The sequence below is a fragment of the Vicugna pacos genome, chromosome 4, assembly GCF_048564905.1.
Source record: "Vicugna pacos chromosome 4, VicPac4, whole genome shotgun sequence".
Taxonomy (NCBI): Eukaryota; Metazoa; Chordata; class Mammalia; order Artiodactyla; family Camelidae; genus Vicugna; species Vicugna pacos.
This window is the reverse complement of record NC_132990.1, coordinates 501,078-570,309: the sequence shown is the minus strand read 5'-3', so window position 1 is coordinate 570,309 and position 69,232 is coordinate 501,078. Positions and strand designations below refer to the sequence as shown.

Sequence of the window (69,232 nt, the reverse complement as noted above, 5' to 3'; positions counted from 1 at the left end):
GGGCTGTTTGTGGGGATGGGAGGCACCTGCCTTCTATACCCACCCATGGCCACTCACCCGTTATTACAGTCTCCTGTGATGGTGCGGTAAGGGCTGTTCTCATCACATTTCACCACGGAAACTGGGACGTCACAGCCCACCTCCCAAGAGAGTGCAGTCAAGTCCAGGCTGGGGTCTGAAAGAGAAGGGATGCCAAGTGGGCTGGATTCTTCCTCCGCTTTCCGTGTTTCTGTGGACACCAGTTGGGCTGGACTCTCTCCAGTTTCTGTGGTGGTCCTGTTCCTGGCAGGATTTAAGTGAGGGGCGCTGTGGTCTTGGGAGGATAACACATTGGGAAGCTTTAGGCATCAGAGGCTTCCACGTGGGCACAGAATGGAGAGACCTCCTAATGCAGGCTGTGCTCCATCCCAGTGCCCGCAGTGAAAGGGAGGCAAGGGAATCTGGCTCTGGGGGCTTCTTTGGGGGGCTCATTTGTGAAAGTTGGCAGAGGCCCCAGCACATTTTGAATCTTGGAGTCCAAACTGCTCCCTGCTTCTCCCTACCTTGTCCCAGTTTCCTTCTTTTGCAACTTTGGAATTTGCCCAAACACCCAGGCCAGGGATCTTCATCCACTTGATGTTTGCCCAGGGAGAACTTGTAGCCTCTTCCTCGAGTCATGACCAATCCCCTCCCTCCGTGACCCTCCGTGAGCTGTGCCATTCAGTAGGGGGTGGGGCGGAGGGGTTGGGGAGGTCATGACCAGTCCATCAGCTCATTGTTTCAGCCCCACAGCACCCAGAACAAGAGGGAAATCTCATCACCTGTGACATAATCCCAGTAAATCCCCTCAACACAGGTGGCTTAAACTGGCCCTTTCACAGGCAGAAGTGGTGACACTGTGGTTTGGGACAAGGAACTGGTGTTTATTGACATTAGTCCTTCCTCTAAACAGAGACCTAACAGATGGCGTTATAACAAAGAGCATGAATGTCCCCTCATTGCGAGCTGGCAGTGGGACCTTGCTGGGCCTGAGTTCCTCTCTCTGCAGGAAAGAGCATGGGCGTCGCTGAACTCAGCCTCTCCTTGCTCTGCAGGTCTAGGAGAGAGAGAGGCGATGGCTCCCAAGAGGAAATGCAGCTTTTGCTGGCTTCTGCTCTCCCCTGTGGTGAGATGACCCCTTCTTGCCATCAGAGGACTGGTGAGCTTTCTGTACCTGTGACGTTGGTCTGGGTCACTTTCTGCCACAGTCTCTTTAAGGACTCCTCCCACACCTGCCCATTGTGGATGGCTGTGCGCGTCCGGCCCTTGGCATGCTTGAGGTACTCTGAGAGCTGTCGAGTGGTGGGCACCTCAGAGCTCATGGCAGCCTTCAGCCTACAATTGAGAGCAGTGGGGGAGTCACGACCTGGCCCCCGGGCTTCGACCCTGTAGAAGGGGTGTGAGGCGCCGTGTGTGTAGGGAGGAGCTGGGTGGGGGGTGGGCAGCACGCCAGAGACCTCCCCCCACTTCTGTGTTCTCTTCTGATGCCTCTGGAAAATCTCTTCTGGGAGGAGGAAGCTACAGCATGTCTTTAAGCTTTGTGACGTCTGCTTCTGAGGGAAGGCAGGCAGAGGAAGGTGAACCCTTCCTGAATTAGAATTGGCAGGTGGCAGCTGTGCTGGCTGCTTCCAGATCTGTTGGGGAACCTCAAACTCACCTTAGTCCCAGGATGTACGGATTTAGGCTAAGAAACCCCTGACCGTGGAGCTGGCCTCTCATCGAGCCTCATGGACTGAGACTTCTAGAAACACCATGCCTCTGGGCCTCCAGTTCTGCCCACGAAAGCATCCTTAATTCCACCTGGCCCTAGAGTGAGACTGGGGTTTGTTTAGACGTGGCTGGAGCATCCAGCCTCTTGCTGCCCATTTATTTGGCCGGATGTTCAGCCTTTTTATTCTTAATTTCCCATGTATAAAATGAGAAGCCAAAAACCCTTCTACTACTAAGAAATTGGAGATTAAGGGCAAGATGTCAGAAAGTCCCTCTATGAGAACCTCCAGCCCCTGTGGTGCTCCGCTTCCTCATGTGTGAGATGAGGGGACTCCAGGAGACGATCTGTAAGACTCTTCACAAACCCCCTCTAGACTCAAGGCTCTAAGACTCAAATATTGGAAGTGGCTCAAATTCTCACAAAGACATCCCTGCTTTGGGAGTGAACTGCACAGGCTGTAACACCTGGCCTGTCCCTGTAGACCAGGTTATTAACTCTATTTCAGGTGTGAGGGGGCCTGGTGTCTCAGCCTGAGGGGCTACGTGGCTAATTACCAGACCTACGTGCTTCTAACCTCCCCTCCACCTTGGTGAAAAAGAACCCAAGAAGATAAACCTGCTGCCTTTTGTTGCAGGAGACCTTGTGGCCCAGGGACCCAGACTCCTGCAGGTCCAGTTTGGTAACCACTAGCCACATTTGGCTATTTAAATGGAAATTCATTAAAATGAAATACAATTAAAAATTCAGTTCCTTGGTGCTCTGGTCACATTTCAAGTGCTCAGTAGCCGCATGTAGTCAGTGGTTCCTGTATCGGACAGCACTGACCTAGAGTTTGGGCCTAGAGGTCACGTTTGAACCCTGGTTCCACCAGGATGGGCGTATGGATGTGACCTCCCAGTGAGCTGTGCCTCCTCTGTGAACTGGGAATCAGTGTCGCTGACACCAGCGCCCGTGGCCTTTGCAACATGCTGTCTGGGTTTGACTCCTGCTGCTACTTACTGGTGGCCTTTGGGCAAGTTACTCAACCTCTCTGTACCCAGTTTCCTTATCCACAAAATGTGGATAATGGTGGTAACCATGCAATTTGATCATTTGGCCTCAAAAACAGCTAAATCCTATAGTTGGGTTAAGCACTGCATAGGATTTGAGGGAGGAAGGAATGAGAAAGGCCAAGAGCGGACTCTGGCACAGAATAAAGCCACGTGCCTTAGCACCAGGCCACCATCTTCATCAGCCAGGTCCCAAAGGGTCCCCCACCCACGAACAAGAAAGTGGGGTTGCTGGGCCTCCCAGGGTTTCACCGAAAGTTCCCATGCAAGGTCCTATGTGCGCCTTCCTTCCTCCTGGGCCAGGGCTCCGTGCAGCCTCCTGCCTGAACCTGACTCACCCGGGAGGTACCTCCTGCTTTGCCTCAGGGTGGGGCTCCCTGGGGGGAGGCAGGGCCTTGGAGGAACTCTTTCCATCTCTAGGCCTCCACCCTCGACCTAGCCAGCATCCTCCCCCACCTGGATGGCCGCAGCAGACTCCTAACTGGGTTCCTGGCTCCTCTCCTGTCCTTCTCCCGTCCAGCTCCACCCCACTGCCGGAGGGAGCTTTTTGGAATGAAAAGCAGGCCAGGCTGCTCTCTGACTGAAGCACTTCCTTGGCTCCCCGACGATGTGTGTGAATCCACATGCTTACTGCATCCATGCTCGTGACCTTGTGCAGTCAATGCCTCTATCTAGTTCCCAAACATTTTCATCACCTGCCAAGGAGACCCTACGCCCATGAACAGTCACGTCCCATCCCTCCCTCCTCCTCCCTGGTACCCACGAATCTGCCTCTGACTCTTGGGTCCTCAGGCTCTGCCTGCGTGCTCCTCCTTTCCTACCACTGCCACCAGCACCAGCCTCTTTTCTGTTTCCTGAGCACCCTAAGCTCTTGCCTGCCTCAGGACCTTTGCTTCTGCTGTTCCCAGACCCTGGAATGCCATCCCCCCAGCTCTCTACATGGCTGGCTCTTTCTCGCCCTCCATCTGGCTTCCCGGATCCCTGCACCTGGAGCCGCAGCCACTGCTCTGTTTATTTCCTTTCTTGTCCTTCTCACAGATCGTGAGTTGCTGGATTGTTTGTTTGGGTGCTTGTGAACAAGATGTTTAAACGTAGATTCTTGACATCTCCACGAGGCCCCAAGTCCAAGAACTAACCAGTGGGGGCAAGTTTGAAAGCAAGGCTGGTGGTCCTGTGCTGCGCAACTCCCAAGGGAGGTGCTGAACACTGATTTTGTGGCTTTTATTCTGCCCCACCTTCGGGCTCTGACAGGATTGACATTAGGGAGGGAGAATTTTCATTCGGAGATGGTTTCCCTGCTGCCACCATGGGGCTTCCTCTTTGGACTAATTCTAGTGACAAGGGACTTAACAGGCAGCTCCACTGTGTGTTTGTGGCTGGTGATTGGCACCTGCCCAAAAGGCCTAAAGAAAACAAGAAAAGAAGAGGCGGCTGGTGCTCTGAACCTAAGAGCAGAGTAAGCCAGACAGGGCGGCCCTGGGCCCCAAATCCGCACATCCTCCAGCAGCAGGGGAAAGTCTCCTGGAGCCTCTTTAAAAAGGACCTGACTCAAGAAGGTGTGGCGAGGGGAGAGGGAGTGAGCCCCAGGCTCCTGGGCTGAGGGTTGGAGCTGTGAGCTGCTGGCCGGAAACTTCTCTGGGTCAGAGAGTTGGCAGCAAATCTCTGAGAGCCAAAAAGTGCCCAAGGAGGGAAGGCGCTTCTGACCCACCCCCCTTCCACCCTCACCCTCAGGCATTAAGTTGTCCCGGTGACTTAGACTTTGCCATCCTGCCCCCCTCCTACCTCCCCCAGCTCTACCCCTAAGAGTCAGAAACCTGGGCTGGGGGAGGGGGACAAACGACCAGGCGCCCTTCTCTCACTGTGAGAGCAGGAAGCAGCACTGAGCTGAGGAAAGTGAGACGCTCTCGGCTTCATCTTCTCATGCTGACATTTGAATTCCTGAAAGGACACTGTTCTTGGGACTAGAAGTGACCAGAGCACATCTTGTCCTCTAAAAGTCAGCCCAAAGGTTATGGGACCGCTTGAGAGTTTACTCAAGGGCCAAGGAGGAAGGAAGCCCCAGGAGGCAAGAGAAAGGTGGCCCCTCAGGCTTTCTGAGACTCTGGTATGCGTGACCCAAGGAATCACTCAGCCACGTGGAAGAAAGTGCTTGTAGGGTCAGATTAGACATCCCCTTCACAGTAACTTAGAGGCTGAGGATTTAGGAATTGTGGGCTGTTACTCCTACTTGCCACACACGCCCGCAGGTGAGGGTGGAAGGGCAGGTTGTATAACCGCGTTGGCTCCCTGGCTTGTCAGGGCTGGCCCAGGTGTGCTCATCATGAATGGGAAGCCCAGGAAGGGGGACACATGCGGTGTGTGCGTCTCACCTACCTGGTCCGGGAATCCAGGAAAGCCTTGTTGACGTGAGCCTTGACCTGACGCACGGCGTCAGACATGGCGGCAGCGGTGGTCTGCGCTTGGATGGGGAGGAGCAAGGAGCAGGGTATCAGACTCCACTCTTTGGAAAAGCCTTTGCTTCTGTTTCCCTCGTTCTCAGCCATTAACCCACCCCTCAGATCTGAGCAGGCAGATCAAGATTGAAAACATTCACCAGGAGAAAAAACCTTGAATGGTAAGAATACTCTCTGATTCTCAGTAAGCTGTCAGTGTTGTTCTCAGGAGTCCACTACAATATAGTCATCCCTCAGTATCCACAGGGATTTGGTTCCAGGACCTCCCAGGATGCTCAAATCCCTCGTATAAAATGGTATAGTATTTGCATACAACCTATGCACATCTTCCCATATTCTTTCAATCATCTCTAGATTACTTATAATACCCAACGCAATGTAAATGCCATGTAAATAGTTGTAAATCCAATGTAAATGCTATGTAAATAATTGCAAGAGTGGGTATTTTTGTGGGGGGGAGCTTTCTGGAATTTTTTTTTCTGATTACTTTTCATCCACTGTTGGTTGAATCTGCTGATGCAGAACCTGCAGATACTGAGAGCTAATTGGACCCAGTGATGGGATTCAGAAAGTCTGTGACCACTCAGGTTGGCTCTGGCTGCTGGTGCGGAATTTTTTGGTTCTTGGTGAGGCGGACCCGTAAGCTAGTCCATCAAAGGGCTTGGCTGATCACCAGGACCCTGAAGTAGGGAAGGGGATGGAATAGAGTAAAAGTGAGATTCCTTGTTTTCACTCGTACTGGGGTCTGGAGATTGGGGGGGCAGGATATAGTCTCTAAACAAGGAGGGTATAGTGGCTTAAATAATGCCCCTCCAAAATATATGCCAACTGGAACTTTATTTGGAAATAGGGTCTTGGCAGATTTACCTAATTAAGATGAAATCATATAGGTACAGGATTAGAATGGGTTCTAAATCCAGTGACTGGTAGTCTTATAAAAAGAGAAGAGGACACACACAGAGAAGAAGATCATGTGCAGATGGAGGCAGAGCTTGGAGTGACGCAGTTATAAGCCAAGGATTGCTGGGAGCCATCAGAAACTGGAAGAGGCAAGGAAGGATTCTTCCCTAGAGTCTTCAGAGGAACATGACCCTGCCAACACTTTGATTTTGGACTTCCAGCCTCCTGAACTGTGGGAGAATAAATTTCTGTTGTCTTAAGCCACCCAGTTTGTGGTCCTTAGTTACAGCAACCCCGGGAAATCAACACAGAGTGGCCCTTACCAGTGGTGTCAGATGCTGCAGCCTGGAACAAGGTCAGGGAAGCCAAAAGGACTGGGAGATGGAGAAGGACCCGCATCACTGAAACGAGACCCAGGATCATGGCGTGAGCCTTGGAGAGTCCCCATGGTGGGGAGCTGGATCACAGAAAGGGGATGATAAAGCAAAAACAGCCCAGAGAATGCCAGACACCCTGACATTGGGGCAGAGGAGGGGAAACCACAGTAACTAAGCATCTCCCGTGTGTGCAGGTCCACGGTAGGTACTGAGAGATGGAAAGGAAGGAGCTCAGGCTTCGGGGTCAGGAGGTCCTACATTGTAGTTCTCCACGTGCTCTAACTAGCTCTGTGACATCGGGCAGGTTACGTAACATCTCTGGGTCCTTGGCCTGCCATGTGAGGGGGTTGGACCAAGTGACCCAGGATGTCTGATTCTGCTCTGACAGCCTGTGACTCAAGATTCTGTACCTGTCTTGTCACCGGTGACAAATGCTGTTACCAAATCTGGTACACATCTTAGGAGTTCCCCTTCCCCTGTCCCCTCAGGATGAAAGCCGTCCTCCTCTGGCCCAGCACAAGAGAATGTGCCAGAGACACAGATGCTCAGTTTCTACCTTCAGAAGCCGGCAGGGGCTTTACCCCCTCTCAGAGAGCCATCTTGATGGGAACACATGAATGAAAGTTGTGACAAAGCTCAAGGTGCCCCGGAGCTCACAGCTGTGTGCCAGGTTGCCTGGAGAGATTCCAGCTCTTCAATTAACCCCTGCATCGTGAGCTTTAAACTCTGACCCTAGATTGTCAGATTAAAAGCATGCAGCTTTGTTTGCTTTGGGGCTTAGGGTGTTCATTAGATTTGGTGGAATAGACCCAAAATATCTTTCAAGGAGATACTAGCTCCAGCCTTGGAGGTGGCCATGGAATACAGATGGAATGATGGTGTATCTAGACTGTGTTCACAAGAGGTCCCCATAGTGTGCCTTCACTGACTGAACTCCAGAAACGCACCCTGGAGAAGGTCCTCAGATTGGCTGCCCTCTCCAGATCTACTTGACGCTCCCTAAGAGGAATCGTGGGTCTGGAGTTTTGCCTGAGAAACCATCCAGGTGGTCTTCCAGACATTCTCCGGATAATCTCCAGAAAAGGAGACCTGTGTATCTGGACCAGATAATTTCAGGCCCCCCTGACACCCCCACACCTCCTCAGTCTTTCCCTCTGACCTTTGATGATCTCCCTAAATAATTTTTATCTTGTTGAATGTACTTTTTGTAAGCTTACTCGAGAAAAAAAAAAGACAAAGTATGAATAAATGCCTATCTGGTCAAGATTCTCTCCAGCACTTTTTTTTTTCCCAAGAGGAAATCTCAGACAGTTGAGATTGATGCCTCAGTGGGCTCCTGTCCTTACACCTCTACGAGTGGAAACATTGTCCTCCTTTTTGTGATTTGAGGAGATCACTGAGCCAGCAGAAATCTAGCCTTTCAAGAAAACAAAGATGATGGTTTTGGAAAATAAAAAGCATCATTGATATTATTTTATTATTAAAAAATTTGGGGGGGTAATTAGGTTTATTTATTTATTTGTTTATTTCTTCTTCATTCATGCATTCAATGGAGGTACTGGGGATTGAACCTAGGACCTCATACATGCTAGGCATGCACTCTACCACTGAGCTATACCCTCCCCAATATTATTTTATATTGTGGTAAAAACACATAACATAAAATTTGCTGTCTTCACCATTTTTAGCCATACAGTACAACAGTGACAAGTATATTCATACTGATGTACAAGAGATCTCTAGAACTATTTCATCTTGCAAAACAGAAACTCCACCCGCTAAATGCCAACTCTAATTTCCCCCCTCCTCTCCTCCCAGCCCCTTATCATTGATTTTTTTTTAAGAGAACTGATGAGTACACAAGTATTCATTATATTATTCTTTCAATGGCTAATGTATTTTATAATAAATCAAAAACAAAAATTAAAAGGTTAGTCTATGAAAAGATGTATCATCTGAGAGAGACCAAGGAAGAAAAATATCGTAGCCAAAGAAATAAAAGTTGAGAAATCTGAACAGGAAAAGGTCCTTAGATACTCATTTATCCTCTCCTTTTCTTGGAACCCCCTTCATACTTCCCTCACTGAAAAGTGGTAGGTGGGAACCTCAAGGCCAAAGCTAAATTATTTTCCATGTCTTGACTGTCTTTCCTGGTGGGCGTGAACAAAGCATATGGGACAGAAAGCCGAGCCAAGCAAAGTTCATGCCACTGGCGGCAGGGGGTGTGCAGAAAGATCCTGGAGGCACACTCCAGAGCCAAGAGGCTTCTGGGATGTTTGAATATTTACCCACATTCTTATCATCATGCTCAGTGCAGAGACCATTTCCCAAGCCCTTTGGTTTGCATCAAAGCTTGGAGTCTTCCCTGGGACATGAAGCACTATCTGGAGACAGAGCTCTTTCCTATGCAATGCCTTCTCTGCCCAATAAACTCCTATTCATTCTTCAAAACCCAGGCCAAGTGCCACCTTTTCTATGAAGTGTACCAGATTTCTCCAGGCCAAGTTAGGCCATTTCTTTTTCTGTCCTCCCACAGTGCTTTACTCATATCTCATGTTACTGTTTCCCCTATGGAGATCATGAGCTCCTCAAGAGCTGTATCTTACTGGCTTTTGTTTCTTCCAGTGCCCAAGCCTAGTGTTGGTACAAAATAGGTGCTGAGTACTTGCTGAATGAATGAAACCCCTAGGGCAGAGAAATCCAACATCTGGAGGGTGCAGAGGCAGAGGGTGGTGATGGTCCCTTAGCAGGGTCCTCCCACCTTAATGTGCCTACTCATCACCTAGGGAACTTGTTAAACGCAGATTCTAACTCAGAAGGTCCTAGAAGGGGCCTGAGAGCCTGTACTTCCAACAAGCTCCCAGGTGATGCCGATGCTGCTGCTCTGCCGACCACACTGAATGTCACGACCTCCAAGAGTCTGGCTCTCAGACTTGCTCAGAAGTCACCATGGGGGCTACAGGAAGGACTGAGAAGGGAAGGCATCAGGAGGATGCTTTTCCGTGAATGGTGAGAGGTCTGTTGAGGGTGGTGGGAAGGGCCAGTAGGAAAATCAACAAACACCCCATCACCCCCCGAATGCTCTGTTTGATCTTTTGAGCAGTTCCAGTATCAAGAGAAGAATGGAGAAGAGAGAGTTCTTATCACACTCTCTACTGCAGAACAAAATCCACCTGAGCCATAGGGTTTGGGACACCTAATTACATTTAAAAATAAAAAAACTGATTCAACCACTCCATTCTCCCAAGACAAAGCCCATCTAAATATCGCTGCTTTCATAAATCTGATTGAGAACCAAGTGTCCATACGGCACTCAAGACACCTGAGACTAGACATTCAGGGCTAACTAGATGTTCAGGGCTGCTGTCGGAAACATGAGCTGCTGGAAACAAGATGAAGATCCGAGAGCCCTGGGTCAGGGAACCCTTTAAAACACTGCAGACTTTTCCCTATAGTTTGGTGGTCGCATCATATCACACCAGTCTCAAGAACACCATGTGTCATTCTGTGACTAATTTCCCCCAACTTTCTGTGTGACCTGGACCCGTGATCTCTCTGAAGCCTCAGTTCCCAACAGGATGGATGAGAGATCTATGGTACCTTCTAGCCCTAAGAGTTTATGATTCTATGACTCAGTTTTCAGACTCAGAAATGCCTCCTTATCCAACAAAGGGATTCAATCACATTCTCCCTTACACAAAATGGGGATGACCTGCCAGGGTGGCAGCCAGAGCTGGCAACAGAAAATGCCTGATGAAGACAAGTCCAAATCCAGTACCAAGCTTTCTGAGAAGTCTTTAGGAAATTTCATCATCAACTGCACAGAAACCAGGAAAGATTAAAATTAATGACTCTTACCTGCCAAGCGCCTTGGCCTCCTGTGGCAGCCAGGTGTGTTTCTCTGCTTGAAGGAGTTGGTTTTTATACCATCTATCATAATTTATTTCTGGGAGAGGCCCAGAAGGAAAGATTTTGAGGGGCTGATGTGGCTTGGAGGAGACGCTTAGGTTCAGCGGGAAACACCCTTTGACTCTAAGGCAGACGCATGAGGAAACTGCAGAATGGCAGGGACTGGTTGATACAGTATCACTGACTCTGGGTGAAGCAAAATCCTCTTCTTCCCATGTTCCAGGTCAAATACGGAGTCCTGCTGCAGTCATGGAAGGCAAACCTCCAATCTCTGAGCAGGCTTGTCCCTTTTATGCCCTTAATGGGATCTGAATAGCTCTCAAAATTAGGAACAATTAAATAAATGGCTCTCTTCTCCATTCATTTATTCACTATCCTTTGATTCCTCCCTTACCTTTCACCCAATCCATTGTGGAAGCCAACAGAGATTCAAAATGATTTCTATTTTTTAATTTTTATTTTTTGAGCGAGGTAATTAAGTTTATATGTTTATTTATTTAAATGGAGGTACTGAGTGTTGGACCCAGGACCTCGTGCATGCCAAGCACACACTCTATCGCTGTGCTATTACCCTGCCCCCTAAAATGATTTTTAAATGTTGACTTTTTCTGGCCCAAGTTTTAAAATACTGCCCTTTCTTGGCCACCAGAGAAGTGAGAAGAGCCCTGGACTTGTCCCCACCTCTGTCCCTGTGTGGCTGTGGACAAGTCATTCACCTTCTGGTGCCTGATACACTTTAGTTGCAAAATTGATGGCTGGTTTAGATGATTACTAACGTGCTATGACTTCATACCTTCTGTGGGGCAATCATTAAAAAACACCAATATCTGGGAATTTAATAATTTAAAGCCCAAGTATAATGTTATATACCATCAAGTTCATTAAATCCATACAGGAAGGAAACAGGAAGGTTCAATGAAAATGAAATTTCATAAAAGTGTATTTTACAGACTGACAACACATTAGCCTTTTTATGAAATTATACTTTGGGGTGAAGATACTCTGGAGGACTATCAGAAACTCATCATCCAAAAACCAACCCCCTGAATTTAGCTTCCAAAAAGTGATATTCCTTTGCTCTGGCTGATGGAATGGAGTTAGAAGCTGCTTCTCTTGTGGTGAATCCAGGCAAATGAGCTGGGCATCTCGAAAGAAGGCAGCTGTCCAGGAAAGGTAGTGAGAGACTTCAGGCTCTTCTTGTTTTCTTTGAAAGACATTTCTGCTTCTCAGCCAAGTTTTTCTTTGTCTGATCCTTCCCTGAACTTTGAAGCACGTGTCTCAAGGCTCTCACCTCTGGGTTTCGAGACTTATGATTTAATGAAGGTGTGACTTTAGATGGATTTTGACCTAGTTGGTTCTGAATGATTTCAAAATGAAACTTCCTTCTGGAAGAGCATATAGGATAACGCTGTCTTCCTGTGTGCAATATATAGTGAGCTACTGGAGTCAAGGTAAGAGCAAAATGCAGATCTGACCGTCCCTGGGTCTTGATCGTGTTATGAGATGATATGATGTCTTAGGTTCGATCTTTTTGGAATGGGCAGGGGTGGGGCAGTGTCAGCTCCAGACGAGGGTGGTCCTTCCTTTGTTCTGGGCATGAGGCATACCTGGAGGCAGTCACAGTGGATGTGTAACTGTCCTGTGGCTAATCTGTATTTTCAGAGCTTTGCTGACATGTAATGATGTGTTCCTGGACTTACTCAATCTAGTTAACTCTGTTTAGCATAGTTTGATGTCTCCCCATTAGAAAATGGCAAATTGGCCCATAAGAAATGGAGATTGGAAGACAGGAAGTCCAGTAGAAGGCTAAGAAGGCCAACAGCTTCTCATGTATGGGGGCAGAGATTCCAAGAGATTTTAGTAACAGCAGCAGAAGTGGCAGGAAATACCCAGTGAAGATCACGGGCACATGGTAGTGTGCGCACACACACACACATTTTCCAGGAATTCGGTTTATAGATGAGGCTGACCTTGGACATGGTTGGTTCTCCTCTTCTACTTTAAGAGGTAGAATTCTGCGTGCTGTACATACACTGCATGCTGATTAAAGGGACATCCATGGTCAGTGACAAAGTGATCTCTCTGTATGAGGTGACTTAAGTTCTTACACTGGCCTTCTCGCCATCTCCACCATTTTGGATGATACCTTCCTTGGAAACCCAGCTGGTCCCTTCCTCAGCTGTCTGTTTTCACCCATCTTCTGCTGGCTTGGCTGTCAATCACAGCTGGACAGCTTATTTTTTTCTTTCCTGGCTAAAATGCATTTCCTCTTGTTGGTTCTCAGAACACCAAACTAATGGACTTCTTGTCCCCCAATGGTTACCCTCTCTGAGACTCACCCACTTTTCACCCCAGGAGAGGGAGGAACCCAGGTGCTCTGGTGTAAGCCATCCTGGCCTTAGGAGAGGCGTGGAGATGGCAAAGGTTCTCTGAATGGTGACCCTGGCAGCCAGAGGCCCTTGGAAAGGATGGGAACACTGCCAGGAAGCCCCTTTCAGAGTGAAGAGGGATTTATGGAAGAGAAAAATGTCTGGGATGGTTTGTGTATCTCCCTCAGCAGACAGAAAGAGGCCCCACTGTCTTCTCTAACTATTTTTTAGTGGGAGGATTCATTAGATGCTTGGTGGCTTCTGAAATTGCCGTAACACAAGGGTTCTGAGTGGCAAACTCAGTATCAATGAGTTTCTCCAATTAGCCACAGAATGTTGGACCCAACTCTAGTAGAGTTGGCAGAGGGGGTTCCCAAGAACTTCTCTGCTGGAGTGGGCAGAATGCTGTTCCTTCCTTTTCTCCATTAATCAAAAATCCTCTTTTTGGTCAAGGCCATTCTCCTATTTCCCATTGGTATTCTGTCTCCCTGTCCTTTCATTTCTCCCTCATAGGTATTCATTGAGCACCTGATATTATGTGCTTCTGGTCTTTTTCCTCTCCTTATTCCCAATCTTCCTCCTTCTCAATTAACATACAGATGATGAGGTTGGAAACCAGCGAGTTATCTCAAGTGCTTCTACTCTTCTTTTTTCTCTTCCTCTTCCATCCTCCCATCTCCCATCTCAGTCACCAATTCCTGTCCATTTGTCCTTCATAAATCTTTTGCATCTGTCATCTTCTAGCCTTCCCTACATTCTGGTTCTGCTCTGACTCACCACAGTTTTGCTTCAAGACCACATCCTTCTCAGTGGCCTCCCTGCCACCAATCCTCTCCACCCCTTCCTTTGCTCCAGGGCTCTCTGCTACCCACAGGACAAAATCTCAAGCTTTAGCCATGGTTCTATCTTGCCTACCCCTCTATCTCTCCCAGTCCATCACACATCACTCCTCTGCCCAAGCTCTTCGTTCCACCCAAACTAACCCATTAACATTTTTCCCCAACATGCCCCGCACATTCCTGCTCTGCCTCTTTTTCTCTGCCATCCTCCATTCCTGGCTTGCTCTCTCCCTTCTTGTCCGAGCCCAATATCTAGCTCAAGCCCTATCTTCTTCATGAAGCCTCCCCTATCTGCCGAGCCCCAGGGAGCATCGTATATTGCTTCTCTTTCTCTCTCCTTTGCTTTTCCTATTTATTATCTCTTTATGCCTCTTTTCCTGTTGCCCAGATTAGCTCCTGAACTCCTCAAGAGCTCTAAATTATACTGGGCAATCAGTAATATTTATTTTGATGATAAAGATGATGACATTGGTGCAAACGTGACCTTGGCTTAACTTCATCATTCAAGCCTAAGTTCTTGACCGTCAGCTCTAAAACTTGTTTCTGGAAACCATTTCTGACTTGACTGAAATACTGTGGCTGTTCAAAGTGTAGCTAGAGGGTATAGTTTCTGAATTTTTCTCTTCTCTCTTTCATCTTCCCCAAGGTACAGCCCCACTGTCCATCCTGAGCTGTACAAAAACAGACAGGCCAGGACATGGTGAGGAGCATCTGGATCTTGGTCCTTTCACAGTTGGGTGAAAACAGCAGCTCAAGTCTGTTTTCCAGCCTGAAGGGGGAACTTCAACGCCTGTTTCCCAGATGGCGGAAGAAGCTTTCGGAAGCAACAGAACCCACGCACCCTAGTCTTGTGAGGTTCCATCCTTAGGTCTGTTTGCCAGAAGCAGGCTGGAGTTCTGCATGGACGTCGCTGAGAAGACACCCCGCTCCACTGCTGGCTAGCCCAGCACGAGTAGGTGGTGCCCACTGGGTGCCAGGGAGCACCCTCTGGTACTTACCCTAAATGGCAGATCTCACTGCTTCTTCCCGGGGCTCCACCCAGATGATCTGGGGCGGGGGTGCAGCTCTGGGAGACCGTGATGGAGGCTGGACGGGGTGAGGTGCTGTAACAGAAGCCCTTCTGCTCTCCTGGGAGCCCGGGGAGGGCAAAGCAGTTATTTGCCTCTCACTCTTCTCACAGCGCTAAGAAGGGGGCAGAGGCCAGGGGAGGGGAGAGAAAGAGGCTTTACTGTCCTGCTTTCTTTTTCTTCCCTTCGGAAATACAGGGCTTTCAAGACTCTATAGAATGTCCCTCTACTCTGCAAACAATAGGGCATGGGTAACGCTTTTTAACTATGGCTTCTGATAGGCCTTTAACAAAAGAGGAGTATGACCAGGTACTCCAGGAGGAAACAGACTCTGCAGCTTCTTCGATAGCTCATACCTTTTAAAATAAAATTTTTATTTAAGAACAGTTTTAGATTTACAGTATTATTGCAAAAGGAGTACAGAGAGTTCCCATATACCCAGTCTCAGTTTCCACTGTTGTTAACCTTCTACATCACCGTGGTACATTCGTCACAATTAATGAACTGATATTGTTACGTTATTATCAGCTCAGATTCGACATCTCACATTTTAACTTAGGAAAGTCACACTTCTGTGTGCTCCTCCAGAACTCATCTGTGTCTGTTTTACGATGTAAAAATTTAAATTTACTTAACATCAAGCTAAAATGGACACCCCCAGGGACCATGAGCCGTGCTTAGCCTGTGCTCTGGGTTCTCTGAGCTACTCCAGCTATCCCGGGGAGGCGTCCAGCCAGCTTAGGTAGCATGTGCTGTGGAGAGTGAGCCTGGAGTGAGGTCAGAAGATCTATCTCCCTGGGTCCCGACAACTCTGCTCAGTAGATGTGTGACCCCAGGCAGTCACTCCGTCTCTGAACCTCGCCTTCCTCCTCTGGCCACTGGGAACAATAGTGCCAGCCTGTATCACGAGGCGCTGTGACAGCCAACTGCCACCATGGATGCAGACATGGAAAGCATGATTCATGGGTAAGCGATGAATATGGAGATGAGTTCTTAGTCATGAATTTCCCCCCTGAATCCCAGCCCAGTGCCTGGGGCACTGCTACTCCTGATAATTTAATTCAGTCCAGGACAATTTAAATAATAATAATAATGAGCAGCTACTTCAGCATAAACTTGTTCTTGAGGCATGCTGTCTGTTCGCTGCCTCATCTGAATCCCCAGTTACTGAGGAGGCCAGAAGCTAAACCTAAGACCCACGTCCTCTCTGCTGGGTTGCATTTCACAGGCTCGGGGGGAGGGGGGAGGAATGGAAAGTTTCCTTTCTTTTCTTTTCTTTTTTGGCTTCTGCTGCTGGACTTCCGGTTGGTCCTGGTGACGATGCGGGTCCCTCCCACCATGGGCTGCTTCTGATGAGGAGAAAGAAAGAGTTCATAGGGACTGTAGGCTCTACCCTATCTCCCCAGCAAAGCTAGGCAGCTCTCGTTTTTCCATCTGGGGGTGGTGTGGATGTGCAAAACACTGTCTCCAGCCTAAGGACAGCAGCTGCCCACACAGGATTTCTTCTCTTGAACTCGGCCACTCAGGCTAGATGCTGCCACTTCTCAGAAGTCCCCGTGGGCCTGGCTACTGCCCAGGGGTGATGCCTGTCTCCCGGAACATAGCCTAGCAGGGTTTCCTAGCCTCACATCCTAAAACCAGCCTGCAGTGCTGACAGTTACTCACGTTTTCTCTTTTCCCTTCTGGTTGCAAACTCTAGGAGGCTCACCTTAATCCAAGTACCTGGGCCCCCTGAGTCAATGACCTCACTCTTAGCTTCCCCTGGCCAAAGCCTAGAATTTCCCCCCTGAATCCCAGCCCAGTGCCTGGGGCACTGCTACTCCTGATAATTTAATTCAGTCCAGGACAATTCAAATAATTCTGCATTGAGCAATCGTTTGGGTGCCCCGAAGACACAAAGATAAATCGAGCCTGGTTCTTCCTCTTAATAAGCTCACTGATCAGTGGGGCAGAAAAATATAGTAAAAGGTAATTGTTCACTTATTGAGCAAGTGTCTATCATGTACGTGCCAGGCACTGATGTTCTGAGATGTCTTGGGACTCAAGATAGATCTGACTTCTGCCTCTGTGGAGCTTAGAGTTGACAATAATTTTTTTAAATAACATTTTTAATTGTATGACTGCAAAGTGTGAGAGTGTAACCTGTCTTTGATTCAGCCTTCCTGGAACTTATAAAATCTACAAAAATAAAATAGAAGCCTACAGTCTCAGATTAGGGATCTGCGAATTTTTGGCTCATCGCTGCATCTGGAGCAAGAGATCATGGCTCCAACAAGTGTAGCTCTGATCATTCCCCTTTGTGGGATAGTTTCAGTGTTCACATAACCCTGGATTTCCTTTGCTATTTTTGTCTTTTAAAATTCTCCAAGAAATCTAATGTAGAAGTTCCTCTTCTTAATACAATTAAGCTGTATCACCATGGGCTGATGGGCTAAAAGAAGTTGCCGACAATCCTACACCCTGAAATTTCCCCATCCTCCTAATGCAACAGCAAGCGTTGTACATGAACCCTCTTTCAGGACACATCAGTTTAACTCCTTGCTATACAGAGTGTGGTCCATGGATCAGCAGTGTTCGCATCACCTGGGAGCCTGTCAGAAGTACAGACTCAGTTCCCTCCCTAGACCTACTGATCGGAATCCTCATTTGAACAAGATCCCCAGGCGATTTTTTGCATATTAAACTTCAAGAGGCAGACAAGCCAATTATTTCACAACCACCTAAAGAGGATTGCTAACTTTCTAAGCCAGGATCAAGCCCTATCTCTCCAGGTTGGCCCATTCCATCAAGTTTCAGATCTGTTCATTACAGCATTCCTACTTACTGGCACCAAATTCTGCAACACTTAGCATGCATTTGCTGGGTCCAAGTTACCAAAAACTCAACTCAAATTGGCTTAGCTAATAGGGAAATGTTCAAGGTGGATGCAGGATACAATAATGGGTGGTCATTATCCTATGTTTCCATATTTTTGTTGCCATTTTTGTTATTTTTCTTTTTTAAAAATTGTGGTAAAATACACAAAACATAAAATTTACCATCTTAACAATTTTAAGTTCAGTATTAAGTATATTCACATTGTTGTGCAGTCAATCTCTGTTCCACATTTTTGATCATCTGAAATATAAAAATGGTAGTATCTACAAATCCCAAATTCCCAATTTATCCCTCCCCACCTCCTTTCCCCCTCTGATAACCATAAGTTTGTCTTTGAATATAGACTTTTAAAAGATCATCGCTACTTTGGGAAAAGTCAATGGATTTTAATGAGATTAAACTTGAAATAACCTTAGAGTTGGCAGAAAGTTCTGCCATTTATTAGAATGTATTGAAGAGATTAATTTCTTTATATTTCCAGGAGAACACCAAGAGGAGAAACATGGAAGGTAAATTTTTAAGTCCCTGTGTTTCCAAAAATTGAAACCTCTTCTTAAAGGGGGAGAGGCCATAGGAACCAACGTTCTCAGAGTTCTGCCATTTAGAACACTCCTGTTGCTCCAAGTCTTGACATGCCACTGAAGACCTGCGCTAACTTGTTGGGACGCACTGTACAGAAAATGGGGCTGCCCACGATAAAGCAATTAATTGTCAAAAGCTGAGCATGTTTCTTAAGAAAAGGCATTTGAGATCTGGCTAGGACTTACAAATGAACTGTTTCAGAGGCTGAGTTTCTGGGTCCTGCTGACCTATTTTATTCTCCTCTGATTCGGGTAATGTCCATGTGGTAATAATACCTGCGCAGTCCCACCTGTTCTGCCTGTTGACACACTGCCTGGAAGGGGCTGGGGAAAGGTGAGGATGCGCACTCTCTTGGTGCCCTGAATAAGCTGGCCCGTAAGTAACACTCCCACACCAGAGTTTTCTGGGATTAACCTCTCCAAAGCATACTTGTAGCAGATATTGTTAGTGCCCTGCCCAGGTTCCCTTGACCAGATGCTGAGCATAACAGCTCATCCCGGACTGCCCTTGGCTGATGGAAGCTATCAAGCCCAACAGTATGAGTTCCCATGAGGTTCCATTCCATTTCTTCCAGGAAATCAATCATTTCTCCAAGGAGCCCTGATTCCTTCTGATGGAGAATGATATTTAGAAACCAAGTCTGGGTACTGGGAATGCTCATTTCTGCTGGAGAGTAACTGCTTCTGGACTCTGTCAGTGGGCAGAGCTAGGTACCGTGTGGATGGGTAGTACTCATACATACTTAAAATTCGTATTTCATGTCTGACTCTGTCTTTATACATATCTTTTAAAATACCCAGGGGTTTTATTGCTAACTCTGATTAGGCACCACAGGGTTCATTCTTACCTTTACCTCCTTTCCTTGCTTGTAATTTCTTTCTCAGACAGTCAGAAACATGGCTCTTGTTATGTCCAGTAGTTTATTATTTGTTCAACCCTAGTATACATAGAAAATGGTTTCAGAATTGAAACTCATACCCCTTTGAGAAAGAAATTTGCCAACTTGAGTAGGGCGTTTGTGGACAGTTTTTTGTCTTTAGCCTTCAGTTTCCATTAAAACACTGCTTTCCAGAGTTATTTCGGTTGGCTCCTTTCTTTCTCACTCCCTTCGGTGTGGTTATGTAAGTATTTTGTAACACAGTTACAGTTGGATTCCGTTTCATAGCCTGCATTCCAATTTGAGTCCTTCTCATAACTTGGTTAATAGTTTAAATGTTACATACAGTGACATCCACTCATTGTGACCCACAATTCTGTAGATTTTTAATAAATGCCTAGTTCCATACAGGATAGCTCCCTTACCTCCTAAATTCTCTTATTCTGCCTCTTTATAGTCAAACCCTATTCCCAGATCCAACCCCAGGTGACCACTGATCTGTGTTCCATCTTTATAGTTTTCCTTTTTTCTAGAACGTCATATAAAAGAAACCACATGGTATGTAGCCTTCTGTGTCCAGCTGCTTTCTTCCGTTTAGCATAATGATTTTTGAGATTCATCCTAGTGGTTTTCTGTAGCAGTATTTACCTCGTTTTTATTGTGGAGTAGTATCCCATTGTATAGATATTATACAATTGTCGATATCATACAATTTGTTTAAATACTTACATGTTGGTGGACGTTTGCACTCCTTCCCATCTTTACTAGTATGAATAAATTGCTATGCATATTTACGTCTGGGTCTTTGTATGGACATGTGTTGTTACTGCTCTTGAGTAAACAATTAAGAGTGGGAGTGCTAGATCTTAAGGTAGGTAAATGTTTCACTTTATAAGAAATGTCCATTTTTCCAAAGCAGCTGTACTATTTTGTACTCTGACCAGCAATTTCACGAGTCTGAGTTGCTTCACATCTTCACCAGCATCTGGTATTGTCTACCTATTAAATTTTAGCATTCTAATAGGTAGAATAGGTGTGTAGTGGTATCTTATTATGGTTTTAATATGCATTTCATTGATAACTAATGATGTTGAACATCTTTTCACAGACTTATTGCCAATCATGTACCTTTGGTGAAGTGCCTGTTCAAATCTTTTGACCATTTAAAAGTAAGATTGTTTTTTTGATGATTACCAAGTTGTAAAGGTACTTTTTTTTTTCCTGGATATAAGTCCTTTATCAGATATACGTTTTGTAAAGTTTTTTTCCAGTCTGTTTCTTGTCTTTTTCTTAACAAGTGTTCTCTAAGAATAAAAGTTTTTCATTTTGATGAAGAGTAATTTATTAATTTTTTCTTTGATATTTTGTATATTTTGAGTCCTATCTAAAAAAATATTTACCTAACTCAGAGCAAATATTTTCTCTTGTATTTTTGTCTGGTAGTTTTGTAGCTGTATTTCTTACTTTTAGCTCTATGATCCATTTTGCTTTAACTTACTAAATTGTGTAAGGTAAAGAATTAAATTTTTTTGTTTTTGTATTTTACAAATGGATATAAAGTTCTACCATATTTGTTGAGAATATTATCCTTTCTCCATTGAATTATTTTTAGAATTCTGTCAAAGATCGATTGTATATATTTTGGACTCTCTGTCTCATTGATCTATATGTCTATTTTTATGCCAATAGAACAATTTAGTGATTATTATATTTTTGTATTGTCTAGAAATTAAATATAAGTCCTCAACTTTGTTTTTCTTTGTCACTTTTTTTTTTTGGCTATCTAAGTCTTTTCCATTTCCATGTAAACTTTAGAATCAGCTTGTCAATTCCACAAAAAAACCTGGTGGATCCCTCATACCATACACAAAAATAAACTCAAAATGGCTTAAAGACTTAAACATAAGACAAGACACTATAAACTTCCTAGAAGAAAACACAGGCAAAATATTTTCTGACATAAATCTCAGCAATGTTCTTCTAGGGCAGTCTACCCAGGCAATAGAAATAAAAGCAAAAATAAACAAATGGACTTAATTAAACATAAGCTTTTGCACAGCAAAGGAAATCATAAGCAAAACAAAAAGACAACCTACAGAATGGGAGAAAATATGTGCAAATGATATGACTGACAAGGGCCTAATTTCCAGAATATACAAACAACTCATATAACTCAATAACAGAAAAACAAACAACCCAGTTCAAAAATGGGCAGAAGACCTAAACAAGCAATTCTCGAGTGAAGACATACAAACGGACAACAGACACATGAAAAAATGCTCAATATCACTAATTATCAAAGAAATGCAAATCAAAACTACAATGAGATATCACCTCACACCAGTCAGAATGGCCATCATTCAAAAGTCCACAAACAATAAATGCTGGAGAGGCTGTGGAGAAAAGGGAACCCTTTACACTGTTGGTAGGAATGTAGTTTGGTGCAACTATTATGGAAAACAGTATGGAGATTCCTCCAAAAACTAAAAATAGATTTACCATATGGCCCAGCAATCCCACTCCTGGGCATATATCCAGAAAGAAGTCTAATTTGAAAAGATACGTGCACCCCAGTGTTCATAGTAGCACTGAATACAATAGCCAAGATATGGAAATAAACTAAATGTCCATTAACAGATGACTGGATAAAGAAGTCATGGTATATTTATACGATGGAATTCTACTCAGCCATAAAAAAGAATAAAATAATGTCACTTGCCGCAACATGGATGGACCTGGAGATTGTCATTCTAAGTGAAGTAAGCCAGAAAGAGAAAGAAAAATACCATATGATACCACTCTATGTGGAATCTAAAAAGAAAAGAAAAAAAGAAGACACAAATGAACTTATCTACAAAACAGAAACAGACTCACAGACATAATAAATAAACTTATGGTTAGCAAGGGGGAAAGGGGGTGAGAAGAGATAAATTGGGAGTTTGAGATTTACAAATACTAACTACTATATATAAAATAGATAAACAAGTTTCTTCTGTATAGCATAGGAAACTATATTCAGTATCTTGCAGTAACCTATAATGAAAATGAATACATGTATGTATATGTATGACTGAAATATTATGCTGTACATCAGAAATTGATACATTGTAAACTGACTATAAAAAAAGATAAAATCTTAAAAAAAAAACCAAACCCAAACCAAACCAAACCAAAAGAACACAATACTTACTTAAAGGGTTTCTAGGAGGACTGGGGACAATGGAAACAGAGTGCCCAGGCTGTAGAAGATCTTAAATAAATAGGGTTATTGTTATGGTGAGTCCTTGGTGTTAAACAACAGTAGCATTGTTGCTTAGGGCTCCCAACGCCATATAATCAAACTGACATTATATTCTTGAGTTCAGGGGACAATTGCTTACTCTGTTGGAGGAGCAGTAAATGTCAAAGGCTGGTAACTGTTGACATCCCCAAGGTGCCAGAGAGCCAGACTCGAGGTTACAGTGTGTCCTGCCTTTGACAGGCCAATGAAGCACGTCTTCGGAATGGCATTTTGTTGGCTATTCCTGAGGTGGCTTAGGTGGCCATCTAAGGTGGCTTAAAAATCCGGAAATAACACACGCAGGGGAAAAACCAGTGCAATAATAGCACATTTTCCTTCCTTACTGTTAGCTTCCTTGTTTTTTCTTTCTCTGATTCAGTGAATGCCAACACAAGGATTATTAAATCTCCTGACATTTTCGTTTTCTTCCAAGAATGTATCTTCATGTCTGAGTAATTGTCATCACCTCCCCTGGTGAGGGGGGAAGAATGGGTACATTCTGTGAGTCACGTCCACTGATTTACAGGCCAAAGTTTCCCAGCATTCAGTGGAAGGCCGAGTCGTGTGGCAGAAAAACTAGTAGCTGAGAACTCAGGACACTTGGGTTTGGGCTCCATCACCATTTCTGTCTGAATCTCTGTAAAAGGGGCCGATGGTTCTGCTTTAGTTTCCTCGTTTGTAAAGTGCATCAAGCCTGGCCTTGGGTATAAGCGCGCTTCGTTCGCACACGTTCTAAGCGGTGACCCCAAAAGGACCCCGGCTTGAGCGCATAACGGGGCTCCGCCCGGGTTGCGCCCGCGCTGGGCAGGCGGCTGCGGCGGCGCGTGGGGAACCGCGAGTTGCGCGCGCAGCGCCTCCGCCGCCTCCCGAACCCAGCGCCCCCGTTGCCAGGGGGACTGGGGCGACGCGCTTTCCGGCCCCGGCGCGGCGCGGCGCAGCTGTCACGGCGGAGGCCGCCTGGAGCACAGACACCGGAGAGGCCGTGTATCGCTCCCGGGACCCCGTGCGCAACCTCCGCCTCCGGTAGTCGCGTTGCCTCAGAGCTCCGTGCTTTTATGCTCTCAGATAGTTGGAACCTGAACTACAGTTCTCGGTTGTTCAGGGCCCCTACTTCCGTTTGCAATCCTGACCTCTGCCCGGTCTCCCCGCGTCTCCCTCACCACCCGGAACCCTCTTCAACTCACAGCATCCAGACCCACCCTTTCAGGACCTTTCCTTTCCCACATTCCTCGGAGCCCTGTGTCCCCAGTGTACTTTCTCATCCTTACTCTTCTCCTTAGGACCCCGTGCCCCACTCACCTCCCTCTCTGTTGCCTAGGCCCTCCCCTCTACTGTGTTTTGTTTCCCCCGTTTTTGCTCTGTGTTTATCTCCTGGTTGTGTGTCTTGTAACGGGTATTTTGGGCTTCTCTTTTCCTGGCAGAGGTCACCTGCAAAGAATCACATTAAGCAACTACCTCCATTACCAGCCTGCTGCCCAGCCCGGAAAGGACCTCATAGACTTGGCCACTTTTAGGCCTCCCCCAACCGCCAGTGGGTGTATGGTGGTGATGTGGCCCCTTGGGGATCTGGGGAAGGGCCTAGGGTGAGGTTACCTCTTAAGACAAAGTAGACCCAGGTCTGTAGTCTGAGGAAAGGCATAAAGAGGTTGAGTTTCTTGTCCAAGGTCACATGGCTGGTAAGTGTTGAAGCCAGGATTTGATCCCAGGCAGTTTAAACTACATTATGTTGCATAAAAATTGAATAAGCGTAATTCCTGCCATCAAGATACTGATCTGAATTGTGGTCAAATGTAGTGAAATAGCAAATACCATACTTTAGATATGTTATAAATTTGCCTGTCAACCTAAATACCATTTGTGGCATTTTTTTTTTTTCTAAGAAAGAATGCTCCAGGCTTGAAATATACTTACAAACCCTTTTCAAAACAATTTACAAATGGGGGTCTGCTTGGGAAATGTATATATGAACATCATTTTTACTCTTGCAGTTTTCCTTACCTGGGAAGCCAGAAAAGTGAGCAAGAGAGGACATTGTGTTTGTGTTAGGTCACTGCTCTCTCTGCTTTTGTTGTCTGTTCAAAAATGTTTCTGAGCATGAGTGTGAGCTGGTGGGTTGTGAAGCATGTATCTTTGAAAAAGGCATACCCAGCCAGGAGATTAGATTTGGTTCTTTAAAAAAAATCTGTTCTTTGCAGGGAGGGTAGAGCCCATGCTTAGCATGTATGAGATCCTGGGTTTGACTCCCAGTACCTCCATTAAAAAAAAAAAAAGAAAATGGGCGAAGGATATGAATGTACAATCTGAAAAGAATAAATACTAACTGCAGACAAGATTTAAAATAAAAGTTATTCGACTTTCCTTTTCTTTACTAATACTTAGTCTCTTAAGGTTACAGTGTTTGATTCTAGATATATGGTTTCAGGAATAGTAAAGATAAAAACACCACAGTTTTTTTTCTAGCAAATATTGACAGTTGGGATTGAGGAAGAGCCATTCAGCCTATTTCTAAATTTCAGTGCCTCACACTGAGTTAGAATAAATAATTCCTGGAAGGCATGACTTCCATTTATCCAGATTAGTGATTAAGACTTCTTAGGTCCTAATCTTGGCTTCTACACATATCCACAGCATCTCTAGAGTGAGTCTAGGGTGAGTGCTTAATAAACCAGTGAGTTCCAACAGGTTTTGTGGCAAATGTAAGAGCAGGGACTTTGGTTATAACCAACTACAGAGCAAGAAGTGGTGCTGGTTTGGCTCAAACAATTGACTCTCTGTTGTCTTTGGAGGTGGACACCGCCCAGATGAAGATGAAGAGGAGGAGGCTGTGATTGGGTGGCAAGAGAAGCTCTTTAGCCAGGTGAGCCAGTGCCACTTGTCTGCTCAGTCTACCTCCACCTGGTCCACCTCCCACCTGGCTGGTAGCTGGGAAAGATTCTTGATCCATATCGCCAAACTGATTTCCAGAAGGTTGTAGCAGTTTTATACTTCCCACTGCTGTATTCACGGGGTCAGTGTAACATCATGCCTGCCACTACCCAGTTTTGTGATCCTGGCTAAGGCACTTTCCACCTCTGGGCCACAGAAAGAATTACTGTTTTGCTATGTCAATTCTGTAACAGTAGAGTTGAATTAGACTATCACTCTGGTTCCTTTTAGCTCTAATCTCCTTTGGATCCCCTGTCCTCCATTAGTTTAGACAAATGAGAGTTGGTTGTGAAAACGTGTTGGATTGCATCATCTCTATAGAGCTGATTTGACCAGTTACAGGAAAAAAATTTGACCTATTCTTAGTAGATCTCTGTTTCCTTGTGACCTCAGTTTGAAGTAGATCTGTATCAAAATGAAGCAGCCTGCCAGAGTCCTTTGGATCATCAGTACCGTCAAGAGATTCTGAAGCTGGAGGATTTGGATGGCAGGAAGAACCGACGAATCTTTACTTACACTGACTCTGACAGATTCACCAACTTGGAGGAGGTATTGTTCTTTTCCCAAGTCCCATAGCTCCCTTCACCTTTGCCTTCCCTAGCTTTCTGGCCCCACTGTCTGTTAAGACAGAAGCCTGTTCAGGGGAGATGGACAGCCTGTCTAGGAGCCACGGTGTGCCGCTGGCAGCCAGGCCAGAGTAGGTGGGCACAGTCCGCAGGTGCTGTGGCTGCAGCTCCCTGCTCCACCTGCTGGAGGGACTGGGGGAGCCAGCAGTGTCTCTATTTTTATTTTATTTTATTTTTAATTTTTCACCACAATTCAGCAGCTGCTTCTTAAAACCCACAAGAGCGAAACAGACAAAGATTGTGTTTGTACAAAGCACAGTTGGGCCAAGAAACTCATCTCAGAAAGGGACTTTTCCCCTCTGTTTAAGGCAAGTTTGAGACTCTGAGTCACGAGAGACCATTTGGCAGGGAGATGGTGGCGGGTCTCCTGCCAAACTCAGCCTTTCGTGTATGGCTGCCTGCCGGAGGTACATGGCATCGTGGTGAGATGAGCTTGCAGTGGGGACTTCCCTGTCAAGCCACTTGCCCAAAAGGGTCCTGGAGATCATTTAAAGTGTCCATAGAAATGTGGCAGTATCTCTAATGCTAGACTTGCAGACTGTAAATTGGGAGAAACAGCCACTGGGCTTTTCCTCCATGCATCATGAGATCAGACAGGTGGGTGGAGTCTAGAACCATATAGATCAAATTCAACATGGATTCAGCCAAAACTGAATATATATGAGTTTTAAGAGGAATTCAGTACAACACAGGGAATGGCTTATGTCCTCATTTTGCCTGTGACAACATGCCCTCGGGGACTTCAGTTTTACCTTTTCTTCAGTCACTGCATGATGTATTCTTTTTAGTGAGATTTCAAACTCCTTGAGGGAGAGTAGAGCGTGTATTTTCTGATTTTTGTCTGTGACCTTGTAGATTTCTGCAAGGAGCAGGTGTTAGGTGAACGTTTTTGAAAGGTTGATGCTTTTATTAGGAAAGCTGTGGGTTGGTAGATACAAAGTTTGGGTTGTCTATTTTGGTAAAGAAAATTACAGTGAAGTGTTCATTACCCATGTGCGGATTCTGTACAGAACACTTGTATTACATGTGGCATCTTCCAGCTACCTAGTGAATGTCAACGTCTAGCAGGCAGACTCACCCAACTTTTTGGTGGTATGTGCTTAGAGACTGCAGGCTCATTTTAATATTAGCACAAATAAATTCATTTCTGAAGGGTAGGATGCTGCTGAAATCTTAGGGCAAACCAAGGCTTGGTTGGACTCTCCTTTGGGTTGTCCCCTCCATTAACATGTGTAACTGTGAGGTGGCTGTGCCTCTTAGGGTCAGGTCTCGGGTGAGGTTTCAGAAAGAGGACTTCCCTCCAGGTGCTTGGTCCCATGTGGCCCTGACCAGATGGCTTACACAGGGCTGCCCTGTTTTCCCAGCACTGTCAGAAAATGACCACCGCAGCCAGTGAGATGCCATCCTTCCTGGTCAAGCGAATGGCAAATGTCAGGCGGCGCCGGCAAGACAGGCGAGGGATGTGAGTACCAGTGTGGATGGCGGCTGGGGGGCCTTTGTGGTCCTTCCAGGCCAGTGTTCTGTCTGCCTGCTGACTCAAGTGTCCCATTCTGCGGAGGCCCCCACCCTGGTGTGCTCCCCTATGTTCCTCCTTCAGGCTCTTCTTGGGGGGCCAGGGGAGTGACCCTTCCTGTGGTGTCTCCCAGGGAGGGTGGCATCCTTAAGTCACGAATCGTCACCTGGGAGCCCTCAGAAGAGTTTGTGAGGAACAATCATGTCATCAACACCCCTCTTCAGACGATGTACATCATGGCAGACCTGGGGCCCTATGGAAAGTGAGTGCAGCCCCTCGTGGCCCGGCTCAGACCCTCATCCTTCCTCCTTTCCCTACCCGCCACCCCCTGTTGTAGTCATCCCAGGTATGTGGGAGGGAGGGACTGTTTTCTTCTTTTTTCTCTTTGGAAGAAAGTATTTTGCCATGACAGTTCTCACTACAGCCTCTGTCCTCTCTGACGTGGGCTGCATACCTCTTCCTCTTTCCCTGGAGGTGGGACCAGTGACCTTGAACCCTGGTGTGGATTCCCTGGTTTCTAGGCTTGGCTATAAGAAGTATGAACACGTCCTCTGTACTCTGAAGGTGGACAGCAATGGTGTGATCACAGTAAAACCTGACTTCACTGGCCTCAAAGGACCCTACAGGTGAGGAGAGGAGGAAGGGGACAGTGGACACCGGCACTCCTTTCCTTGTCTTCCCTTCTTGCCCCTGGTTGAGGAGAGTCTCAGAAAGCCCTTCGTCTGTTCTAACTCTTAAATTCCCGGCCGGGGGTTCATATTCTCTTCCAGGCCATAGACCCTTAGGACACTGGGCATCCTGTTCTCAGAAAATGTGCAGCTACACTGATTTGAAAGTGATGACTTCAGCAGTGTAGTTCAGTGAAAATAATTCTCTGCGCTGCTGCACGCAGGGACTGACCCAGACGGGGCGCAATGGGCTTGGCCAGGGCTTTTCCTCCGGGCTGACCTCTTCTGTCTTAGAGTAACAGAACCGCAACTCGGCTCATCCCCGGGCTGGGTCTGCAGGGCCCCATCTCCTGTCATCAGAGTTAGCCCTTTTGTGGCTTCGACTTTACAGAATTGAGACAGAGGGGGAGAAGCCGGAGCTGTGGAAGTATACGATTGACAACGTGTCATCCCTCGCACAGCCTGAGGAGGAGGAGCGGGAGCAGCGTGTGTTCAAGGACGTAAGAGCTGGTTCGTCCCAAGTACCAGAGAGCAGGGAGTGAGGCCACGTCCAAGGCTGAGGTCTGCAGCTGCGAGGTCTCGCTCTTAACGGCCCCTCCTGACTTAGGAATCGCCGCTGACATCTCACATACACGCTTTTGATCCTGTTGTAAGATCATCATAATAATGACCATTTACTTGAGCATTTACCATGCTCCACGCAAGGCCCTTCAGATGCTTTAGTTTATTTAGACTGTACCACAGCCCTCTGCGGTGAATACTTTTATTGTTACCATTTTATAAATGAGGAAATGGAGACTGAGAAGCAGCTAAGCGTTCTGCCCAAGGTCACGTAAGTGCGAGAGCCAGGCTGGTCCCAGACCCGCGGACTCCGCACCCTCCGGGCCTCACTGAGACGAAGCTGGCAGCGGCTGGGATGCTCAGGCCTCCGGCTCTTGGTGGCAGTTCCCACTCCTGCTGCTTGTCTCCCTCCCATTTGGAACTGAACCCCGGTCTGGCTGGGGTCACCTCTCAAGTTCTGGTTTGGTTTGTCTCCTCAGCTGTATGGCCGCCACAAGGAGTACCTCAGCAGCCTCGTGGGCAGCGACTTTGAGACGGTGAGGAGCCCGGCGTCCTGTAGCCCCAGCCCCGCCGGCGGGTGTGTTCAGCTGGAGTGTTCTGACCATCCCTGAGTGTCGTCTTCTCCTCAAGGCCCCCAAGACATACTCCTCAGTGTAAAAAGGAAGTGAAAATTAGCATGTGGAGTATAATCCTTGTTATGTTTTAAAAACATTGCATGTTGATCTAGAACTGTTAACCTGTAGAAGAAGGTCCCAAAGGGGACACACACTATGGGCGACTTTCTCTGGGGAGTGGGCGGGTTGGAAGATGGCAGATGGCTGTTGTGTGGTGAGAGGGTTAAATTAGGAATGTTTACTTTTTATTCTCTAAACTTAGATACTTTTGAGTTCTTATCAGTGGCAGTGTATTTATTTATTACTTTATAATTAATTTTATAAATATAGGAAGGAAAAATGTCTTCCTTACTCTTCATGTCGCCATTCTTCCTAAGTGCCCCGGAGAGATGGGCTGTCATTTTTGTTTGTCAAATAGTTTGGCTCTTAAAAAACAAAACAGAATAGTGTGAGTTAGTTATTCTGTGGTCCTACTCTGTGTCTTACTGCAAGAGTTCCATTTCTAGATCTGGAAACAAGGATGAAATTACCCAGTGGTCTCCCTCTCTCTCTCTAACAGATGAACTTTCATTATTTTTTACATTGCATTAACATCAGATGTGCGGTGTTAAAAAGCTGGATAAGATAGATACACAAGTGATGAGAAAAGGAAACTGCCTAGTTCCTGGACCGCAGCCCTTTACGGGGAGCAGGGCTCTCTAGTTCTCACTATACGGCAAAAGGCAGCTGTGGATGCTTCTCTTGGCTCTTCTTGAAAATATTCATACTTTGTTGCCCTCCCCACCATTTAAATTAGGTCCTTTCCCCACTGTGTTACATGTTTTAGAAATGGAGGGAACAGATCTGTGGAGAAGTGGCTGGTAGGGCGGAGGTGTGACAGTCATACACGTGGGTCTGACGTCCAGCGTCAGGTCTCCCGGGGGTTTTCCCGCAGGCTGGAGGAGGGGTGCCGGTGCCCTCAGACCTCCTGACCTGTTCCCACTTCTCTCTGCCTCAGACTGTCCCTGGTGCTCTGCGGCTTTTTGTAAATGGAGAGGTAGGTAAGTGTCTTACCAGACGGAGATCCCTTGATGCTCGGCCGGGGCGGGATGGAGCTGTGGAGTGAGCCGCCCCACCCCAGTGGACGCCTTGGGTTGTCCGCAGCACTTGGGAGGCTCAGGTGTGAGTCCTTCCTGGAGACAGAGTTCCTGGCTCTCGAGGAACTTATTTTTCCAAGTGTGTGGGCCCTTCAGGACTGGGTCGGGTGCTAAGGGTGATAGGAAAATAAGCTGAAACCGTTTCCTGTTTTCTTAGTTTCAGCCCAAGGCTATGAGTATGACAATCTCTACGTGCACTTCTTTGTGGAACTGCCAACTACTAGTAAGTAATGTTCCTAAGTCTCTCTTTTTGTACGCATTCTGACAGTTTTCCAGAGGCATTCAGTCAGGCTCCCTTCCCCACTCCTCCACTAAAATTGTCGCTGTTCTTTTCAGGGTCATAGATCACTTCCAAGATATGAATCCTGTGGTGACGTCTGCTTTCACCCTGCTTGTCTCTCAAAAGCATTTGCCACAGCCCACTTTCCTCTTTGGAACCCTCCTCTTGGCTTCTGGCTCCATGCTCCTCCTTTCATTGGTGGCTCAGAGGCCTCCTTGGCTGTTTTCTCATCTTCTGTTGATCTAGAATTATTAGTGTATCCAAGGCCGGGCCTGGCCTTCTATTACTCTCTCTCTCTACAGTCTTTCTAGGTCTTTCTAGATGGCTTCATCCATCCCATGGCTTCAATACTGCTTGTATGTCTCAGACACCAGGATTCTCTGTAGCCTTAGCCTCTCCCCTGAACTCTAGACTCCTGTACAATTACTTCTTTGTCATTTCTGCTTAACATGACCAAGAGAACTCTTAATTCCTCCTCTTGCCTCAAACCCGCCCTCATTGTCTTCCCCCACTTAGCAGAATGGCGTTGTCATCTGCGTAGTAGCTGATGCCAGAAACCTAGGAAGCATCCTTGATTCCTCACTTTCTCTGGCTGCCTGCATCCGGTCACTCTACCTCCAGTTCCTGTCAGTTCTGTCTCCAGAAGATGTCCTGAATCATCTGTCTTCTCGAGCATCCTGGACCAAGCCACCAAGCATCTCTTGCTTAGGCCAAAGCATTTAGTTTCTAACTTACCCTCTTGCTTCCTGTCTTGCTCCCGAGAGGAACAGTTCATTTGCCGCATATATCATTGCCACATTGAGCCTTTAAAAATGCAAACCAGTTGTCTCTCTTGAACTTAAAACCCCAACAGCTTCCCTTCTCACTTAAAGCAAAATCCAAACTCCATTCCCTGAAGGAGCTGGCCCCTGCCTCTCTCTCCCTTACAACATTCTGGTCATGCTTTCTTTCTATTCTTGAATGCCCATCTGTGGCCTTTTCAGAACCATTTCCTTTGTCTGAAACCTTTTGTGTCATATCTTTGCATGACTGGTTCTGCTTGAGTTTAGGCCTCAGCCTAAGTGTCCTCTCTGAGTGGTGTTCCCTCCCTACGTGGTCTAAATGAGCATCCAAGTCACTCAGTCACTCCTTCACCCTGTTTTATTTTTAGTTTAGCATTTATTACCACCTAATAGTCTCTTATTGGTTGGTTTGTTGTCTGCACCACCTCTCCTCCACCCCCAACTAGAACATTAGCATCATGAGAGATAGGAAGCTTTTCTTTCTGGTCACCAAGATGTCCCCGGTGACTGGTCATAGCACATAGCAGACACGCAGTACGTGCTAAATGGAGGATTTGTTGCGAGAATGAATGGATAACGGAACTTTGTCTTTTTCTCAACTCCTTGCTCTCCTCCCAGGTAAACTTACTACGTGTGGTCTTTTGCTTTCAGATTGGTCGAGCCCAGCGTTCCAGCAGCTCTCAGGAATCACACAGACCTGTGCCACCAAGTCCCTGGGAATGGTATGGTAAGGAGGGGGGGTGCCTGGGAGGAGCAGGACTCCTGGGATGGCATCTGACGAGCATCAGGCTGACAGCCTGGGGAAGGTTCCACTGTTGGGTCTGGCCCTTCGCTGTGGGCTCTGCAGGGCTGCCTCGTCCAGGGTCCTCTCTACCTTTTTGAAAATGGTCACAGCTTGGATTTGGGTGTCCTTTCACTTCTCAGCCTCTTACTTCCTACCTGGGGTGATAGTTTATCTTTTCCCCTTGTGGGGGTGACCTTGTCATTGGCCACAGGGAAAACAAATTCCCAGTGAGGGCCTGTCCACCCCATGACACTGAGAATAAAATAATACTCCTCTCTTTTAGGATAAGGTGGCTTACTTCTCCTACCCATTCACATTTGAGGCCTCCTTCTTCCATGAGGATGAATCTGCTGGTGAGTGGCCTGGCAGGTCCCTGGCCGTGGGTCTCCGCAGGCCAGGCCGTCTCCCGGGGAGGCCTCCTGTGACCTGGCTGCTGCTCCTACTCATGCAGGTGCCCTCCCGGAGTGGCCTGTGCTCTACTGTGAGGTCCGCTCACTCGACTTCTGGCAGAGGTATCGCGTGGAAGGCTACGGGGCTGTGGTGCTGCCTGCCACCCCAGGTGACCTCTTGTCCCTGCCCTCCATGTGGCCTATGTGCTCTCGCTCCCAGAAACAAGACTAGCACTTCAGAAGATTTGGCCGCTTCTCGTGAGAAGTAGGGATGATTGGGAATTGGAAGCACTTAACTTGCACAATTCCTTGCTCCTTTGGGGGAGATTCCCCTTCTCCGTTAGAGACAGCCGGGTGAAGGGACAGCTGCCTGAGAAGTTGAGCAGCTCTGGTCTCCGCTCCCAGCAACTCTTGATTTGACTCCTGGCCTTGAGGGGGGCACTGCATGGGAAGTGGGCTACTGGTGGGTGTGTATTGAGTAGATCGGAAGCCTTTCTGAAGTAACAGCCCTGCCTCTGTTGTGCGCCAGGCATTGTGCTAAGTGCTTCTCGTTTCATTCTCCCCACCACTTGGTGAGGCGTCGGTGTTGCTATTATTTCCATTTTGCTAGATGAGGAGACGGGTTCAGAGAGGTCGAGAAACTTGTCCTGGTGCACAGGTAATAGCTGGCAGAGCAGAAACTGGAATTCTGATTGATTTCCAAATGGGGACCCTAAACCACCATGATGACCTTCACCAGAGGCCAGGTCGTCACCAGGCCAGATGTTTTACTGGTGGCGAGGCCCGTGTCGTTGCTGGGGAGTCAGCAAGGGGCCACGTGCCCGTCCCCGCCGCGGCCCCATTCTCCTCTTCCCGCACAGGCGCACACACCCTGAGAGTCTCCACGTGGAGGCCCCTGGAGCTCGGCACCGTGGCTGAGCTGAGGAGGTTTTTCATTGGCGGCTCTCTGGAGCTGGAGGACCTTTCCTACGTGCGGATACCAGGAACCTTCAAGGTGACTTTTGTCTCTGGGGAGACTTCATGCTGGGAACTTATGTCCCTGTTTCTTCTGGAAAAGGTGGAACCGGGGTTAAGGCCTCTTGCCCATTGCTTCATTATTGCTTAGTCCCTTCCTTCCTGTGTCTTCAGCTGGAAGTCTTGACCGTATCTTAAACTAGGTACAGACATCCACACGCTGTCCTAGGAGAGCTGTGGAAAACAGTGCACTTAGAGATCTCCCCTGGTCCCTGTCAGAATAGCCAGCGCCTCCTTCCAGCCCATCCTTGAGGCTTCCAGAATCAGAGGGTTGGCAGGCAGCTTACAAGACTGCTGGTACTCAACGGAGGTTGGAATGTGCCCTGATTTACAGTTGGGAGCCCAATGTTAGCCTTGAGGTGATGGAGTCTGGGTGTTGGAATGAAGTTTCCCCAACAGAACTGTTCTCCCCAAGAATGGGAATAAGAATGGGAGTGAGGCCAGCATGGTGCCTGGGGTCTAGAAGCCAACAGAAACCTGACGCTAACTGGATGCCGCAGGGGGAGCGTCTGAGCCGCTTTGGACTCTGCACGGAGACCACGGGCAGTGTCACCTTCCGCCTACACTGTCTGCAGCAGTCCAGGTGAGTGGCCCTGGCCCTCTGCCTTGGGGCTCTTCATCCCAAGGGCTGGAGAGCAGCCATGGCCATGTGGCGGGCTCCCCTGCAGGGCCTTCATGGAGTCAAGTTCCCTGCGGAAGAGGATGCGGAGTGTGTTGGACCGTCTGGAGGGTTTCAGCCAGCAGAGTTCCATTCACAATGTGCTGGGTAGGCTCCCCCTCCCCCAGCCAGCCACCCAGCATCCACATGGGCCCATTTCCCGCCACCATGGCAGCTGACTCCTGTGTCTGCTTCCCTCACAGAGGCCTTCCGTCGAGCCCGGCGCCGCATGCAGGAGGCCCGAGAGAGCCTTCCCCAGGACCTAGTGAGCCCCTCGGGAGCCATGGTCCGCTAGCTCGCTGCAGCCCTGGCCTTCCACATAGAACAACAAGACGACTGGTAGCCAAGGCCATGCCCTCCCGCCTCTTCATCTTTCTGATTAGAGATCACAATGCCCTGCTGAAAGCTGGCATCACTGAGAGAATCCCAGGCCGGCCCCCCCTGCCTCGTCTCCAGCTGCCTCATCTTCAAAGCTGAAGACCCTGTGGCCCTCATGTGGTCCTCTTCTCCATATGTCAGACACTGCAAGTGGGCGTCACAAGGCAGGCTTTTTGGTTTGAGGGCAGTTTGGGGGTGGGCCCAGAGTTAATTCTGTCCTCGCCTCAGCCTCCTCCCGGCCTGTCTCACAGCCTCAGTGGCAGAGCTGCAGTGCCTTCCGCTCCACACCTGCTTTATGAACGGAGGCTCGAGAAGGAAGGCAGGCGAGAGAGATCTCACAGTCCCGGCCCGAGTCCAGCTCCTCTTCCCAGGGTAGCCTCCCCTACTACCGGGAGCTAGCTACATTTGCGATAGAACTTATTTCTGGAGTAAATGAAGGCTGAAGGCAGTGCCCAGTCCTTTCTGCTAGCTGGCTGGTATCTTTTATTGTGTTTTTTTTACATAAAGACTTTTTATACTGACTGATATTCTGTCCCCTGATTTTCTGTTCAGGTCGCTGGCGTGGCTGAGGTATTCTCCCCCTTAATGCCGAGGCCCCCATGCCGCTGCCTTTCCCAGTCCCTGCCTTTTTGTATTCCAGAGTGTTTCTTTTGATTCTCTAAACTCAGCCCCCAGGAGAGGCTCAGAGGCTAGTGCCAACTGTGTCTTGGCAGCACTCCTTTTAAACATCTGGAGCAAAGCATGGGACTGAGGTCATGCCCTCCCCAGCCCAACGCAGAAACCAGCTTCTGCCCTCAGCGATGCTTTATTGGTAGAAGCAGAGTGTGCTGCCCACCTGCAGGCTCCAGGGAAAGACCGTGGGTGGAGTGGCTAGAGGCTGGGACTCTGTGGCCCCCGTCATAGGCAGGGGTCAGGGACAGGCTGGGAAATAGAAGAAAGTGGCTGGAAACCTTCCAGATGACTCTTCTTGCCAGGTCCTGAAGACCCCTTGTTTGGTTCGCAAGGCCTTGCACCTGGAGCCGATGTGCAACCTAATAGGTAAGGGGCTCCGTTAGGAGGAGGGTTCAGTGCTGCTGGGAGCCCGGCTGTCACTCCCAAAGAACCAGCTCTGAGCGATAGCCAGCAAAAGCATCAGCAGGAAACGGTGGCCCCGGGGGAGAAGGTAGCCTTGTGGTCTTCCCCAGGTTCCCCCGTCTCCAAGGCCAGAGGCTCCGATGGACTCCTGCGGAAGTGGCACAGGTGGGCAGGTAAGGAACTTGCTGGATATCCAGACATGGAGCTGCTTTTAGGGTGTTGGATCCTTCCTGATTGCTCCCCAAAGTCCCAGGGCCCTGGAATTAACTTGTCAGCCCAGAAGCTAGTGTCCACCGGGAAAAAATCTCTAGAGACAAGATCTGTTGTTCTGCTTAGAGGCCTGAGAGGACTCAGCCATCCTGTCCAAGGAAGGATGTGCGGGCCTGACCTAGCACAGGGCTGTTGGAGGGGGGCCTCCCTTTACCTGCACAAGCCTCATGTGCCTCTCCAGGCTGACAGGTTCAGTCTGGGGATGGAGTTACAGTTCACAAAGCCCAGGGGGTAGGTGTTGGCCTTGAAGATGTCCCTTGGAACAGTGGTGATACCAGTATTGTCACACACAATTCGAGACAAGGAAATCTGGCGAAGGGCCTGGCGCTGGCGCTTGGTGAAAACACCCCGTTTCTGCCACCAGAACCTACAAGATGGGGGAGAGAGGTGGATGAAGTTCTGGGGGAATGAATAGGAAGGCGCACCCGCTGTGTGCTGGGTACTTTACATACATGATTTCATTCGCCTGTCCAAAATCCCTGCAGGAGAGGTGTGATTCTCATAGAGGAAGACTCAGGTTCAGTGGTCAAGTAAATTGCCCAGGATTAAATGCACAGTAATATACGTGGCCAGGGCTGGATTTGAACCCAGGTAAATGCCAAATCCAAATAAGGAGTCAGGTCTTAAACCTCAAGCTTATTGGAGGAAAACCAGATTTAGCCCTTTCTGCGTGTTTTTGGGATCAACCAGCCTGGAACAGTGAAGCTGAGAAGTCTGTCTCCTGGGTTAAAGGTGCCTGTACCTCAGGCAAGTAGTCTCTCTCCCTCTGACCAAGCTCTCCAGGGAGGAGCCTCCTGGTCTCAGATCTTGGAAGAGATGAACCTAGAAAGAGTACTTTCACTGTTTTTCAAAAAGTTGAAGCATAGTTGATCTACAGTGTTCTGTTCGTTTCTGGTATACAGCTTAGTGATTCAGAGATATATATAAACTTTGTTTCATTGTTGAGTCTTGGAATTCTAGTGCTTTCTGCCCTGCATCTGGGGCTGGTCCCTTTAGGGTAGGGTCACTTACCTGTCTCCATTTCAGGCTCTTGTAAACTGGTTCTCAAAAAGACAGGCCAGAAGAGGCCCCACTCGGGCCCCTGGCAGAAGAGGCTCGGCGATGGCCCCAATCCAGATGTCAATGTTGTCAGGTGTCCCATACAGACTCAGGAACTTCCGTGCCAGATCCCGGTTATTCAGCACCTGGCTAAGCTGCGCCAGATTCCGGGGCTGGGAGAGTCTGCAGAAGCGCCTCCACGCGTTGTACCCTGTAGGGAGAGGGGACAGAAGCCGTTTAGTCTTCCCTCTGCTGGTTCCCATTAGCTTCTCTCCACGATTCCTCCCAAGAGAGCTCTGTGGTCAGGCAGTATTGAGCAGAACAAAATCCCTGCTGGCAGAAGAGGCCTTGAGCTTTTCAAAGACCAAATCACTCCCCTCTAATTTTCAATGTGAGCAGACAACCACGCTTTCTGTCTATCAAATGGAGGTATATACTAACGTAAAACACTGTTGTAACCAGCATTCACAACCACAATGATATTATTATTGGGCTCATGGCATTAATTAGACACAAAGAAGACAGTATCCAGAACATGAAAGACTCTCAGATTTGTAGAATGAATGAATAAATGAATACATAAGTGAACAAACAAAGAAATGAACAGCATAGATACAATGTATCTGCTCAGAAGAGGACCACATGGTCTTCTTTTTATATAAATGAATCCATTTATATAAAAGGTCCAGAATAGGCAAATACGTAGAGAAAGAAGATTAGTAATTTTCAGGGGCTGGAGTGAGGATGGGAAGTGCCTGTTTTTTTGTTTTTTTTTTTTAACATTTTATTGTAGTATGATTCCTGTATAGTAAATTACACATATTTCAGATGTACAGTTTGATGACTTTTGATAGATGTACACACCAATGAAACCACCACCACAATCAAGGTAGCTAACATTTCCATCAGGGGAGTGCCTGTTATGACCAGGTTTCTTTTGTGAGTGATGGAAATGTTCTGATATTAAATATGAGGCACAACTCTAAATACACAAAAACCACTGAATTATATACCTTATATGGGTGAATTTTATGATTTGTTAATTCTCTCTCAATAAGCTGTTAAAAATTTTTTCCCACCTACTCAGAAACTTACAAAGACCAGCCATACTGATTTGTCAGCTATCAGGATCCCACACCAAGACCAAGTCATAATATGGTGGGGACCGTCAAGATAGGCGATAGCTTCTTCATAGCCTAAAGAAACAGGAGTCCAAAGTCGTCCACCGAACTACAGCTCACAAATACCATCCCCCGGCTGAACAAAGGAAAACCATATGATGTTCCACCATTACTAAGCCCTGCTGTGTGAATCTCTCTCAGGACCCTCCCGCTTCTGTGAGGTACTTTGTAATCTCCGTGTTACCAGTGGATATTTGCTGAGCTTGAGCAGCTGTGACTTTTCCAAGGTCACCCCCTCTTTGCAGTGGAGTTCAGATCACAGTTTCCAATTCCAAATTTGGTGTTGGAATTGGGACGGGATTGGAGGAGACTGCAAGAGCTAGGATCAAGAAAATATTTCTGGGACAGCTTGGCGGGATCAAAAACAGTGTGCCAATTTGGCTGGCTAGCAATCTCACATCTCCAGCAGGGGGCGCCCACAGGGCTTTAGCCGTCCTGGGCACCCAGGCGTAGGGAAGGAAGGAAACTCAAAGTTCTTGAGTGCCGGCTATGTGCCCGCCAGCTGCTGTGTTAGGTGCAGGAGGAATTGCCCGCACTTCATTATCATCGGCCACAGAGAAGCCGAGGCAGATGGGGCCTCAGGTTGTACCGAGACAGAGAAGTAGGCGATGGGAAGGGGGAGAGACCAGCAAAGCAGGGGCCAGTCTTTCCGTAACATCGTGGATTGAACAGGGGAAAGAAAGGAGGAATTTTTAACTTGACTGGAATTTCACTACTTCTTAGTTCTGTGGCCTAGGGCCAAATTACTAGATTTATTTCCTCAGCTATAAAAATGGCTATAACAGCTACTTCTCAAGGTCATCGGGAGGACTAAAAGAAATCCATCAAAGTTCCTAGCAAAATGCCTAATTTTTCTTCTTTCCTGGGGTAGAACAGCCAAGACAGTTTTAATTTTACTCCACCTGTTCCCTGCCTCTCAGTCTCTTTGCCTTTCTCCACTTAGAGCCAGGAGCCAGCTTCTATATCCTTGCAACTTCCTCCTTGGAACTTGCCAGGGTACTGGGGAATGGGGTAGCTCTCCCCTGCCTTTGAAACCTACTGTTTTTTTCTACTTGGAAAGTCCTAATCTCCTTCATTCAGCTCCTCTGTCCAAGTCCTGGTCCTGTGGCGACCCTAAAGCTAGAAACCCCACGGTGGATGAAGAAGATACTGAAAAGGAGGTCCTCAGCCTCAGGCTTGTGTGCCTCTGAACCACAGCACATCCCGGTGACAGTCCCAGTCAGAAAGGAACCCTGGTCAGGCAAAGCCTGAGAGGAGGGGAGGCAGCCCCCTCACCTGGGAGGCCGTGGTCGCGGCTGCATTGCATGTTGAGGGCCGCCAGGTCCAGCCCAATCCTTCTGACTTGCCGAAAAAGCCGGTCCCGGAGCTCATCCACTAACATGGAATCTTGACGGTTCAGCTTGGCAGGGGTGGCCATGAGGCCTTGGAGGATGGGGTCAATGCCACCTGGTGGTGGGAATATGAGCAGCACAGATTGGACCAGCCTCTTGGAAGCCCCTGAATCACATGATGCTAAACTAGCTCAGAGCTGGACAAGCCAGTCACTTAAATTCTATGATGTTTGTATCAGGAAGCAGTGACCCAGGTGGACAGGAAGGGAGCTGGAGCTGGCAGGGAAAAGCACCCTCACTTCTTCTAGAAGGAGTGGAAGGAAGCTCCTTTCTTTCAGGACCACAGCCACCAGTCTGACATCAGTCTCCTCCTCTTTTAGAAATCCTCTAATCCTGGAGGGGATGGGGGCACATGACGAAGGGTCTTGGTGACACCCGCCCTGTTTTCACTGCCCGTGACCTGAGCAGCAGCCTGGCCTCCTTGCACTAAGCTGGGCCCCACCCTGACTCCTGGCTGCCTCTGGAAAACCCAGGCACCTTCGTGCACGATTCGCCAGCTGGCGAAGAAGGCAGAGCTGAGTGGGACCCGTGAGTTGGGCGCTGAGGCCCGGTACTGGCTGTCCAGGCGGAACATGAACGGCTGGAGCATGGTGTGGCTGAAGCGGAAGGCCAGGGTGAAGACGTTGGCCACCCGGGGGTCTACATTGGAGCAGTACCCCCGGTAGGGGCCCAAGGTTCTGCTGGCCCTGGCCCGGCCCAGAACCAGAGGCAGAAAGTCCCGGTAGGTGATGATCTGGAAGAAAAGATGTCAGAAGATCATTACCTTAGTGGCCCCCACCCCACGTGCTTGCCTTAGGGCAAACCTTTTGCTTTTCGAAGCCTGCTCAGACATACTAATTCTTTATTGGCATGGTGTCAAATGTGGCCATGTTGATTTCCCATTGTCTGATGGAGATACTGAAGCCCAGAGAGGGTGCGTGACATGGTCAGGGTTACAGGTCGGATCTCAGGAACATCCCCAATCAGACCTGGCTGACTTGGGGCACATCCCTGAGGATGTGTTGAGGAAGGTGGGAGTCACTCCCTCAGATGGCTTCTCTGGCCAGATTGCCTTCTAGGGGATGCTGGGACCCAGGCTCCCTACCTGGACCATGGCCCCCAAGATCTTGCGGGCCTCCTGGTACAGCTTGTCTCCAGTCCACCGGGGGTTCAGGCGTCTCAGCTCAGTAGCCAGCCGGTTGTGCTCTCGCACAAAGAGGGTGTGCATGGCTGCCAGTTTGGGGGTTTCCGTTGACTGGGTATCACCTTGAAAATCCCAAGATCAGAGTGAATAGAGCTCTTCCCACAGAAATGTCTTTCTGCTAAGGCAGACAGAGCTCTGGGGACTAGAAAGAGGTGGTGGGACTTTGTGACCTGGGCCAAATTTTTGGCCTCACTGGACCTCCATCTCCTCAGCTGTGTGGTGGGGCTCCACCAATGACCACCCTCCTTCCCAACACAGCGGGCCAGGACGGGGAGGACTGTGGAGTCCTGGGTCCTGAAGTCCCTGGAACGGGTTTGGGGCGGGGGGGGAAGCACAGGGCAGCTGCTGGGCTTGGGCGGGAAAATCTTTGCCTAATGATTCTGCTCTGCAAGATGACCAGATCCGCAGCCAGTGAAGGGACACAGTGACTAAGGGGCCTTGCCTTTGGGACTGTGGGTCCCCCTGCCCCACGGGTTGCATCCCTCTGCACGGTCTGTCCCAGGGGCTAGACCTTTCCCCAGCTTTGGGCTTGGTGTCATGCTGCTCTCCCCAAGGAGCCCCAGGGAGGGAGAAAGGAGGAGGGCTGGGCAGAGCCTGTTCCTGTCAGCAGACTTCCTTCCATTGGCCGGGAAGGAAAGTACGTTCCCAAAGGTGGCCTTACACACAGTCACTTGCTGGCTTTGAACTAAGCTCTTTTGCACGTGGTCCTATTCAAACTACTCAGTTTCAGTAGACATCTCACAAAGGTGCACGCTGCTCTTGCCAGCAACAAAGAAACATATGATCCTTAAAAAAGGGGCTCGAGATGACTCCCTGCGAGGGAAGTGGTGGAGCAGAGTGGAAAGAGCCCAGACCTGGCCACTGCACTGACTTGATTCCCACCGTGGGCTCTGCCACCTGACCCTCTGCTCTGGAGCACATCAGTTACCGTCCCTGAGTTTCTCATCTGCAAAACGAGGGTGATAATAGTGCCCTCCTTTCAGGATTGCTGTCAGGATTAGAGATGGCACATTTAAATATCTGAAACAACCAGAAGCGATGACCATCATTATTATGACCAGGACCGTGTGGGGGAAAACCCTCAGAAGAGTTCAAATTATGCATCCAGAAGAAGGCGGCAGGTGACAGTGACTAGCAGCAGTGGAAGGGAAACTAAAGAGCGTAAGGGAAGTTAGCCCCAAGAAGGAAAAAAAACCAGGTGAAAGTAAAAACTACTTTCAGGGAATTAAAGAGGCTATTGCTGTGTGAAAGAGAGAGAGCGTTTTCTCTGAGGTCCCAGAAGCATGATGAAGAGCAGCAGATAGACAGTAGATCAAAATGAGGGGGACCTTTCTGACAGCACTGCTCCAGATAGACTTCTAGTGGGTGAGCCCGTTATCACTGGAGAGAGTAAGCCGTGATCTCTGGCCACACTTGGGTCACTTGCAAAGGGACTTCTTCCAGCGTACTGATTCTGTGATTACTGTGCACAGATCTGCGCTGTGGTGTGCCGAACACTGAGTTATGGAGCCATATATCCTATCCTATCCCACTGTGGCTTCCCAACCTGGAACCCAGGGACTGGCTGCTTCCTGGGGTGACCCCCCGCCCACTGTGTCAGACCTGCCAGGAAGCAGGGGATGCGCGCAGAGCGGTTGGTGAGGAGGCACGGGTCATCGTGCAGGTTGTTGAAGGGCAGCAGGGCCCGCCCGTTGTCCTGGAAGCGCTGGTTGACGGCCAGCAGCCCCAGATGGTTGGTCCAGTTGCGCAGCCGCAGGGCAAGGGAGACCTCGCTGCCGTACACCATGCTGGCGTCCACGAAGGAGGTGAGTGCGTTGATCTGGTTTCGGACTTTGTTCCTGTTTCGGGGGCAGGCAGGTGCCGAGCGGAAGAAGGGAATGCAGTCACACTAGTTGCTGATGCGGGGGTCGTTGGGCGGGATCTGAGGTGGAAGAGGAATCTGTGACACTGGGGCTTCTCACGAGCAAGCTCCCTCCTCCTGGTCATCCCCCACCTGCTTCAAAACCTTCCTCAAAACTCCCTTCTTTCAGGAAGCCCTCCTTGACTCACCCAGACTCACGGTGCTCACCAGGCCATCTGAGCATCCTTAGCACTTTGTGTCATAGAGTCATGAAAGGTTAGAAATGCATGAGGCCTTAGAGCCTCATCTTAAGGATGGGGAAACTGAGGCTCAGAGAGGGGAAGTCACAACTTGTCAGCAGGAGATGAGGGGTGAGAACTAGTTCTCCCAGCACATGAGCCTGTGCTCCGTTCATTCCATTTAGTTCGACAGGTGTTTCCTAAGCACCGTTCTGTGCTGGGTGCTTCGGAGACTGGGAAAGCCACCAAAACTCAGGACAGGTTGCGGGAAGCTGGTAATTCAGTCAAAACAGACACCCATGTAGAGTAATGTAACTGTGAATTGAGGCAGCATTTGCTGTGCTTGGTCTAAGTCAAAAGCTAAAGGTGTAATAGGATGCTGGGGAAGGCTCCCCTGAGGACCTAGAGGAAGGAGCCAGCCAGGGCCCCCACACATCGCATCCCACACTAATAAGGGCGAGTGAGTGTGTGAGTGTGTGCACGGACCTCCCCTCCATCCCCGACAGAGGCTCTGCTCCCAGGAGTCCATCTTTCTTCCCCAGTGTTCCACACTATCATTGCCTCTCAGCATGCAGTGTGCTCACAACCAGATCCCAGGAACTGGCAAGAACTGCAGGACCTCGGACCGCCCCAGGAGGGAGAGAAGGGCAAGAGCTAAGAGACTCTAAAGGCTTCAAAAAAAGGCAGCAGCCCAGAGGCTTCCCCTGCTGAAAGCAGACCCATGGGTCAAGGCCAGTCTCAACTGCTTCCCTTCTGTGAAGCCTGCACTGAACCTCCTGGCAGGTTGCGCCACCCCCACCCCTCAAACACACACAGAACCAGGAGTCTTCTTGTCTCTGTGTGATATCCCAGCATCACAGGGAGTTCCTTAATGCTCCAGATCCCCAGTCCCAGCTCTTAAACTTAAACTTAAACCTTAAGCCTATGACACCATCACCTGGGGGTGGAGGCCACACCAGGGGCCCGGGAGATTAGGGGAGGGTACCTTGATGGGGAAGCAGGGAGGCAGCTGGGCACAGGTCCTCTCACAGTCAACGCCTACAGTGAAGGCCACCCTGGCTGGGGACTCGGGGGCGAAGTCCAAGTCGTGGTCGATGAACTGGCCCCACTGCATGAACATGAGGGACCGGCCCCGGTCGGAGGTCAGCCTCTCGCTGGGGAAGCGCACGATCTGGTTGGAGACGGCCCGGATCTGGTTGGAGACGGCCCGGACCTGGTGGGGAGGTAAGTCAGTGTGGGGCGTAGGCTCCTGACCCCTTGGGGTGTCAGAGCCAACCCAGGACTCGGGATGGCAGGTCACCCCTGCTGGAGTTAGCGTATTTTTGCGTCCTCTCCAGCCCTCTTCTCTCCTATCCTGCTCAGCCCTACCTCCTGTGTTGCTGTCATTCCTACAAGAATGATCTCTGGCCTGGCTCCTGATGATTCCAGGAGTAAAAGGAGGGGGAGGGGCCAGGTTGGCTGGCTCAGACCCCACCTGCTCCTCCAGAGTGGCAGATAGATCAAATTGATAGAACAAGCTATAGACTCGTGGATAATTAGATGGTAGAATTGATCGACAGATGCAAGGACTGGTTGCTAGGTGATGGATAATAAATATGGAGAGAATTGGATAGATGGAAAGATCAATGGAAGAAAAAATAGTAGATAGATGTTGATAGATGGGTTGATGATAGATCGTTCTGTTACCATATGAATAGAAAATGGATAAATTGTTAAATGTGAAACAGTTTAGGTCAATAGCTAGAGCTACATTAAGGTGCATTGCTCTTTAGTTTAGCAAGGTACTTTGATACTAATTTTTCCGGAAAAAAACGATACTGTAATGGCTGGCGTTACTTTATCACATCTTATATGGATGTTTATACCAAGGACTTTATTAAATAGTCACAACAGCAATAGGAAGTAGGTTTTACTGCCATTTTACAGCTGAGGAAACTGAGACTCAGCTGGAGTCACCCAGCCTGCCAGCCATACAGCCCAGATGGGGGCCCTGGCAGGCTGACTGTGGGCTGTGCTTTGAGTCCCTGCGTTTAGAAGAGATGGGGCATCCTCTAGACCCTCAGCCCTGACTCACAAGAGGGAGGAGGAAGCCGTTGTGCCTCTTGCCAGGGGTCCAGCCGAAGGGGAGCGACACCCCGTCCTCATACTGGGCTGGCAGCCAGCGAGCCAGGGCCTGGTTGGCGGCCCCCAGCAAGGGTCTCCTCCTGCGGTGGTGGGTGGGCTGGGGTCAGCAGGGCTGGGAAGGAGGGGAGGGAACGGGGCAACCCCAGGCCAGGTGCCGCCCCAGGCACCCACCTGTTGTTGCATCTCCCAGTGATGGTGCGGTACTTGTCACTGCACTGCTCAGCCTCATCCTGGACAGCGCAGCCACTGGCCTGGGACAGCAGCCGCAGCTGGGGTTTCGTTAGCACGTCTGGAGGGGGAGGGGCAGCGGGCAGGGTTCTAGCTCCTTCTTGACATAGTCTGTTCTGTACCTCCCACCCCTTTCTCCTCTCTCCTCCCAATGCCCCAAGGCCACATGCCCTGCACTCCCGCCTCTCTCCCTTCCACTCCCAGGCTGGGGCAGGCCTGGTGCGGGGAGCTCAGTGGGGTGCACAGTACCAGTGACATTGAAGGATCTGGACTCCTGGAATTGCAGCTTCTCCTCCAGCAGCCCCAAGGCCACGTGCATATAATCAGCAGCCCTCACAGCTATCCTGGTGGCCGCTACTGGCTGTTTGAAGTAGGACAGGAGGTCCATGGGGCTGGCCAAGCCACTGCGAAGGTGCTGCTTGATGCTGCCCAGAAGAGGAGGAGTGAGGGCCAGGAGAAGAAGCAGACCCACCCAGCAGGGCCCCCACCATGGGCAGTGGGCAGTCAGCACGGGGGAAATAGACAGAAGGCTGGACGGAAGGGAGGCTCTGCACTGACATGGCACTGCCCCAAGGTGCCCAGGGGCAGCTGATGGGTGAGAGGCCCTTGGCTAGAGTCCACCCCCCATCAGTGACCCTCCCAGGCCCACGCAGGCCCCAGACCCACGCAGGCCCCAGACCCAGGCCCACCTCCTCTCAGTCTGATTGTAGGCAGAATCCACCAGCAGCTTGGCCTTTGTTATGCAGCTCTGAAGGACTGAGGTGTCCACCGCCCCAGGGAAGGCTGTTCAGGGGGAAGGGGACTCAGGCTCCAGGGCAGCCACAGGCCCCTCAGACCCAAGTCCTCCCCGCTCCATTGCCCCTCTCCTTGGCCGTCCGAGGGGCTACTACCTGGGGCTGTGCCCTCACAGGGCTGGGCCAGGATGAGTGTGGCTAGGACCCCCGCCAGGGCCGGGAGCAGCTTCATCTCTGCAGTGAGACCCCAGCCGCAGTGGGGTAAGCGATCACCCGGTGGGGGTCCCCTGCTCCCTTCCCGTGGCCTCTGAGCTGACCTCTCACTTCCTCCTGCTCTTCTCTGGAAGGAGCTGGGAGGGGAATTTTATAGCCTGTTCTGAGGGAGGGAGAGGAGCCCTGGGCATCAGAAGCCCAGCCTCTTGAGGTGGGGCTCTGGGACTTCCCTCTCATTCTGGGGGGAGTCATGGGACTGAAACACATACCCCCTCCACCAGCGTGGGGATGTTCTTTCCCCTCACCTGCTCACTCCTCTTTGCTGTCAGGTTCACTGATGTATTTGTCCCAGGGCGCAGAGCAGCACCTGGAACACAGAGGGTCATTCAATGAATCTTAGCTGGATGATTGAGGAGTCATGTGAGCCTCTGAAGACTGTGCCTGGTCCTGCCACTAACTAGTTGTATATGGTCTTGGGCAAGTCACTTCCCCTCTCCAGGCCTCAGCTTTCACATCCCTAAAATGGGGCTTGGGCTAGATGATTGGCAAGGCTCCTCTCCTCCCCAACAGGAAGCTGGGGCTGCCTTCTTGTTGTACCTCCCATACCCCCAGAATAAGGCATGGGACTCAGCAGGTGCTCAATAAATTGGTTAAGGGAATGAATGATGTAGGATCAATGATTGATTGGGTCTCTCTTCCTTTCTCTCTGTCCTCTTGGCTCTCTCCAAGATGCAGGCAAAGGAGAGGTGATGGCAGAGGGAGGGCCTGGCAGTGAAAATCAAGGGGGTATCTCATAGGCCATTTGGGGGGTACAGTGAGATGTCAAGGGGGAGCACCCAGCAGAGGGGTGGCAGCAGGCCTCCATCCAAGCTGAGGGCCTGTCTCGGGCTTAGTGCTTCTCCATGTGATTCTTCAGTGCGTGTCAGTAGCACAACACGAGTGGTGGGCGTAAATTCTGACATGCTCTGGGCTTGGTCACCAGTAGCTCCCTTGGTCAGCAGGGGAGGCTGCAGCAGTGGGCTCAGCCCACCTGGGCTTGGACTTGGCTCTGCCCCCGCCTGCACTGCCTTGGCTCATCTCTGTTTCCACATCTGAAGGGTAGCACGCCCCCAGCTGGTCCTCCCCCCGGGGCCCAGGCCTTCACACCCCTGGCCTTTCCTCCTGGTCTCCTCCCCTGGGTGAGCCCTGCTCGTCCTTTGCCCCAACCCCATCCTGCTCTGCTTGGAGGGCACTCACTCATGTCTCTGCACTCGGCCCCAGAGTCGCCCCGCTGCGCCCTGTGGTCCTCACCCCTTCTTCAGGTGGATGTGTCCATCCCTTCCCCAGTGCAGACCCCGTACTTGCTGAGTGTCTTTGTCTCCCACCCTCTGTCCCCCGTGCCTGACCAAACCCAGTCCCAACGCCCTCCACAGCCTCCTCCCACACCTCCACCACCGCCCGGCGGTTGCTCTTGTAACAGCCCCTTCAGCAATCCCTTTCACAAGCTCCAGCTGAGGGCCTGCCGATCTTATCTCCCTATCTCCAGCAGGGGCCCCTCTCCTGTGCCCGGATGGGGATGGACAGTCACCGCGCAGTCGCTGAAAGCCCACTGAATTCCTTGCTGCTGACCCCCTGCATGGCCTGGGGAGATCACACCACTCCCTGGATCTGTTTCCAGACCAGTGAGATGGGGACAGTGGCCTCATGAGGAGAGAGGTTGTAACAGTTGTAGGGCGCTCCTCAAATGTGCTGGCCTCCCCTGCCCTCGGGAAGCCAGATGCCCCCAAACGTTGGACGGTGGGGTAAGCCAGGGTGGGGTGTATGTAACCCAGGTCACTCTCCTTCCAGGGTCCCCCCAGAGAGGACTTAGACTGAGCCCGGCTCTCCCCCCAGTTCTTTGGCAGTAGTGAGGTGTGCCAGGGTTTTGCCACAGCTGTGGGACAATCTTGAGATAGAACCTGGGCTCTAGACCCAGCCCTGCCAAGTTGACTGATCTCTTAAGGAAGCGGAGGTTGGTTCATTGACTGCTCAAGGTGGTGATGAGAGGAAAGCAGAAAGGAACTGGCCGCTATGGGGCCCTTCACAACCAGTCTATGGAGGGCAGGTTCCCAGGGCCGCAGGGCTGGGCGGACAGGCAAGGATCAGGCAAGGATCAGGCAAGGGAGAAGCTGGGTCTGCCTCCTGGCTCTCCTGCCTGCCCGTGGGACCCTGCCCCTACGCCCCAACCACCTCGACCCTCCACGGACAACGTGTCCTCCCCCTTGTCTGATCCAAGGCCTCTGCTGATGATGCAGGAAGGCTCCCTCGGGAGCCACAGCACTCAGCACCCAGGAGCTTGTTGAGAGCAGTTTACAAGGGTGACTGAGAGCTGGCCTGCATCCCAGGCCCAGCGCCGTCATCCGTCTGGGCAAGCTTCTCAGCCTCGGAGCCTGCCTCCTCACCATTGAATGGAGGTCCTTGCTCTGTTTACTTCACAGAGCGTTTATGGGAATAAATGTGAAACGCTACCAGGGCCTGGCACACACAGCAGGCACTGGACGGTGTTTGTGTGACAAGCTTTGATTGTTGCTCCTTTACTGAGCTGACTCCAGCAATCACCATCAGGTTGATGGTCAGCTTTGCAGACCATCCAGCCTCAGGTGCCTGGGAGGAAGGAGGGCAGGAAGATAGGAAGGGAGGCCTCCAGGGTCAGGATCATTTAGACCCTGGTCTCCGAGCGCTGTCAAGGCGGAGTGGGCATGCCTTTGCCTGTGCCGAGGCTGTCGGAAACTGAGTGGGGCAACAGTGATGGAAAGATAAGCCCTCTTGGGACCCTCCAGTTTGGGCACCTGCCCCATCTCCGGCTGTGACCATCACTGGGGGACAGGACTGGATACATGTGGCCCTCACTGGGTGAGGTGAGCAGTTGACAGCTGCTTTTTCTCTGTTCTCAGGGTCAACCACACCCAGAGACCAGAAGAGGGGTGCGGGCAAGGGCTTTTCCATCACACCCACTGAGACCTCGCTTTAGAGACTGTCCTAAGCGTTGCCCAGCAGTGACCTGGAGTGTTTGATATAGGAGCAGATTCGTTTCTGATACCTGATCCTCTACAGAACAAAATTATTTCCAGGAATACTCATTAAATGATACAAGTAATAATAATGGCTAGGAAGGAAATGCGCGGAAGTTCTCTTTTATTAAATTTGGACTCAATCATGCCAGTAAAGAAATAACAATAAAATACCACAACATAAAAAGGAAAAGAGTAGGGGAGTAGTGGATTAATCCTTCTTAACTACATGAATGTGTTTTAAATAAAAGGAAAAAACTACATATTGGTGAGTTTTAATATAATATCAGTACAGTTTCTGTTTTCTTGATTCTTTCTCTTTGTTTGATTTTGTTATTTATTTTTTTTTGGTCAGGGGAGATCATTAGATTTACTTATTTATTCTTAGAGGAAGTACTGGGAATTGAACCCAGGACCTCATGAGTGCTAAGCATGTGCTCTACCACTTGAGCTATACCCTCCCCTGTTTGCTTGTTTTTAATGGGAACACTTCATGAATTTGCGTGTCTTCCTTGACCATGGGCCATGCTAATCTTCTCTGTATTGCTCCCAATTTAATAAGCAAGCATTTGATTCATTTTTTTTAGTGTTAAAGTAAACAAACATTTGGAAGACTAAATCTCAGTGTTAAAGATACTCGAATTCACTAAAATATTTATATAGTAATTAAATTTTGCACTTTAAAAATAGTGCATTTCACCATTTGCACCGTTTCACTGTTTTAAACCTTGAACAGAAAGTATAATTCCAGGGGGGCTGGGGTGTAGCTCAGTGGTGGAACGCCTCTGGGTCCTTGTACATGTTCCCTTTGCCTGACTAACTTTACTCATCTTCACAACCCAGCTGAGACCTCACTTCCTCCAGGAAGCCTTCCTTCATTCCTTTCCTGTTCACCTCTCAACCTGATTTGTGTTCTGTCCACAGAGCACCCTGTGCTGACACTTCTCTCCACACACACTGGTCTGTGCTGAAGGCACGCTGCCACTCAGTCCACCTCCTGGACTGGCCACAGAGCCCTTTGGGGGCCCCAGGCCCGATCTTGTTTGCAGCTGTGGACCCAGCACTGTGGGCCTGGCCGGTGCTCGGGAACGTTTGTGGAACATGAATGAACTGCACCGTGTTCTGGCTTAACTCCATGAATCCACACACCCTCTTTCATCCTGGACAGGAGAACGTGTCCTTTCCCCCACCACATGAGATTTCCTCTTCTTTCTCCAGGTGACAATTTGGAGCTCCCAGGGTCTTGACCCAGAAAGTCCACACAGGTGAAGTGGGGCACGGATTGGGAGCCCCCATGATGGTGACCTGGAGCCTTCGTGTGGGCACTAGGTGGGACCCGTGACTCTCCTGGTGCCAGGCCAAGGGCCGGAGCCAGAGCTGCGAGTGATACAGGCAAAAGAATGTGGGGCGAGAGGATGGCCATGTCCCAGGTCTCAGTTGAGTCCCTGGGACGTACCCCACCAAGTGTGGGTCCTTAGCTTCATGCAGGAAAGATTTCAAGAGCGAGCCACAGTTGAGTGCAAGTGGATTTATTCTGGGAAGAGGGTAGAGCTCAGTGGCAGAGCACATGCCTAGCATGCACTGGGTCCTGGGTTCAATTCCCAGTCCCTCTATTAAGAAAATAAGTAAATAAGTCTAATTACCTCTCCCTCCAAGATTAAAAATAAATAAAAAAATTTAAAAAGAAAGTAGATTTATTCTGAGAGATGCATAATCCACAGACAGAGTGCGGGCCATGTCAGAAGGCGAGGGAGCCAGAGGCAGCGATGTACGCTGTTGCTAGATTTTATAGGCTCAGTGACTTCATTTGCTAACAAGTGGATTATTCCAACTACTTTGGGGAAGGGGGTGGGATTCCCAGGAATTGGGTCACTGCCCACCCTTTGACCTTTTATGGTCAGCCTTAAAACTGTCCTGGCACCTGTGACAGTACCATTTGGCACGCAATTGTGTTTCAATGAGCGTATATTGAAGCTCAAGTTTTATTGGGAGTTGAATCGTTCACCATCTTGGCGCTAACTGCTGTGTCTTTATTTTAGTGGCTGTACCCTGCCCCCTTCCCTTCCCTCCTGTCTCAGTTAAAGTGGGTGCTGGTCGAGGGATGTGAGAATCGACAGCCCTCTGAGCGTGGCAGCCAGGGGCTGGGACGTCAGAGTGGGATGGCCCAGGTGCCTGGGAAGCTCGGCTCCCTGCGAGGCCCGTGTGAGCTGTTCCCTGTGGATGTGGAGTCCAGAACCCGCTGCTGCAGATTAAGGTGGTGTCTGTTAGCTTTCTCTACTGTAAGTTTGTAATTAATAAGTAATTTGTAGGAAGGTCCTTTCAAGGCTGGATGTATCCATTCTGTTTCTCATAACTTTCACCCATTGGTTTTAGCACGCATTGATGATTTTCTAACTGTGTTATTATTTATGTATTTATTAGTTGTTATTCTACTGTAAGAAAGAACTTCCCTTACTCTGCCAATTATTTATTTATAACTATATGGGCTCATGGGTTTTTATGTTATTCAGTGGGATATAATACATCACTATTGTGATTTATTTGAATGTTCATATTGTTCCTTTGAACTGTCTCCTGTGTCTTTTTCACATGTCCCCATTATTCTGTAAGTACTTCCATATTTTCTGGTTTCTAAAGATGTTCTAGACACATCTTGTACTTTCTCTATCCCATGCCTGGAATCAACCTTTTCTCCAAGGAGCCCAGGTTCTTTTTATTAGAATATAATATTTAGAAAACAAGATCTGGGCTTGAGATGTGCCAATTGTTATTGGTGTGTCATTTCTGTTAGGTTATTTTAGCAGATTGAGCTGGGAAATGTATGGGTGTATATTTTGCTTTCTCTCTCATATGTATATGTAAATGTGTATCTATATCTATCTATCTATCAATCTATCTATACACTGATACTTTCAATTCCAATTCAGCAAAACAGGGTACATTTTAGTATCCCCCCTTTTCATACCTGTACTCATCCAACAGTGAGAAACTTAGCTGTCATAGTCCTCAATATATTTAATCATTTGCTCAAGCCTGGTATACACAAGAAGGTAGTTTCAAAGTTTCTAACTCATGTCTCAGTAAAAACCTTACCTGGTTTCTTTCTTTAAAAAAAAAAAAAACAGATCAGTTTATTTTCTGAGCACAGTTTTAATGATAATATGACATCACCAACAGCCAATCAGAAAAGTCTCTGGTGTTGGATGTTCGAACACCATTACATATTTATGGGTAAGCACCAGAAATGTTTCAACCCTGTGTTACATTTCCGTGCTTACTCACTTCTTTTTTTAATTTTAATTTTTAATTTTAATTTTTTCATTGAAGTATAGTTGATTTACAATGTTGTGTTAGTCTCTGGTGTACAGCAAAGTGATTCAGTTTTATATATATTAGATTCTTTCCTATTATAGGTTATTACAAGATATAGTATGTAGTTGCCTGTGCTGTATGGTAGGACCTTGTTGTTTATCTATTTTGTATACAGTAGTGTTTATATGTTAATCCCAGATTCCTAATATATTACCCCCCCAACCCTTTCCCCTTTGGTAACTATAGTTTGTTTCTATGTCTGGGAGTCTGTTTTGCCTGGGGTTTAAATGTAAGTTCCAAGCCTCCAAAAGTGGGATCCTGGTGAACAACATTTCAGTTTGCTCTCCCAGAGTCCTGGAACTTAGAACCTTTTTCTTAAGTGCAGTTGCCAAGTCTTAACCCTCATCATTTGGTTATAGACTTGTCTGAAGTTGAAGGTTTGCTTCCTTGAATCTCTCTCTCTCTCTCTCTCTCTCTCTCTCTCTCTGTGTGTGTGTGTGTGTGTGTGTGTGTTTATTTACTTATTTATTAAAGTATAGTCAGCTTCCTTGAATCTCTCACTACTGCCTATTTTCAGTAGTCCTCCCAATCCCCTAGTGCTGCATTGCAAGTTATTTTTGCCAGAGTTTCTCCATATCTCCTTCAGGTCTGTGTGATCTTTGACACCATTCACTTCCAACTAAGCCCTGACAGACCAGTACAAGAAAGAATTGGTAGTCTCTTATTATTATTGTTCTTAAAAGATAAATTGAACTCTGTGTGTGCATTCAAGCACATGTGTCTCTCTGTTTGTGTGTGTGTGTGTCTGTGTAGAGGAGGTTGTGGATGTGTGTGTAAATGGTTGACAGGCACCTAGAAAAGTCAGAGTTAGCAACTATTGCCAAAACCGTTCAGTTGTATCAGCATTGCAAATTTATAGTATACTCAGGTAATTTTCAGAAGGCTTTTTTTCCAGGAAAAAATTACATTATTTTGCAGCATCATAAATTGCTGTCTTTTTTTTTGAATACTAACTATATGTAGCTTTCTAATGCTCCATCTCACTTTGAAATGTCAAAGTCATCCTTCTGAAAAGTCACACAATTAGGTCAAATATATTGCCTAATAAAAATCTTTCACCTTCTCAATGAGCACTGGGACAAAAATAAGAGGCCTCTAAGAACCATTCACACAGGATATGGGTTAGATCTTCTAATTTGAATATCCAGTATTTTAATGATTCAAAATCTATTTTAAAAATCAATCACTGCTCTTGAGGAAGACACAAAAGAGACAATATTCCATTTAAGACCGTGAACTCGGGAGTCAGATAAAACTAAGTTACCTAACTTTTCTACAGTTCAGTTTCTTTATCTGTAAAATGGGTATAATAACAGTACTTCACTTGCAGGGTTGCTGCATTAAATAATATATTGCAATAAAACATTTAATGGTGTACGTATGCCTAGGACATACTCAATAAATGTTATCTCTTCTTGTAAATATTATTCAAATCTACCATTCTTTTCTTTGCTTCTAGTTCTTGGTTATTTTTCCTTTCCCCTTGTAACTGTTTTGCAGTTCTGCTCCTTGCCCTTCATTAAAGGGAGATTGTTTGATGATTTCCACGCTGCTGTCTCTTCTGCTGTGTTGCTTGTGCATGTGGTATTGGTCAAGGTTTATTGCTGATTCTCATATGGCTCAGCTTTTGCCCATAGAGCTGTCAGGTCTTCAGAAGCACTGTATTGAGGTCCTAGTATGTATTTGCCTGCTTCTCACATCTAAGGTGATATTAATGAGGTACAAGAGACTCTCAGTCATTGACCTACCCCTAACTACACCGCCAATCAGGTTTGTCTTTTGTCTCTTCATTGTTAGCTATGTTCTTTTTGATATATGCTGCTTTTTGCTACTCCCACCTCCCAACTTCTTCAAGTCACTGCCACTATACTTATCTTTTCTCCCTTTAATTGCTTCTCTAATATTTTCCTTACCTTTTTTGCATGAAATGTCTTAGGCTTATATTTTATATAAATCACCAGTCAGTGGAATACGCTTTTCACACTGCATGTGAATTGACCAATCATAATATACTTGTTGAAATATTTAGGTCTCTTGGACGTTGTTCATTGATTCATTTGTTGGTGGCTATTTAGAGGCTACTCCTTTTATCTTAAATAAGGTTTTATTTTGTTTGGATAACTATTAAGATATGTACTATTACAGTAGACTGAGGCTCTCAAACAGCTAGTCTTTTGGAAGCTGAGGTCTTACCACATTTTGAACCCAGAAAAAAATCTTTCCTGTAACATATTTTTTTTAGAAAAACCAGGAGCTGCTTTGTCTGGGAAGATACCAGGAATAGGCAATATAGAATTTAAGAGTGTAGCCTCTGGAGTCAGACAGAGTTGTCCTTGGAAAGGCACAGATAACATCCTTTTTTATCTGTCTCCTTTTCTTAATTTTTATCTCTAAAGAAATTACTCACATGGAGGCAAGGGCCTCCAAAGTCATGTAGAGCCATAAGAGCTTTACTTTCCTGTTCCTAAAAGAGCACAGAAACCTTTCTGAAGTAAAGGGCATCGTATTGGCTACAGGCACTGGTTTCTTTTTTCTTTTTCCTTTATAGTTTATTGCAAGATATTGAATATAGTTCCCTGTGCTATACCATAAGACATTATTGTTTATCTATTTTATATATAGTGGTTTGTAAACCCAAACTCCTAATTTATTCCTCCCCTGCCCCTTTCCCCCTTGGCAACCATAAGTATGTTTTCTGTATCTGTGAATCTGTTTCTTTTTGTACTTAAGTTCGTTTGTCTCATTTTTTAAGATTCTACATATAAGTGATATCATGTGATATTTGTCTTTCTCTGTCTGACTTAACTTCACTTAGTATGACAATCTCTAGGCCCATCCATGTTGCTGCAAATGGCATCATTTCATTCTCTTTATGATTGAGTAATATTCCATTGTATATATACCACATCTGCTTTACCCAGTCATCTGTGGATGGACATTTAGGTTGTTTCCATGTCTTTGATATTGTAAATAGTTTTGCTATGAACATTGAGGTACATGTATCTTTTCAAACTAGGGTTTTCTCTGGATATATGCCCAAGAGTGGGGTTGCTGGATCATATGGTGACTCTAGTTTTTAGTTTTCTTAAGGAACCTCCATGCCATTATCCATAGTGGCTGCACCAATTTATGTTCTTACCAACAGTGTAGGAGAGTTCCCTTTTATCCACACCTTCTCCAGCATTTATTATTTGTAGACTTTTTAATGACGGCCATTCTGATTGGTGTATGGTGATACCTCATTGTAGTTTTGATTTGCATTTCTCTGATAATTAGTGATATTGAGCATTTTTTCATGTGTCTGTTGTCCTTCTGGATGTCTTCTTTGGAGAAATATCTATTTAGGTATTCTGTCCATTTTTTGATTGGGTTTTTTTTGTTTGTTTGTTTGTTACTGATTTATATGAAGTGTTTGTATATTCTGGAAATTAAGCCCTTGCCAGTCACATCATTTGCAAATATTTTCTCCCAGTCCATAGGTTGTCTTTTTGTTTTGTTTATGGTTTCCTTTGCTGTGCAAAAGCTTATAAGCTTAATTAAGTCTCATTTGTTTATTTTTGCTTTTATTTCTATTGCCTTAGGAGACTGACCTAAGATAACATTGCTACAATTTATGTCAGAGAATGTTTTGCCTATGTTCTCTGCCAGGAGTTGTATGGTATTGTGTCTTATGTACAAGTCTTTGAGCCATTTTGAGTTTATTTTTGTGTATGGTATGAGGGCATGTTCTAACTTCATTGATTTACATGCTGCTGTCCAGCTTTCCCAATACCACTTGCCAAAGACACTCGTTTTTCCATTGTATTTTGTTGCCTCCTTTGTTTAAGATTAATTGACCATAGGTGTGTGGGTTTATTTCTGGGCTCTCTATTCTGTTCCATTGAGCCATATGTCTGTTTTTGTATAGGCACTGGTTTCTGCTCCTCTTCAGAGCTGAGCTCTCTAGTTGGGTTTGCCCAGAGAGCATCAGGCCTGTGCCTTACTCATGGAGGGAATCAGAGGGCTTCCTCTAAAAGAATGATTTTGACAGTGATAAAAAAAAATAATGCTCCTAGAAAACCAGTATTCATTGAGAGTTTTACATGTACCAAGCATTCATAAACACATTTAGTTTTGCAAAAATTTTGAGTTATTACTATTATTCTCATTTTTATAGATGAGCAAACTGAAGCCCAGAGAGGTTAATTATCTTGTCCTGAGTCACAAGGGTAGAAAGTTGCAGAGAATTCATAGTCAGTGTTGTCTTACTCTAAAGCCATGCTTTTTATCACAGCAGGCTGCTTATAGACCTACATGACTCTTGCAAACTCTGTGCTACCCTAGATTCACACACAGAGAAGGAATCAGATTGGTTCTCATTTGCATAAATAAGGTTCCAGCTGTCTAGATGAAAAAAGACATTTATTATCCAGCCACATTCGGAACCAACTGAACAGTAAATATAGTGGCCAGAAGATAAAGATCAAAACTATCATGTTTATTACTAAGTTATATTTGAGGCAGTGGCTTGCCATCCCTCCCCTTATCTTGGAATTGCCCACTTGAAGGTAAATGTGGTTCTGCAGAACATAGCATTTACCTAGAGTTGCTGCCATACACTGGTCTGGTGTGAAGAGGGAAGGAGAATTCTTATAGATTTAGATTATTGGCCTACTAATATAATTTTGGACCAATGGCTATAACCCATCTACCAGGAAACTCACTAGATCTCAGTGGAGAGGAGTATGGGGCAGGGCTAGAGGCCTAAAGTTTTAATCCCTCCTCAGGGAAACCAAAGTATTGAGGAATAAACACTCCCTGTAATATCTCTGAAGTTTAGAGATTTTACCCAGTGACAGATACATTAAAAATGATAAATCAAGTCTACAGTGAGACTTTGGCTTTGTTTGAAAAGAAAAATAAAGGCTAGGTGAAAAGAAGCCAAAGAATTTCTTCTTGTTAGAAATATAACACTTTCTGTGGCCCAGGCAGACATGGCTTTGAGGTCAATTTCCTTTTCAAATCAGTGAAACTTATTCACTAAGTTTTAAAGTAGTATATCTGGAGGAAAGGTATAGCTTAAGAGGTAGTGCGCATGTTCAACACCCAAGAGGTCCTGAGTTCAATCCCTGGTACCCCATCCAAGACAAAATCAATGAAGAAACTTAGTTATGCCCCACTCAGGAAACAAACAATACCAGCAAAGCATGTGTTTTCATTACAGTGGTATGTCTGTTTTAAAAAAAAAAAAAATTTTTTCTGGAAGTCAGAAAAATGAACATGGATTGAAGGTTTACTAATCTCCTCTGAGCAGCCACTGGGCTAAATAAATTGGTGAGCAAGGGAAAGATTGCAAAGGAAATAACTAATAAAAAATAGGAATTGCATAGGAGGGGTTAAAAAAAAGTCAATGAACCAACAGATGCAAAGTCACATCCTAGTGATGACTTAAGAATGTGTAGAAGTCTGTAAGAAGCTATCAAAGTGTGGTGGAGCTAACTGGGGAATAGAGTGCATGAGAGATGGAAGTTTGGAGATGGGTTTTGAAAGACATGATGGGCATGACTTGGCACACAGCCTTTCATACGGGACAACAGCTTGAACAAGGAGATGTGGTCAGTATGGGGAAAATTGGTATGTGGCCACCTAGATTTAGAAACATCAGTATGAATGGCATTTAATCAAGAAAAAAAAATTAGTCAGATAAAAATCAGGTTGAATTGATAGAATAAAATACCTTGACTGACAGTGGCCTCTTCCACAGAAATATTGCAGGAATATTATATGTGGGAATATTAACTGAAAATGGCTTGTGGAAACAATATGATCACAAATTTAAATCAACCTCATTGTTGGTGACTTTCCCCCAGAAGTGAAAGCAATTCTCAAGAGATTTTTTAAAAAGAGAGACAGAAAAGAAAAGTAAAGAAACAGCCTGAGATTATTTATGTGAATACCTGCCACATTTTTTTGTTGTTTGTTTTTTTAGTGAGGTGACCATTTGAATGGTTTTGAGGAGAAATCCCAAGTATATTTTCAGAAAAGAGGTGCTAGATTTGACCTAGAGATGAGTTTGGGAGTGCAAGAAAATGGAAAGTTTTTGCATTAGCAGGATGTGACATTTTTGTTGAGCTCAGACATTCACTAGTTCTTCTTTCTGCAAAACTGCAGACAAGTATTTGCATAGCCTATGCCTAGAAGAAAGGATTTGTGACCGTGCAGATGCCAGCTACAGTGGAATCTCTTGGGAGAACACCTGTCCTGCTTGCTGAGGGACACAGAATTCCTGGACTGGATGCTGACCATATGAAGAAGCACCTGGAAGCTAGACCTTCATCTGCTATCCTCCAATCAGAAAATGCAGCTCTGCTCCAGACTGTGACTCCAGATGCCCAGGAAGATTGCCTGCACTTCTGATTGCAAGTCTTGTTCTGTGACTGGCTTTCAGTCTGTCTCTTTCCAAGTATGACAAAGTCAAGCAGTTATTAAAATATAAATGCTGCCAGCCTTTTCCGTTTCCTGAAGAGAAGGATGCTATCTTAGTCTTAGGTCTTAGTCTTTTGTCCACATTTCCTGATGATCTGGTCTGAATGTTTATGAACCCCAAACTTCATGTGTTGAAATCATGATTCTCAATGTGACAGTATTAGGAGGGGACCCTTTGGGAGATGATTAGGTAGACCACCACCCTCATGAATGAGATTAAAACCCTCATAAAAGAGGCATGAGAGAGCTCCCTGGTCCCTTTTACCATGTGAGGACACAAGAAGTCAGCAGTCTGCAACCCAGTAGAGGGCTTTGACCAGAACCTGACCATGCTGGCACCCTGATCTTGGACTTCCAGCCTCCAGAACTGTGAAAAATAAATTTCAATGGTTGATAAGCCACCAAAACTTGGGTTTTTTTTTAATAGAAGCCCAAGTAGACTAAGACATCTGGTCTTTGAGTGCATCTCTCTTTCATGCACAGTTCCTAAACTTTCATGATGAAAACAACGGGAAAAAAAAAGAGATTTAGAGAGAAAGAAGACACGTTGGCAGATATGCTATATTGGTCTACATGATGAAGATGAGCAAGAGAAAAATATTCCATAATCTGGGGGATATTGGTAAAGGTATTTTGTGAGATGGGGAGGGATTTAGGTAAGTAAGAAAATTCTTAGAATTGTGGGATGTGAGAAGAGTAGGAAAGGGATTGTGAGAAATTTTGCCAAGAGTATGACCAAGATACTCTAATATTTTCCAAGTTTAGAACTACACCCCCCATCCCTTATTTTAAATTATTCTTGGCTCTTTGGTTGTATTTACTTGAAACAACTTCTTTTAGAGACTGAACCACATGGAAGAGAGATGTGCAATAGTTACGCAGATTCAACGTCCTGCAACTTTTACATCTAGTAGCTCACTTTATCCTTAAAACCCTCTGGTGAGGTAGATAAAATCATATCTATTTTGTAGATAAAGAAGTGAAATCTTAAAGAGGTTTTATGAGTTACTGAAATTTGTAAGTATAAATGACAAAGTCAAGATATGAGCCTAGGTTTTCTGACCCCAAGCCCCAGTGCTTTCTGCCCTTCCATCCTCATCACAGTATATGAGTATGTGCCATGCCTCATCACAGCCAGCCATGTTCTATTCCCAGTGGACAAGCAATAAATGACATTATTCTGGCTGTTGTGGTTGTCTCCCCTTGCCCCCCTCAAAAAGGAACTTTATATGAATGTGGAACATTCTGACTGCCTCATGATGTTTTTAAAGGTAAGGATTGCTGCAGCTCTTTCTTCCAGCAAAGGCTTGAGAGGTGATGAGAATCAGGATGGGAATGCTAGTGAATGCAAAGAGGATCCCAAGAGACCAACGTGGGAACAGAATGAAAGTTGATGGCAGTGTTTCCCATAATGTGATTCAGAGGCCACAAGGTCACACTGGGGGCCGTCATATTGATCTGTATGAAAGCTCATGTCTATGCTTCGCTTCCGTCAGAAAGAATAAAGAATTATATTTTACAAAATGCAGATACGTCCTTAACTGGGGTCATTTAGCCATTTATCTTGATGATTCTTGTTTACTTAGATATGGGTTTCCTAAACCCATGGAGATAGTCAATCCATAAAATCTTTTATTCTGCCGAAGTCCATCATGAACTGAAAATATTTGAGGGGTTCTTGGTGTTTGTATGGGCTCAGCTATTCTATTTGTTCATGATAAATAAGAGGTGCTGACAAGTTGAAGCACAGCTTCTCTTGAAGAGAGAAAAGCAGAGTGTGTTGGTGTGAATGGCCACGAGCACTTGTTAACTTGCACACACTGAAAGATGCTGCTCAGAAGCTTCACCTGCTACTGTAGAGTGTCCAGAGCTGTCATCCTTCATTTATTTGTAAACCAAATGCAACTAGACCTCCTTGGACAAGCCCCTTGTTTGTCCATTTCTGCTGTGTAAATTTCTTATACTTAGAAGAAACACAAGATCCCAAATGATCCTCTAAAAAGAATAGAAAAGTATTATCACTTGTTACTAAAGTTCTTGTGCAAAATGGAAAAGGGAATTGACATTGTGTATATTGACTGAAAAAAGGCTGCACAACCCAAAAGTTGAAAATTACATTTTATTCAGAGACATTACTGAGGACAATAGCCTGGAAACAGCCTCTCAGATAGCTCTGAGGAACTGATCCAAAGAGGTAAGGGAAGAGCCAAGAAATATAGGAGTTTTTGCTGGGAAAACAAAACAAAACAAAACAAAAAACAAAACAAAACAAAAAGAATAACCGTGTAGTCAAACATCCAAAGATTACTGCTAATCACAAAAGACAGGTATCTCAAGTTAATTATTTTAGTGCCTTTCTCTGTATGGGAAGATGCAAGAGTTTGGGGTCATTGAAATTATTCCTTTGATGTGCATCTTACCTATCTAGGGCCAGTAGCTTGTTTTTCTCCATCCTGAATTCCCCTCAGGGCACATGATCAGAGGCGGCTGCAGAGGCTGCCGGCTTGATGCAGGCATAATTCATTGTTTACCGGAACAGCAGGTATTACTTGAAATGGCAGGCAACACCTTTTTTTATCCACATGTATCACTCTTAAACATCTCTTTCTTCAAAATTCTACATCTTATGGGAGCTGCCATTTCTCTTTCTGCCAAACAACCCCATTTTCCCATCTAACGTTTTTTTCTCCATGCCAGTGGGGAAAACACTCCACTTTCAGAAGGTCTGGCTGTACGTTTTCTCAAGCAAAGAAATTGTTTTTTGTTTTTGTTCTTGTTTTTGTTTTTGCTCCTATAATTTGCATTTCCAAGAATCACTCTGCTGTGCAAAACCAAAGTTCTTAGTGGAGATCTAACTTCCTTGAAAGATGCAGGAAAGGAAGGATTTTAAAATAACTAATAATTTATTATTTTTCTCTATCATATGATTATTTAACAAACATTTATTGCAAATTTAATGAGCACCTAGCTGCCAGATACAAAGTAGAGCAAAATGCCCTATCCGCAGGGAAAATCCAGATGGTGGGAGAGAAAGACAATTGACCATAAACGACTGTTCAGTGTGTTGAAGGCTCTGATGCAGCATTGCTTATGGTAATTCAATGACACATAATAAGAGTCGCTAATGATACTGAAGCAGGGCAGGAAGGAAGGCTTTTAAGAGGAGATGACTAGGGACTTAGTACCCAGTGATTAGATGACAGAGTAAGCTAAACAAGGAAGGTAAAGAAGTTGACATTCAATGGAGAGCTGTTAGCAGATAAGGTAGTGGGTCCCTGGAGAAAGGAAATCAGGCATGGCTTTCTTGACCAAAGAGAAGCCATGGTTGGCTTAACTCATCCAGGGATCTAAGCCTGGCCATCATGCTTGTCCTTAAACAGGTCTCAGTAATAATGCTCTTAAGGGAACAAAAGAACAAATGACTGTTATCAGGCAAGAGAAGTAACAATAGCAAAGATAAAAAATCAGTTGTAAAGACTCCCAGTTCTGTTTCAGTGGGAAAGATTAGCCTGAAGCACCATCTTGAGCTGTTGTGGAGAATTTAAACCACCCCCTCCCCCGCAAGCACTCAACCAACTTGTGGAGCCAGCTAGTGCTCTCTGGGAATCATAAAACCCCCACCCCTGCACTTTCTGTGCCTGGAGCCTATTGACACTCTAACTCCCACAGCCCACTGCAGTACTCTTCCTGTCCCTGCATTTCTGCAAGATAAAAACATCTTCTCTTGATGTGTGTTTATGCTAACAAAGCTAAACCGCCCCAAGACATAGCCCATCTCACAATCCCCTAGGCAGATAGGACTCACCACCTGCCCTTATCAAAGTCATAAATCCTATTGTAATTGACTGTTCTTCAATTGAAAAAAAAAAAAAAAAGGAGTTCCTGACAGATTTTACAACCACTCTGGTACCTGTGCGTGAATTGATGATGCCGCCCCTGCTCCTTGTGGTCACAGCCTCGTCCCCCCAAATAAAAGACCCTGCGCTGCCACCCTCGGAGCTCACGCAGACACATCTCATCCATGTGACCCCTTGTTGCCTGTAACAGTGCACCTATTAAACTTTCCTAAACGTTCCTCATGGTCTTTGGTAAATTCTTTCACTGCCCGCGTTGTGTCCGCACACAACAGATCTCAACCGGAACCTCAGGGCTGATGATGTAGAACTTTTCTGACCCTAATGAGCTCAATCAACTGAAGCTTGGACTCTGTCAACCTTCGCCACAATTCTACGCTGAATTCTTCTCTGCTTAAGCCCCTTCATGAATATGCACATATGCTTAGCTTACCACTTCCCTAATTTTGCTGTTCAGGGAGACATTGCTTTGGGGAAGATCCTTGGTGTTCTCCTTACTTGCTGCAAGTAATAAATACTTCCTTCATCTGCTCTTTGGCTTGTCTTTTGGCTCTACACCCACCAAGAGGTGAATCCAGTTTTCAGGTAACAAATTTTGGCAACCTAGATAAGACATCTTGGCTAACCTCTTGGTTTCTTCCAGCTCCCAATAGGCTACACAGTGGGCTGTGGCAGCTCACTTGGGGGAATTTGTCTTTGTTGCTGGGAGGATGGGTACAGGAGATCCGTCTTAGCACCTGCTTTGTTGAGTGCCTACACCCCAGCTCACAGAACAGACTCAGCAGCCACTCTACACATCGAAGTAGTCCTTTTGGAGAGGTGAGTGCCATTTACCCCACAAAACAGCTTCTGGGCTCTGTCCCCATCTCAAGGGGGAACGAAGGGACAATTCAGGGACTGCACAGTTAATCTGATCTGGTCTGGTCAGCTTGGAGGGTCTGAGAGATTGTAAGACAACCCTGTCCTCCAAGTCTTGGAGGCTGATCAGGGAGGCCTGATTGTGAAAGGCCTCAGTGAGACCATCTATGTCTCTCCTGGCTTTGGCCCTCATTAGGGGGTCCTGGTAACTAAAATTACTTGTAGAGGGGTGCTAGTTTGGTATACCTGAACAACCTGAGTGTACACTTTTAAATTATTAATTGGAAAAACTTACTTACCGACTCTCTAGAGAAGGAAATTTTCAGTGGGCTAAGAACAGCTGAATTTGTGTCTCCACCAACACTTATTATAGATCTCTTGGTTAGGGACAAATCTTCAACCAAGATCTGAGGATATGGGGGACAAGATATTTGTCCTCTCTGACAGCCCGTTAGGGTGCATTCTGAATTATTGGAAACTCTATGGCTATACCTCAATGACAAAAAAATAAAAACAACCTTTTTTTTTTTTTTGCAAATACTGTCTGGCCACAATACCAGCTAGGTGACCAGGAGAAATAGAGAATGGCTCACTAAATTATAACACCATTTTCTAACTTTTCAGTTTTGTAAAATCAAAGAATAAAAATTCCTCTGCCTTTTTGGGTAAGATTAGAGACTGCCTTAGGAGATACACTACCCTGGACCCTAAGGATCCAAGAAGTGCAGTGGTAATAAACACCTAGTTCGTATCTCAGAGTACTCCAGATATTTGCTGCAAACTTCGAAAGATTATGGTGGGACCTAGCATCCTCACCTCCCAACTAGTTGAAGTGGCCCTTAGGGTTTTCAATAACCAGGACATGGCAGAAGAAAAAAAAAAAAAAAGAAGAGGACTAAAAGCAGAACACCCCAGGTGTGGATGGGTGCCCCCTGCCCCCAACGTGGGGTATGCAGACTTCCAATGAAACTGGGACCTAGTCAGCACACTTACTGCAGGAAAGAGGGACATTGGACGAGGGAAGGCCCTCACTGTCCCCAGAGAGAGAAAGGCTGAACTAAGCATCCTTCCTTTCAGCTCCCAGGAGCTGAAGAAGAGGACTGATGGGGCCTGGGGCTCCCCAGTGCATGCCGCAAGGTGCCATCCCAATCTCCCCTGAGGAGCCTCACTTAGAAGTCACATAAAGCCATTTGAATTTTTATTAGATACCGGAGCCACATTCTCAGTGTGGGCACCCTGAAAGGGTCCCCCCCCTCCCAAGAGGGGACACATCAAAGGAGGATCAGAAAGCAGAGATACTAGGAAATCTCACCCTTGGACATGGCCAAGATGAGGCTCCTTTGACATTCTAAAACTCGTTTTGCTTTGTGGAGGAACTTGCATATCTCTCCCTGTGCTTTTGAGATGTAAATATTCTACCCAGGCTCTCAGGAACCTTCCTCTAGACCATTCTTAATTTCTGAGACTGAAAAAAAAAAAGGCCTTTGTAAACTCAAGCAGAACTATGAGATCTCTGTGTGTATGTGGATGTAAGTATGTCTATGTTCATTATAGATATGAAATGTCTTTACATCCAGATAGTATTATCAAAATTAATTTGGGAATGAGCTCTATTTAATAGTCTTAAGGGAAATTGAGTGCTTATATAAATTCCCAGAAATATAAAAGAAACTGCCTAGAATGAATTTAGGGTTTATGTGATCTAGAAAATATTTAATATTAAATCAATATCTAGTTTTGAAGCTAGCTTAAGCTTATTGGTTTAGGGGGTGGAGGGTGGGAAGGGATAGACGGGATTTTAAAATTGTAGAATCGATAAACAAGATTATACTGTAAAGCACAGGGAAATATACACAAGATCTTATGGTAGCTCACAGAGAAAAAAATGTGATAATGAATATATATATATGTTCATGTATAACTGAAAAGTTGTGCTCTACACTGGAATTTGACACAACATTGTAAAATGATTATAAATCAATAAAAAATGTTTTAAAAAAAGATTGCCATATCTGCTTTCCCTGCCTATAGGTACATGTGTGTGAATGTGTGTGCTTTGTTTTGCTAAACCTTTTGAAAATAAGTTCAATGTCAGTCATGACATTTCAGGCTTACATATCTCAGCACGCATGCCCTGAAAAGAAGGATGGTTTCCTTCATATTATATCCTCATCATAATGAGGATACAAATAATAATTCCCTAATAACTGACTTCCAGTCCATAACTGGATGTTCTTTTTTTTTTTTAATTGAAATGTAGTTGATTTACATTGTTAGTTTCAGGTGTACCGCAAAGTGATTCAGTTACACATACACATACACATACACATAAATATTTTATTTTCATATTCTTTCCTATTAGTTGCATAACTGGATGTTCTTAATTGCCAGGATCTACTGAGGGCTCACATAATACATTTTGGCTTTATATTTCTTAAATTTCCCCTAATCTAGAACAGAAGCCCCCTCCTGCTTTCCTATGGAATCAATGTTTTGCAGTAAGAAGGCCAACTGTCTTGAGGTTTGTCTTGCATTCTGTCTTTATCTAACTGTGGTGTAGTTTAACTTATTTCTGTCTTGCATTTTCCCTATAAGTTGGAAACTAGGCCTGAAGGCCTCCTTATCTTCAGGATAAATATTTGGGGCAAAAACACAGTGCTTCCCAGGTTGTGTTGGCACTTCGTGTTATGTCACTTTTGTAGGCACATAGTGTCAATCGTGTCCTTAGCTATTATTCTTACTGAGAAGGGATACAGTACTGAAACCTTCTTCAGTGGTCCTTGATTAACATGACCAGGATGGGGGTGGGTAATAGCTCAATGGTAGCTCAATGGTTCAGCCCCCAGTACCCTCATTAAAAAAAAAAACAACAACCCAGGACATGGTACCAAAAAAGCAGGGTTAAACTCTATGTGTCATGGTGGTAGCAGGTGAGGGAGGGACCACCACCACCACCAACAACAACAACAACAACTGAATCCCCGATTGCCATTAGAGACTTTGGATCATTCTGTATGTGGGCTGGTCGTATAGAGTGTTTCCTGTGAGGTTTGGGATTAACTTTTCAAAATTTAATTCAATTAATTAAATATTTCCAAATATTGCTGTTGGCCAGATATTGTGCCAGACACCTGGGATGGGAGACAAAGCTGAACCTGAGCGTCACAGTCTAGGTGACTTCTCGAAGTTCTCTCAACAGCGGCTAAAGGGAATCACCATTTGTACTCCCATTGAGGACATCATTTTAGGCTTTAGGAGCCTAAATAAATAAATAAATTTATTTATTTTCAGTTACTGAATTACTCTCAGACTTCAGATAAAACTGAACCAGAGGAAGGATCACACAGCAGACGAGGACCTCCACACAAGAGGCTTAGGAGGAAGTGGTTAGATAATATTCAGTGAGTGATGAGTTAACGTTCTTTCCACTCACCCAGTCGTCATTTGAAAAGCAACCTCAGGTCAGGAAGTTAGTTTGGGGTAGACATGAAACAATTGCCGTTTCTGCTTTGTCTGGAGATCTGTATTATTACTACCCACTAGGTCTTCTTCACATAATAATAATCATGTGTCAGATAAATGGGTTCAAACCCCCTTTAATGGTTGCATGTTTTTGGACAATTAAACTTGTGGTTTCCAAACATTTTTTTTTAAGTTGTAGCAAAATCTACGTAACAGAAATTTTGAAAGTGTTAACCATTTTTAAGTGTACAGTCTGGCAGCATGAATTGCATTCACAATCTTGTGCAACCGTCACCACTAACCATTTCCAGAGGTTTTTCATCATCTTGTACTGAAGGTCTGTACCCATCAAACAATAACCCCCCTTCTTTCCTCCCTTCACCCACTGGTAACCTCTATTCCACTTTCTGTCTCTGTGGATATGTCTATTCTAGGTCCCGCCTATAAGTGGAATCACACAATGTGCCCTTTTGTGTCTGACTCTTTTCACTTAGCATAATGTCTTAAGCATATTGTCCTTTAAAAAAAAGGTTTTATTGAAGTATAGTTTATGTACAATATTATATGTTACAAGTGTACAACATAAGTGATTCATAATTTTTAAAGGTTGTACTTCATTTATAGTTATTATGAAATATTGGCTATATTCCCTGTGTTGCAAAATACATTTTTTTAAAGTTAATTAAAAATTAATTACAGTGGACTGAAGATTGAACCCAGGAACTTGTGCATGCTAAGCATGCACTCTACCACTAAGCTATACCCTCCCCCTGCAAAATATATTCTTACAGCTTATTTTATACATAATAGTTTGTACCTCTTGTAACCCTCCTCCCTCTAGGTTGCCCCTCCTTCCTTCCCTCTCCCCACTGGTAAACACTAGTTTGTTCTCTATACCTGTGAGTCTTAAGCATAATGTCTTAATGTCTCATCCGTGTTGTAGCATATACCAGAATTTCCTTCCTTTTCAAGGCTGGATAGTATTCCAGTGTCTATCCATGCCACATTTTGTTTATCCTGCTGTCTGGTCATGGATGTTTGGGTTGTTTCCGTATCTTTTAAAGGGAACAATGATATCTGTTTCACAGATAAGGGTAAGATAACCAGGAAAAGGCCTGGAACACAGTAGGTGCTCAGTTAACGTTATTTTCTTCCTTTCTCCTTGGTATAAAAGTTCATATATTTCCTCAGCACTTAAGTAAGAGAGTGTGATGAAGAGGACAGGATAATTATTTTCCATTTCCTGTGCCTTTCTCACCCTCTGTTACGGTTTCCCTAATTAATAGCTTGGATCTTTAAATTATTTATGGGAGGAAGTTTTTCTGAGGATATGCTGGGATGGGGTGGTGGGGGTAGGGGCTGGAGGGGGCGGGATGAGGGTGAAAGACAGAAGCAGGCATCCAGTTGGCTCTGGGTTGCTGGTCTGAAGGGCACTTGTTACCTGAATGATTTGCTGACTTTTTCCAAAACAGCAATAGAGCTCAGAGTCGAGATAGAGATCTTTGAAACTTGACTCTCCTTATTGCAAAAGCCTCAAGTGTTCAGATCTGGGCCAGCAGGACTGGAAAATGAAGATTTTTATCTCGTTTCAATCCTTTTCTTCTCTCCAGGGCAGATGCTTCCCCCCAAACTGCAGTAGGAGAGGGCAAAAGGCTGTTTTCCTTCTGTAACTTAGAGGAAAGATGTGTTTCAGAGGATGCTGAGGAAGAACATATTTAATCTTGAATGTGAAGGGGTTCAGAGTATACCACCCCTTAAAATATGCCACTCTGACATAAGGGTTATTTTGAGCTGACGGCAGTTGAGAAAAAGCAGACATAAGAAAACATCTCTGCCCTAGCCCTCTCTATATTCAGAAGGGCAGGGTGATTCTTAATCACTGGAGAAAACTCTAGACTTTTATCAGCCCCGAGATGGCACATGGGGAATCTAGGTAACAAATTTTACTAACTAGCCTTGATTGTCCAATGGCTTCCCCCAAATTTACCTTCTCATAATTTGCTACCCTTAAAAACTCAAAATCCTCTCCCTTTTGCTTGTC

At 46.6% G+C, this 69,232-nt stretch overlaps 3 protein-coding genes, 2 long non-coding RNA genes and 1 other non-coding gene across 8 annotated transcripts in view; 2 read left to right on the top strand and 4 right to left on the bottom strand.

The window, feature by feature from the left end:
• Nucleotides 1–10,445, bottom strand: part of LOC140695941 (lactoperoxidase-like) — a 25,657-nt gene extending 15,212 nt beyond the window's left edge. The window contains exons 1-5 of one of the 2 annotated variants that reach the window (XM_072959053.1): nt 10,367–10,445; nt 6,455–6,532; nt 5,152–5,236; nt 1,193–1,353; nt 58–175 (exon numbers count right to left, since the gene is read on the bottom strand). In XM_072959053.1, coding sequence (XP_072815154.1) covers nt 58–175; nt 1,193–1,353; nt 5,152–5,236; nt 6,455–6,532; nt 10,367–10,445 — 521 coding nt within the window. Of the gene's footprint in view, nt 1–57; nt 176–1,192; nt 1,354–5,151; nt 5,237–6,454; nt 6,533–10,366 lie in introns of those variants that run through there. The other variant, XM_072959054.1, reaches the window with a different exon arrangement.
• A 5,489-nt stretch (nt 10,446–15,934) lies between these two features.
• LOC140695780 (uncharacterized) lies at nt 15,935–22,850 on the bottom strand. The gene is made up of 3 exons (XR_012071602.1): nt 22,219–22,850; nt 18,999–19,088; nt 15,935–16,041 (listed from the first exon to the last, which is right to left on the bottom strand). It is a non-coding gene; the product is annotated as an uncharacterized lncRNA (long non-coding RNA).
• Nucleotides 22,851–23,254: 404 nt separating this feature from the next.
• Nucleotides 23,255–35,161, top strand: LOC140695936 (tectonic-like complex member MKS1). Of its 2 annotated transcripts, XM_072959048.1 has the most exons (17): nt 23,255–23,331; nt 25,095–25,165; nt 25,627–25,782; nt 27,224–27,321; nt 27,506–27,634; nt 27,894–27,998; nt 28,432–28,540; nt 29,081–29,137; nt 30,213–30,255; nt 30,509–30,574; nt 32,065–32,135; nt 32,481–32,550; nt 32,649–32,756; nt 33,447–33,580; nt 34,101–34,183; nt 34,269–34,366; nt 34,462–35,161. In XM_072959048.1, exons 4-17 carry the CDS (start codon nt 27,236–27,238, stop codon nt 34,551–34,553), a joined length of 1,251 nt encoding a protein of 416 aa, XP_072815149.1. In that variant the 5' UTR covers nt 23,255–23,331; nt 25,095–25,165; nt 25,627–25,782; nt 27,224–27,235; the 3' UTR covers nt 34,554–35,161. The 2 variants fall into 2 exon arrangements, 1 of the variants encoding a protein (XP_072815149.1); XR_012071784.1 differs by lacking the exons at nt 23,255–23,331; nt 34,462–35,161 and having other exon boundaries at nt 24,579–25,165; nt 34,000–34,183; nt 34,269–34,333.
• A 163-nt stretch (nt 35,162–35,324) lies between these two features.
• LOC140695937 (uncharacterized) lies at nt 35,325–38,589 on the top strand. The gene is made up of 3 exons (XR_012071785.1): nt 35,325–35,674; nt 35,821–35,883; nt 38,106–38,589. It is a non-coding gene; the product is annotated as an uncharacterized lncRNA (long non-coding RNA).
• Nucleotides 38,590–39,369: 780 nt separating this feature from the next.
• On the bottom strand, nt 39,370–46,170 carry LOC102545618 (eosinophil peroxidase). The gene is made up of 11 exons (XM_072960640.1): nt 46,095–46,170; nt 45,894–45,987; nt 45,454–45,734; nt 45,148–45,265; nt 44,927–45,056; nt 43,838–44,065; nt 42,376–42,661; nt 40,675–40,835; nt 40,068–40,323; nt 39,475–39,645; nt 39,370–39,431 (listed from the first exon to the last, which is right to left on the bottom strand). The coding sequence occupies exons 1-11, from the start codon at nt 46,168–46,170 to the stop codon at nt 39,370–39,372; spliced, it is 1,863 nt and encodes a 620-aa protein (XP_072816741.1).
• A 3,485-nt stretch (nt 46,171–49,655) lies between these two features.
• On the bottom strand, nt 49,656–49,760 carry LOC140696240 (U6 spliceosomal RNA). The gene has a single exon (XR_012072396.1). It is a non-coding gene; the product is annotated as a U6 spliceosomal RNA (small nuclear RNA).
• Nucleotides 49,761–69,232: the final 19,472 nt, after the last annotated feature.

What these genes read in the sequence shown, in the direction of transcription:
- LOC140695936 (XM_072959048.1), top strand. Translation starts at nt 27,236, where the DNA reads ATGACCACCGCAGCCAGTGAGATGCCATCCTTCCTGGTCAAGCGAATG. An exon ending in TGGGCAGCGACTTTGAGACG is followed by an intron (nt 29,138 to 30,212) that starts GTGAGGAGCCCG and finishes TCTCTGCCTCAG; the next exon opens with ACTGTCCCTGGTGCTCTGCG. An exon ending in TGTGGAACTGCCAACTACTA is followed by an intron (nt 30,575 to 32,064) that starts GTAAGTAATGTT and finishes TTTTGCTTTCAG; the next exon opens with ATTGGTCGAGCCCAGCGTTC.
- LOC102545618 (XM_072960640.1), bottom strand. Translation starts at nt 46,170, where the DNA reads ATGAAGCTGCTCCCGGCCCTGGCGGGGGTCCTAGCCACACTCATCCTG. An exon ending in TACAATCAGACTGAGAGGAG is followed by an intron (nt 45,735 to 45,893) that starts GTGGGCCTGGGT and finishes CCTTCCGTCCAG; the next exon opens with CCTTCTGTCTATTTCCCCCG. An exon ending in CAGATCCTTCAATGTCACTG is followed by an intron (nt 45,266 to 45,453) that starts GTACTGTGCACC and finishes CTCCCCCTCCAG; the next exon opens with ACGTGCTAACGAAACCCCAG.